We start from the raw sequence: 72089 nt of genomic DNA, 5'->3' as shown, positions 1-72089 counted from the left end.
GTAACAAAGGGAGTACTTACTCTAAGAGCCCTAGAATCCTAACTAACTGATGGTGCCTTACATTTAAAGCAAGACAATGTTGTGTCTCTCCCATAGAGCTGATTTTCATTGACTATTCTAAATAAGCTGATTATATTGTCTGGTCTCCAATCTGCTGCATCTAAATCTTAGATGCTCCCTCCCTCCATTGTAATTTTCTTGTTAGATAGTTACTCTCTTAGTGAGGCTTGGAATTCTGAAGTGGTCCCCCAACACAGTTGCTTTCTAAGGGCTATGAGAGAACAGAATTTAACTGCAGGTTTCTCCAGGGGCCAGGGTATAAAGATGGTTTGAAACCAAAATTGGGGAATCACAAGCATGCGTGGTGGAATGGCATTCCTCTTCTCTCCTTCTAAAAGCAGCCTGGCTTCAGGAGAATGGGCGTTATGTTTCACGCGGTCTTGCAAATGCAGGTCTAACTTTGGCACAGCCTTTCCATCTGCCCACCAGCATCCATGCCCCAGTTGACACAAGGATTGTGGAAAGCAGATGGAGCATTGCAAAGGAGATAATCCTGGAAATTCAAACAGGCAGACAGGGTCAAAGAATGGAAAGCATTCTTGGGAGGCCAGTGTTTCCAGCTCACGGTATCAAGGAATCAATTCAAACCCTTGAAGCCTGACAAACCCTTGAAGCCTGACAAAATGTGCATTTCCTGTAAGTTACTCCTTGGCCCTCCCCAGTTAAGTCACCATTATATGTATATATAGTATCTCAGCCAAATGGATTTGAGTTCCAAATTAGGTTCTTGAAACTCAGATTAGTTCCAAGTTCAGTTCAGTTCAGTTCAGTCGCTCAGTTGTGTCCGACTCTTTGCAACCCCATGAACTGCAGCATGCCAGGCCTCCCTGTCCATCACCAACTCCCGGAGTTTGCCTAAACTCATATCCATTGAGTCGGGGATGCCATCCAACCATCTTATCCTCTGTCATCCCCTTCTCTTTCTACCTTCAATCTTTCCCAGCATCAGGGTCTTTTCCAATGAGTCAGCTCTTCGCATTAGGTGGCCAAAGTATTGGAGTTTCAGCTTCAACATCAGACCTTCCAATGAACACCCAGGACTGATCTCCTTTAGGATGGACTGGTTGGATCTCCTTGTAGTCCAAGGGACTCTCAAGAGTCTTCTCCAACACCACAGTTCAAAAGCATCAATTCTATGGCACTCAGCTTTCTTTATAGTCCAACTCTCACATCCATACATGGCCACTGGAAAAACCATAGCCTTGACTAGACGGACCTTTGTTGGCAAAGTAACATCTCTGCTTTTTAATATGCTGGCTAGGTTGGTCACAACTTTCCTTCCAAGAAGTAAGCGTCTTTTAATTTCATGGCTGCAATCACCATCTGCAGTGATTTTGGAGCCCAAAAACATAAGGTCAGCCACTGTTTCCCCATCTATTTGCCATGAAGTGATGGGACTGGATGCCATGATCTTAGTTTTCTGAATGCGGAGCTTTAAGCCAACCTTTTCACTCTCCTCTTTCACTTTCATCAAGAGGTTCTTTAGTTATTCTTCACTTTCTGCTGTAAGGCATACCTGAGGTTATTGATATTTTTCCTGGCAATCTTGATTCCAGCTTGTGCTTCTTCCAGCCCAGTGTTCCTCATTATGTACTCTGCATATAAGGTAAATAAACAGGGTGACAATATACAGCCTTGATGTACTCCTTTTCCTATTTGGAACCAGTCTGTTGTTCCATTTCCAGTTCTAAATGTTGCTTCTGACCTGCATACAGGTTTCTCAAGAGGCAGGTCAGGTGGTCTGGTATTCCCATCTCTTTCAGAATTTTCCACAGTTCATTGTGGTCCACACAGTCAAAGGATTTGGCATAGTCAATACAGCATAAATAGATGTTTTTCTGGAACTCTCTTGCTTTTTCGATGATCCAGCGGATGTTGGCAATTTCACCTCTGGTTCCTCTGCCTTTTCTAAAACCAGCTTGAACCTCTGGAAGTTTACAGTTCACGTATTGTCGAAGCCTGGCTTAGAGAATTTTGACCATTACTTTACTAGCGTGTGAGATGAGTGCAATTGTGTGGTAGTTTGAGCATTCTTTGGCATTGGTTTTCTTTGGGATTGGGATAGAAACTGATCTTTTCCAGTCCTGTGGCCACTGCTGAGTTTTCCAAATTTGCTGGCATATTGAGTGCAGCACTTTCACAGCATCATCTTTTAGAATTTGAAATAGCTCAACTGGAATTCCATCACCTCCACTAGCTTTGTTCATAGTGATGCTTCCTAAGGCCCACTTGACTTCACATTCCAGGATGTCTGGCTCTAGGTGAGTGATCACACTATCGTGATTATCTGGGTTTTGAAGAGCTTTTTTTGTACAGTTCTTCTGTGTATTCTTGCCACCTCTTCTTAATATCTTCTGCTTCTGTTAGGTCCATACCATTTCTGTCCTTTGTTGAGCCCATCTTTGCATGAAATGTTCCCTTAGTAGCTCTGATTTTCTTGAAGAGATCTCTAGTCTTTCCCATTCTGTCGTTTTCCTCTGTTTCTTTGCACTGATCACTGAGGAGGGCTTTCTTATCTCTCCTTGCTATTCTTTGGAAATTTGCATTCAAATGGGAATATCTTTCCTTTTCTCCTTTGTTTTGCTTCTCTTCTTTTCACAGTTATTGGTAAGGCCTCCTCAGACAGCCATTTTGCTCTTTTGCATTTCTTTTTCTTGGGGTTGGTGTTGATCCCTCTCTTCTGTACAATGTCACGAACCTCCATCCATAGTTCATCAGGCACTCTATCAGATCTAGTCCCTTAAATCTATTTCTCACTTCCACTGTATAGTCATAAGGGATTTGATTTAGGTCATACCTTAATGGTCCAGTGGTTTTCCCTACTTTCTTCAGCTTAAGTCTGAATTTGGCAATAAGGAGTTCATGATCTGAGCCCCAGTCAGCTCCTGGTCTTGTTTTTGCTGACTGTATAGAGCTTCTCCATCTTTGGCTTCAAAGAATATAATCAATCTGATTTCGTTTTTGACCATCTGGTGATGTCCATGTGTAGAGGCTTCTCTTGTGTTGTTGGAAGAGGGTGTTTGCTATGACCAGTGCATTCTCTTGGCAAAACTCTATTAGCCTTTGCCCTGCTTCATTCTGTACTCCAAGGCCAAATTTGCCTGTTACTCCAGGTGTTTCTTGACTTCCTACTTTTGCATTCCAGTCCCCTATAATGAAAAGGACATCTTTTTTGGGTGTTAGTTCTAAAAGGTCGTGTAAGTCTTCACAGAACCGTTCCATTTCAGCTTCTTCAGTATTACTGGTCGGGGCATAGACGTGGATTACTGTGATACTGAATGGTTTGCCTTGGAAATGAACAGAGATCATTCTGTCATTTTTGAGATTGCATCCAAGTACTGCATTTTGGGCTCTTTTGTTGACTATGATGGTTACTCCATTTGTTTTAAGGGATTCTTGCTCACAGTAGTATATATAATTGTCATATGAGTTAAATTCACCCATTCCAGTCCATTTTAGTTCACTGATTACTAAAATGTCGACATTCATTCTTGTCATCTCCTGTTTGACCATTTCCAATTTGCCTTGATTCATGGACCTAACATTCCAGGTTCCTATGCAATATTGCTCTTTATAGCATTGAACCTTGCTTCTACACCAGTCCCATCCACAACTGGGTGTTGTTTTTGCTTTGGCTCCATCTCTTCATTCTTTCTGGAGTTACTTCTCTACCAATCTCCAGTAGCATATTGGGCACCTACCGACCTGGGGAGTTCATCTTTCAGTATCCTTTCTTTTTGCCTTTTCATACTGTTCATGGGGTTCTCAAGGTAAGAATACTGAAGTGGTTTGCCATTTTCTTCTCCAGTGGACCACATTCTGTTAAACCTTTCCACCATGACCCATCCATATTGGGTGGTCCTACACGGTATGGCTTAGTATCATTGAGTTAGACAAGGCTGTGGGCCGTGTGATTAGGTTGTTTAGTTGTCTGTGATTGTGGTTTCAGTCTATCTGCCCTCTGATGCCCTCTCTCAGCGCCTGCCGTCTTGCTGGGCTTTCTCTGACCTTGGACATGGGGTATCTCTTCTTGGCTGCTCGCCATTCCAGTGCCACTCATGTATAGTAGAAACAATGGTCTTAAAATCCAGCACTTTTGCTTTACAGAAGCCAGGATGTTTTTTTTCTTTTTTTTTTTTTAATAGCAAGACAAGAAAAATTTAAACAAAATGTCCTTTGGCTATGTAGGCCTCCTCCCTCCCCCTTTTATTTTTTATTTATTTATTTTTTAATTAATTTATTTATTTATTTTTTCAGTGGGTTTTGTCATCCATTGACATGAATCAGCAATAGATTTACACGCATTCCCCATCCCAATCCCCCCTCCCACCTCCCTCTCCACCCAATTGCTCTGGGTCTTCCCAGTGCACCAGGCCCGAGCACTTGTCTCATGCATCCCACCTGGGCTGGTGACCTGTTTCACCATAGATAATATACATGCTGTTCTTTCACAACATCCCACCCTCACCTTCTCCCACAGAGTTCAAAAGTCTGTTCTGTACTTCTGTGTCTCTTTTTCTGTTTTGCATAAAGGGTTGTCGTTACCATCTTTCTAAATTCCATATATATGTGTTAGTATGCTGTAATGTTCTTTATCTTTCTGGCTTACTTCATTCTGTATAATGGGCTCCAGTTTCATCCATCTCATTAGAACTGGTTCAAATGAATTCTTTTTAACGGCTGAGTAATATTCCATGGTGTATATGTACCACAGCTTCCTTATCCATTCATCTGCTGATGGGCATCTAGGTTGCTTCCATGTCCTGGCTATTATAAACAGTGAGCAGCCAGGATTTTTGAGAGAAAAAGGAATTAGAAGTTTCAAAAGACTCTTCCCCTCCAAAGATCAATGCACAAAGTTTATGTTTTAAACAAGGTAGTAGAAAGAAATGAGAAGAATAAGGCAAAGGTTCTACTTTCCTGCAGATTACAGATTGCTGAGATTTTGTCATATATATCTTTTTTATTTAAAAGTTATAGAAAGATTTAGATACTAAATCTTAAAAGGGGCACAAAAATCTCTGGTAGTGAGCAAAGAGCTGTCAGAGGGCTTTCATGCAAAATCAGGTCATTGGAGAGTGGTTGCAAGGCCACGATGAACCTGGAGCAGATGGAATGCCTCTCTCCAGAGGGGTCAGCATGGGCTAAATGCCTCCTCTGAGGGCAAGAAGGATGCTGAAGACACCTGGAGATGACATGATGGTGAGAGGAACTGACCCCCGCCCCCCAAAAAACACTGAAATGACTGAGTTTACCTGAAGCTGAACTTGATTGCTTTTCTGCCATCAGGTGGAGTTGAGAACTCAAATGTAATTTTATCACAGAAAAATGAAGTTCAGTCACTTACCTGTTAAGAGTTTTGTGGCCTATGAACATCTTGCCCACCAAACTCTGAGAAGCAACATGAGGGAATTTGTTGTGAGTCTATAGGTAAGTGTCTCATGGCATCCAAGAGAAAAACATGTTAGCTAGGTTCATAAAAGACTATAACCAAGCCCTCTTCTCGGCTCTCATGGCTGCTTCTTTATGCACACCCATTTCCCTCTTCTCTCTCTGAGGGTCAGCTGTCTATACTCCCCCGTCCATAGGCCAGAATATAGTGGCATTGAGATCCTAAATTATGTGATACAGATTCTAACTTTCTGTCTCTTAGTCTCAATTCCAAATTCTTACACAAGAATCTGATTGGCCCACTTTAATCCCATGTCTGTCTCCCTCAGTTCAGTTGGCAGTGACCTGAAAAGCCATGGCCTATGGCACAAACATGACTGCTCTGGTCCCTCATCCTGTTCCAGGGCACGGTCCTCAGGGAGTTGGAAATGGCTATGAGCTGGGAAGACAATATGATGACTCATTCACTGTGAGGCTTATGCCTTGCTTCTGCCATTTACAAAGTTAAGAGGAATAATATCTATAAATCCCTACTTCTAAATGAAGACAAAGAGAACTAACTATTAAATTTCTCTTCCAGATACTAGACATTGTAGTAAAGTTAACCAGGTTATCCTAATTCATCCTATAAACAACCTAAGATATGGGCATTTTAATTTCCATCTTTACAAATAAGGAAATTGGTGTTTACAGAGGTTAAATCTCAGCGCTTGTAAGGGGCAGAGCTCAGATCTGAACCCAGACAGAACCAGCGCTGCAGCAGAGGAAAGAGCTATTAAGATTGAGATAATGTCTGAAAGCAGCACATTACATTCTCAGCTATGAATAAATTGCCTGGGACAGGATCTTGCATGGAGCAAATGCTCAGAATTAAAAGTCTCATTAATAAGAGCACCTGATTCTTCAATTACAGTGGCAGTCTTACCATCATGAAGTGTTTGACTCACATTAATCCACCAAACACCCCTACGAAGTGGGCACCCATGTGCTTTAAGGGGATTCTGCCAAGACACGTTGTATTAAAAATGAAAAAGGAGATTAAAACAGCTGCCTATACTGATTTTAACTGTGATTGACCTTCAGCCATCGTTTGGTATCATGGATCAGAGAGCTTTTAAAGCTTCCTGTGCTGCTTCATGTTGAGGTGTGAATTTGCCAGCTTAGGGGCCTGTTGTCATAGAGTCTTTAGAACCTATCCATGTGCTCTGATCTTCTGACCTTCCAAAGCTAAATATAACTCTTTATGATTGGTGCTGAGCTCACACAAAGTCCAGACTGTAAATGTTTGCCAAATGAAATATTTGTCAACAGGTAATGATTAATCACCTACTGTATTCTCAGCCCTGAGACTATTAAATCTCTAAGATACAATCCATGCCTCTGAGAGGCAATCTTTTCTGTGCAATCAAAAACCCAAGATCTTAGTAATTAGGGAAATGCAACTCTAAACCACCTTGAGATCTGTCTTCATACTCACCAGGTTAGCTATAGTCAAAAGACAGAAGGGCAAGATGTGGAGAAATCATAATCCTCGCACATTGCTGGGGAGAACGTGAAATGGTGCAGCCGCTATGGAAACAGCATGGCAGTTTCTTAATAAGTTAAACATAGAATTATCATATGACCCAGCAATTCCATTCCTGGGTGTATACCCAAAAGAATTGAAAACAGGTGTTCAAACAAGAGCTCATACGCAAGTATTCACAGCAGCACTATTCACAATGGCCGAAATGTAGAAACAACCCAAATGTCCATCAGCTGATGAGTGGATGAACAAAATGGGGTATATCTGTGTGTGTGTGTGTGTGTGTGTGTGTGTGTGTGTTCAGTCTTGTCCAACTCTTTGTGACCCCATGGACTGTGGCCCACCAGGCTTCTCTGTCCATGGAATTTTTCAGGCAAGAATACTTGAGTGGGTTGCCATTTCCTCCCCCGGGGAATCTTCCCAAATGAAGGACAGAACCCATGTCTCTTGAGTCTCCTGCACTGGCAGGCAGATTCTTCACCACTGCACCACCTGGGAAGCCTAGCATGTCTGTATAATGGAATACTATTTAGTAATAAAAAGTGAGTAAGTGCTGATGAAACATTGGATCAATACTAAATGGAAGAAGCCAGACCTGAAAGACCACACATATCATATGATTCCATATTTATGAGAAGTCTGGGTTTCTCTACATATGTGATATATGTGTGCATGCTAAGTCACTTCAGTCATGTCCAGCTCTTTGCAATCCTATGGACTGTAGCCCTCCAGGCTTCTCTGTCCATGGGATTTTCCAGGCAAGAATACTGGAGTTGATTGCCATTTCCTTATCTAATATGTAATATATATTTACATATAAATAACTGTAAGAGTTATGACCAGAGATGAACATATCAGTATGAAATGCCTTGTGAGTCCACCTGGGCATTCTGTCAGATGGCCTTTCTTCTAAGAGGTGGTGTGAAAACATACTAGCCTGGGAGCAGCTATTGGAAATTGGCCCATCTGGTTTCCTAATTGAGTTCAGAAAGCAAATACCACTGGATTCATAAACTGATCTATCAGTATCCTCATTGCTGAGCATATATAAATCATACAAGACCCTAAAACTATATGTATTAAACTTTTGGTTACACTTCCCACTGTTTTCCCCCTATTGTGTTTTTAAAATGGTGTTACTGTGACTCATGTTCAGGGTCTTATACTCTGAATCCATCCCCTTCCAAGAAGTTTTGTAAAATCATGTTCATCTATCTAAAAGTCTTATAGTTGTGAAGTTCTTTTTACCCATTTAAAAATTATTGAGATATAGTTGACTTGTAACATTATATTAGTTTTCAGTGTACAACATGATTATTTGGGCTTCCCCAGTGGCTCAGCAGTAAAGAATCCATCTGCAATGCAGGAGACATGGGTTCGATCCCTGGGTCAGAAGATCCCATGGAGGCAAAGATCCCATGGCAACCCTTCTTCAGTATTCTTGCCTGGAGAATCCCATAGACAGAGGAGCCTGGTGGGCTACAGTCCATAGGGTCGCAAAGAGTCAGACATGACTGAAGTGACTGAGCATGATGGCAGAGCACATAATTATTTGATTTCTATATATGTAAGTATTATGAAATGATCACCTCAATAAGTCTAGTTAATATCCTTCACCACACATAGCTACAATTTTTTTGTGTGTAACAAATACTTTTAAGATCTTCTCTCTTGACAACTTCTAAATATACAGTATTGTTAACTGTGGCCCCTGTGCTGTACATCCCCAGGACTTACTTATTATATAACCAGAAGTTTGTACTCTTGACCACACTTTTACCCATCACACTCACTCCCTGCCCCTCACCCACCTCTGGCAACCACCAATCTGCTCTCAGTATCTATGAGTCATTTTATTTATTTATTTATTTTATTCTTCATATTAGTGAAGTTCTTTTTACCCCTTTAAAAATTATTGAAATATAATTGACTTGTAACATTATATTAGTGTTCAGTGTACAATATAATTATTTGGGCATCCCTTATAGCTCAGTTGGTAAAGAATCCGCCTGCAGTGCAGGAGACTTCAGTTCATTTCCTGGGTTGGGAAGATCCCCTGGAGAAGGAAATGGCAACCCACTCCAGTATACTTGCCTGGAGAATCCCATGGATAGCAGAGCATGGCAGGCTACAGTCCGTGAGGTCGCAAGAGTTGGACACGACTTAGCAACCAAACCACCACCACCAGTGGCTCCATAGTGAGATACTATGGAGTTTGCCTTTCTCTGTCTGACTTATTTCACGTAGCATAATGCCCTCGGGGTCTATCCATGTTGTCACAGATGGCAAAGATTCCCTTTTTATGGTTGAATAATATTCCACTGTGTGTATATGTGTATGACATTTTCTTTTCCCATTCATCTATTGGTGAACACCTTGATTGCCTCCATGTCTTATCTACTACAAATAATGTTACAATGAACATGAGGGTTCTTATATCTTTTCAAGTTAGTGTTTTTATTTCCTTCAAATAAATAGCCCCAAATGGAGTTGCAGGATCATATCGATAGTTCTATTTTTAATTTTTTAAGGAACTTGCATGCTGTTTTCCTCAGTGGCTGCACCATGTTACATTTCCACCTACAGGGCACAAAAGTTCCTTTTTCTCCACATCTTCTCCAACATTTGGTTTTTCTTCTTTTTTTAACAATAGTACCTTGCACTGATCTGTATTAAAAAATTACCCTAAATGTTGAAATATGTACATTTTGGGGTATCTTCCCAGTTTACTGGGCTTCTGTGGTAGCTCAGCTGATAAAGAATCCATCTGCAGTGCAGGAGACCCTGGTTCAATTCCTGGGTTGGTAAGATCCCCTGGAGAAGGGATAGGCTACCCACTCCAGTATTCTTGCCTGGAGAATGCCCATGGACAGAGGAGCCTGCAGGCTACAGTCCATGGGGCCCCAAAGAGTCAGACATGACTGAGCGACTCTAAATGTTGAAATAGGTACATTTTGGGGTGTCTTCCCCGTTTAATACTCCCATTTCATTGACAGCATCTCTATGTCCATGAGACAATCATGTTCAGGATTGATGACCCTGCTTTGCTGGTGCCATGAATAGATACCTACCCTGAGGTGAGGCAATTAGAGCAGAGTGGGTTTTGGGGATGACTGACTATGTCTTTTAGCTGGAAAGAGGGTTATGGAAAATGAAGAGCAGAAACTGCCATCACGGAAAACCATTCTCATCCGCATGCCAGGAGAAACAAAGAAAGTAGATATTTATAGAGAAGAACTGATTTTTGAATTGATGTACATAATGAAGGGAAAAGGGGGGAAACAGTCTGGCTAGAGAGAGAGAGAAAGAGGGAGGTAGGCAGGGAGAGAGAAAAAAACAATAGTTCTTGTTAGTTTTCTAATTTCTTGTTCTTGGTTTTCATGATGTCCATTCCTATCCTTGGGTTCTATGAGATACCCTGAATTTTTGGACAAAGTTCTCTTGATTTTTTCTTTTTTTTGCCTAAGATAGCTTGAATGAGTTTCTGTTATTGACTAAGACTACTAGAACCTACTTCTCTATCTTGTTTTGAGCTCCTGAACAAATAAACTTTGACTCTTTCTGAATTAATTAAACACATTTATAGGCATTTATATCTGTAATCATCCAATCCAAACCATTCATTTTATACAACAAAACATTGGTGTCCAAGGAAGTGAAATCCCCTGCTCAAGGTCTCACAGTTAGGAGATGGCAGAGCCAGAAACAAAACCAAGGTCTTTTGAGTATCAGCCTAGTGTTCTTTCTGCTAAACAAGGCTCCCTTTTCATGAAAACAGTTAGCATCATGCTTGGGGCAGAGAACGCCTGCTCCCTATTCTGAATGACCACTGGAGTGGTCAGGTGGTCCAAGCTGAGCATTTGAAGTATCCCAGACCTCTGGAGTCAGCTCTGAGCTCCAGCTATTGGCCCAGAGATGGGCTCCTGCCCCAAGTAGAGATACCTAGGGACTTTTCAGGGAGAATAATCAGATACTTAGAGAAAAAGGGATGATCTGAATCTCCATTTTCTGAGCTCTGATACACTAGGGATCCTGTGAGCTCAGTGCTTTCAGGGATTTTCTTTTTAGCCTGAGAAGACATACAGCTCTGAAGAACAAAGCCAGCTCAGAGGAAAACAGAACCAAGGGATGAAAAGAGACAGATGCCCAGTGACTTTATTTGAGCAGCTAGAGTCAACCATGCCAAAGTTTTCAGCTCCTAAATTCTCAGTTACCTGACCCAGTATGTTTCCTCTTAGCTTAAGCTGGTTTGGCTTTCTGGTGCCTACAGCCAAGTTAGAATACCAAAATGTTGACTACTAACCACAATTTAATTTATGTACTTTTCTTCTTATTCTCATATACTACAGAGAGGATACATCTTTGGGTCATTATAAAGGGAAGTTAATTTTTGTGATTTAAAATTTAATTAATATGAGTTATTGAGACTTCCCTGGTAGTCCACTGCTCCCTAGTCAGGGAACTAAAATCCCTCATGCCACACTGCATGGCCAAAATAAAGAAATGAGTTATTGAGGCTACACTAAGAACAATAGTGACAAATAAATACAACTGTATATGTGCTTTTTAAATATTGAGGTACAGTTGATTTATAACAGTACATGTTACAGATGTATAACATAGTGATTCACAATTTGTAAAGGTTATACTCCATTTAGAGTTATTATAAAATTTTGACTATATTCCCTGTTCTGTACAATACATACTTATAGCTTACTTATTTTATACATGGTAAGTTGTACCTCTTAGCCCCCATCTCTATCTTGCCCCTCCACTCTTTCCTCTCCCCACTGGTGGTAACCACTGGTTTGTCTCTTATCTGTTTCTTTTGTGTTATGTTCACTAGCTTATTTTTTAGCTTCCACATATAAATAATATCATTACAGTATTTGTCTTTGTCTGACTTATCTCACTAAGAATAATACCCACTAGGCCCATCCATGTTGCTGCAAATGAAAAAGTTTCATTCTTTTTTGTGGTTCAGTAGGCTTCCCTAGTGGCTCAGAGGTTAAAGCGTCTGCTTAAAACGTAGGAGACCCGGGTTTGATCCCTGGGTCGGGAAGATCCCCTGGAGAAGGAAATGGCAACCCACTCCAGTATTCTTGCTTGGAGAATCCCATGGACAGAGGAGCCTGGTAGGCTATAGTCCATGGGGTCGCAAAGAGTCGGACACGACTAAGCGACTTCACTCACTCACTCACTCACTCACTCACTCACTCACTCATTCACTCCGTATTCCATCATCTTTATCCGTTCATCTGTTGATGGACACTTAGGTTGCTTCCATATCTTGGCAATTGTAAATAATGCTGCTATGAACATTGGGGTGCTTGTATCTTTTTGAATTAGTGTTTTTGTTCCTTCAGATATATATGCAGGCGTGGAATGCTAGGTCATATGGTAGTTCTGGTTTTAGTTTTTTTGAAGAACTTCCATAATGTCGGTGACTGCACCAATTTACTTTCCTGCCAGCAGTATTCTAGGGTTCCCTTTTCTCCACATCCTCACCAACATTTGTTATTTGTAGACGTTTTAATGGTAACCATTCTGACGGATGTGAGGTGATATCTCATCGTGGTTTTGATTGGCATTCCTCTGATGATATGTGATATTGAGCAGTTTTTCATGTGCCTGTTGGCCATCTGTATGTCTTTCTTAAAATCTTATTTATCCGGCTGTATTGAGTCTTGTGGTACACGGGCTCTTTGTTGGCATGTGGGATCTTAGTTCCCTGCGGGCATGTGCATGCTCAACCATGTCTGACTCTTTGCACTCCAAGGACTGTAGCCCTCCAGGCTCCTCTGTCCATGGGGATTCTCCAGGCAAGAATACTGGAGTGGGTTACCGTTTCCTCCTCCAGGGGATCTTCCTCACCCAGAGATCGAATCTGAACCTCCTGTGTCTCCTGCATTACGGTGGATTCGTCACTGCTGAGCCACCAGGGATGCCCTTATCTCCCTGACCAGAGGTCAGACCCTTCTCCCTGGTCCTATGAGGTGCATTCTTAACCACTGGACCACCGGGAAGTCCCTGTCTGTATGTCATTTGCAAAAATTTCTGTTCAGGTCTTCTGTCCACTTTTAGATCAGGTTGTTTTTCCTTTTTTTTTTAGATCAGGTTGTTTTTCAGTGTTAGTTTGTATGAGTTGTTTATATATTTGGGTTATACGTATTGGTCATATCATTTGCAAATGATATGCAATATCATTTGCAATCTCCTACTCAGTAGATTGTCTTTTAATTTTGTCAGTGGAGTCCTTTGCTGTGCAAATGGTTTTAAGTTTAATTAGGTCCCATTTTTAAAATTTCCTTTGCTTAAAAAAAAAAATTTCCTTTGCTTAACGTGACAAGTTGAAAAACATTGCTATAAATTATGTCAAAGAGTGTTATACCTATGTTTCCTTCTAGGAACTTCATGGTTTCTGGTCTCACATTTAGCTCTGTAACCCATTTTTAGTTTATTTTTGTATATGTTGTTAGAAACTATTCTAATTTTGTTCTTTTATGTGTAGAAGTCCAGTTTTTCCAGCACCACTTATTGAAGAGACTGCTTTTTCTCCACTGTGTGTTCTTGCCTCCTTTCTTATAGCTTAATTGACCAAAAGTATGTGGGTTGAACACAGTATATCTTTCCATCTGCTTGCGTCATCTTCAGTTTCTTTCATTAGTGTCTTACAGTTTTCCAAATACAGATCTTTTACCTCCTTAGGCAGGTTTATTCTTAGATATTTTATTCTTTTTGATGCAGTTGTAAATGAGATTGTTTCCTTAACTTCTCTTTTTGATAATTCTCTGTTAGTGTATAGAAACGCAACAGATTTCTGTATATTGATTTTGTATCCTGAAACTCTATTCAATTCATTGGTGAGCTCTACTAGATTTTTTGGTGGAGTATTTAGGATTTTCCATGTATAGTCTCATGTAATCTGCTTTTTGCAATTTGTATTCCTTTTACTTCTTTCTTATCTCATTGTTGTAACTGGGACTTCTAATACTATGTTGAATAAAAATGGTAGGAGTGGGTATCCTTGTCTTGTTCCTGATCTTAGAAGAAATGCTTTCAGCTTTTCACCATTGAGTATGTATGATGTTAGCTGTGGGCTTGGCATACATGACCTTTATTGTGCTGAGGTATGTTCCCTCTGGGGCTCCCAGGTGGCTCAGTGGTGAAGAACATGCCTGCCAATGCAGGAGACATGGGTTCAGTCACTGGGTCAGGAAGATCCCCTGGAGAAGGAAATGGCAACCTACTCCAGTATTCTTGCCTGGGAAATCCCATGGACAGAGGAGCCTGGAGGACTACAGTCCACGGGGTCACAAAAGAGTCAGACACGACTTAGTGACTAAAACAACAATGATTTTCCCTCTCTGCCCACTTTCTAGAGAGTTTCTATCATAAATAGATGTACAACTATAAGTGTGCTTTTGTTTTCCAAAGAAAATGAATAAATTTAAATTTATCCTAAGGTAATACTTCTTGGAGTTTTTTATTAGGTTCTGGACCCCTTTACACTCACAATTTACTGAAGACTCCAAAGACATTCTGTTTATGTGGGGTATAATTATGAACATTTATTGTATTAAAAGTGGAAGTGAAAATTACTCAGTCATGTCCAACTCTTTGTGATCCCATGGACTGTAGCCCACCAGGCTCCTCTGTCTGTGGTTTTCTTCAGGCAAGAATACTGGAGTGGATTCCCATTTCCTTCTACAGGGGATCTTCCAGACCCAGCGATCAAACCTGGGTCTCCAGCATTGCAGGCAGATTCTTTACTGTCTGAGCTCCCAGGGAAACCCATTAAAAGTGGAAACTAAGAATATTTTTTTTAATTAAAAGTGAAAACTGAGAAATTTCAAAAATATATACGGATTCATTTGCCAATAGCCATGATTAATGCATTGTATGTTAATATAGATAACATCTTAGTGTTATAATAAAAATAGTTTTGACCCTGCAACCCCTGAAGATGTGTTCTAAAGTAAAATGTTAGATTGCTTCAGAATAGGAAAAAGGATAGCCAAGGACAAAACTTGGCAAGTACATTTTATTTGCCTAAGTTTATAATACTTGAGTCTGAAAAGTAGCTCTGAAATGTGTTAAAATCTTAGTAAAGTTTGCCCAATTTTGGTAAGCTTGTTGCCTTGATTTACTGAGTAATGCCTCAGCCTACAGCCTAAAAGGTTATCATTATCTGCTATGTAACCTGCCTGGGTAGCAAAGATTCTGGGTTTTACTAGAATAATTTCCTGTGCTTTATGTTGACTTTTCTATATCCTTGATTATATAAAGAAGAAAAAGAATCAAGGTTCCTCACTTGTGAAAGAGCATAGACTTTTAAAAAAAATCTATGTTTATTTTTCAGCTATGTTTATTTTTCAGTGCTTTATTTTGACTGTAATTAAATAGGTAATCAATTGTTGTTTCTTAGGCATCCATGATCCCATCTTAAGTATTAAAATATCTTCTGACAAGTTTCTTTTATTTTCACTTTCCCCAAAAAAAATTACCTGTAGATGACAGAGACTTAAAATGGCTATGTTTAATAAATAAATAAATAAAATGGCTATGTTTAATTTATAACTAGTAATCTTCAAATGCTAAAGTTCTGATGAGGGGGTGCCTACTACTAATACAACCCACAAGGAAATTTGGTTGTCCATTTACATTGATTATGATTACGCATACTCTGGAATCATTTACTCCATCTTATTTAGTGTATATCATTCTTTAGAATGATTTTTCTTGGCTTCTGTCTTTTCCATTCCTGCTGTCTATTGATTGGTGGGCTTTCTTTGGTCCCCATTTTCCTGTCTACCTGTTTGGAAGTTTCTCCTCCTTTCGCTAGTATTTAGTAGTTACCTTTATGGCAGAACCTGCTAGATGTCTCTGCCATAGCCATTTTCCCTTTTTTCCCTTAGCAATAAAACTGCATTTCTGAGTTTCTTTCATAGACAGAAGGGACACAGTATCTGAGAAGTTGGTTGGTTGGAACATCTGGGAAGGCTCATTGAAAGGGTAATGACAGGGGCTTCCCTGGTGGTCCAGTGGTTGGGAATCTGCCTGCCAATGCAGCAGACATGGGTTTGATCCCTGGTCCGGGAAGATCCCACATGCCACAGGGCAACTGAGTCCATGCACCACAACTACTGAAGTCCCCATGCCCTAGAGCCCATGTTCTGCAACAAGAGAAGTCTCTGCAATGAGAAGCCCACACACCATAACTAGAGAAAGCCAGAACAGCAATGAAGACCCAGCACAGCTGAAAATAAACTAATTAATAAATTTAAAAAGGAAAAGAGTAATGACAGTTGGCCTGTGTTCCTTTATTCTTTCTTCCTTTATCCTGCTTGGAATGTGGGTATGATAATTGGAACTCCAGAAAGCATCATGCACCCTGAGGCAACTTAAAGGATGGAAGCTACACCCTCAGGATAGTAGGGCAGAAAGAACCTGAGCCCCAGTGACCAAGGAGTGGCCAAATCTGCCCTGAACTGCCCACTTCCAGATTTTATTCATATGAAATAAAGACCAATTCTGATCTTGGTCCAGTCACTTTAGTCAAGATTTTTATTATTTAGCTGAATGCAATTTCTAACTGATTCACCTGGAATTTTTAAACATGGATACTTAATGTAACAAGATCTAAGCTTAATCAGGACCTCTACACACATTGTAGACCAAGGACCACTACTATCAGAGCTTTGGATATGTTGTCATTTCTCACTTTGTAAAAAGCTTTCTGCTGATCTTTGCACCATCTTCCCCTACTACACACACACTCACATATTTATTTTCTCAGATTCTTACAAGTTCAACAAGGTATGTACCCTTACCCCATTTTCACAGATGAAGAAATTGTGGTTCGCAGGCATTGGGTAACCTTTCCAAGGTCACACAGTTAATAAGTGGCAAAGTCTTTCCAACACCCAAACTTTTCTATCCTGTCTTAAGTCTTGAAAAGTAAAAGTGTTAGCCGCTCAGTTTTGTCCGACTTCGTGATCCCACACACCCACCAGGCTCCTCTGTCCATGGGATTCTCCAGGCAAGAATACTGGAATGGGTAGCCATTCCCTTCTCCAGGGTATCTTCCCAACCCAGGGATCAAACCTGGGTCTCCTGCATTGCAGGCAGATTATTTGCCATCTGAGCCTCCAGGGAAGTCACAAATCTTAGTTGTACTCTTTCATCAACTACTTTGCTGGCATTGTAGCTGAGGACAAGCACACCCTCAGACTGGGGCAAGGCTGGAGTAAAGCAAGCTATGCTATTACCCAGATCATCATATTTTACTAAATGGACATATATAAGAGATCAGCCTGCTAATTTAAGGACAGCAGCTTCTGGTTTAGCCAATTTCCGGAATACAGGACTTTTCCCAGAGGGAAATCTACATCCTTGTAGGAGTTCTCTAGTAATGCTCTTGGGACACCTTGCTAGAGAATGAGCTAATACAACTAGGTCCTAATAAGCCTCAGCAGACAAACAAAGGCAAAACTATAATCATGATCAGAAAGGGAAAAGAAAATAATATTAAAACAACCATTTTGTCACCATAAAATCTGTATTTCTCTTTCAGAGCCACCAAAGAGATATCACTGAAAAGGACGTTTTGTGTGTTGTAAGGGAAGAAGGCAATGAAAATGTTTAGAAGCAAGGAATTGAGAAACTATTTTAGTTGAGAGTAAGGGCAAGGACGGGGAGTGACAAAACAGAATACTGAGGTGTATTAAATGAATTTTAAAAAATAAAATAGAAATAATTTATTTTCCTTTGACATATGTAAAAGGAAAATGCTTATCTGATGAATCTGATCAGATAGACATGCTTTGAAGACAAATGTAGCCAAATTATGTAACCCAGAGCTTCCTCAAGTTCTAGATGCAAAGCTTTTAGAGGAATAACAAAAAAGAAAAGATTTTGTAGAAATTCAGATCGACAGATTCAGACACACAATTTGGAATGAATTTTTCTGGCCAGAGGGCAAGAATGCAGAAGAAAATCCTTCTCAGGTTTACGGAGTATTTGGGTCACAATGACCCATTTATGTAGATTTTTGATTTTTGCTGATCTTCCAATTTAATTTTTTTCCAAACTCCAGTTACAATGAAACATGAACTTTAGCATGGGCTGAACTCAAGAGACTACCCTCTATTTATCTTCCCCATCCCACTGCCCAGGTGTCACCTCTCTTGACTGTATTGGGAAGGCACACAAATGGCTCTCATCCCTCTTTTATTTTTAATTGGAAGACAATTGCTTTACAATTGTTTTGTTGGTTTCTGCCTCACAACAATGTGAATCAGCCATAAGTATACACATATCCCCTCCCTCCTGAGCCTCCCTCCCTCTCATCCCTCCTATGTTGACGTCTTGGGGGTTTTGTCTCCAGATCCTGGGGTCCTCTCACCTCTCCCATCATTGCTGTGACAAATCACATACCCCTCTACTGACCATCACCTCCTGGAGCTTGACGTCTGCTGTGCCTCTTGATAAAATGCAACTACCTTGAGTTCACAGGGTGAATGCAGAACCAGCCACACTTCCCGTTCTGCCTCATTCCTCATACAGCATAACCAGGAGGCTGTGTGGATGAAGCAGATTTACCAGATGGTAGGGTTAGTTAAATGGACTTACAATGTGGGAGTAAATAAAAGGTACAATTATATATTCAAGTCAGCATTGCTCACACTAGAATAAAAGCCACAGAGGACCTGGGAACAGGGGTGGGTGGAAGAGTTGGCTTGAGTAGGAGAATCTAGGGTGGGTTTTGCAGTTCTGAATTGGGTTCCTGAGAACTCCCAGCCAACGTGGGGTTTGAAGATGCCTTCTCTCCTTAACAACATCTCCAAAAGATGGTGGTTCAACAGGAGAAAAGTCTAGATTCATATACAAGAAGAGAAAGATTTCTCTAAATGCAATGAAGCCTGCACAACTCTCTGCCCACTAATGGAGCTATGTATAATTTTCCTTCTACTTCTGAATAATGGCCAAAGGCAAAACAGGAAAGGGGATTCAGCAGTCCCTGATGTCCCTTCACTTCTGGGCTACACAAAAGACCTGGCTGAAGTTCTGGAATGACCACTGCCCTGTACCTGGAGCCCGTATACATCTCTACATGGGATGCCTCACAGGACTCTCCAAGCAGGAGGGAAGCAGAGTGACTTGTCTTCCTACCTAAGAAACTGACTTAGTTGCCTTAAAGAAATCAAGGTCCAAGCAACTCCTGAAGATTCACATTGTGGGACTAATTTCCACTGCTTTTATGTGATAACCCTTTCCCTTAAAGGTGCAAGACTTCTTTCTCTAAATCTGTGGTTCTCAAGTAGGGGTGATTTTGGCTTCCAGGGAACATTTAACAATGTCTGGAGACGTTTTGGGGGCTTCCCTGATGGCTCAGCGGGTAAAGAATCCTCCTGCAATGCAGGAAAACACAGGTTCAATTCCTGGGTCGGGAGGATTCTCTGGAGGAAGAAATGTCAGCCCATTCCAGTATTCTTGCCTGGAGAATCCCATGGACAGAGGAGCCTGGCGGGCTACGGTCCGAAGTGTCACAAAGAGTCAGACACAACTGAGCAATGAAGACATCTTTGGTTGTCACAACGTCAGAGAGGAGTGGGGGAAATGCTGCTGGGCATCTAGTGGGTAGATGCCAGGGATGCCACTAAACATCCTACGGTGCAAAAGATAACTCCCTACAAGAAAGAAATACCCAGCTCCAAATACCAGTAGTGCTGCTATTGAGAAACTCTGCTCCAAAGGCTTAGAAAAAAAATGAGATTTCACATCATCTGTGACCAGTACCCATCATGCTACCATTCTCACATCACTCCTGAATTTTACTTTTAAAATTCACCAGCTGATCTTCCTACAAATCGCTCCCAAGAAGTAGATTAACAATAATCATGGCATTTACTGAGTTCATACTATGTGCCAGGTTCTGGGAAAAGGACTTTATATACTTTATCTCATTTTTTGTCACCATTTTTCAGAAGAGAAAACTGAGGTTCAGGGCAATTACAGTTGGAGATTGGAGTACAGTTGGAGATGTACACGAAGCTTAAATTCACTGAGGTGGGAATCAGTGCAGAGCTCAAGTTTCTGATCTTTAACTCAATGCCTTTCTATGAAAAACAACAGTGTACATTCAATTTATTGAACAATTCCTTTATACTCAGAATTCTATTTTTCATCTTAAGAATTTTTCATCTTCTGACAAAAAGTGTTTGTTAAATACCTAAAACTCTGTACTTATGGCCATCCATCACTTGGAGCAAACTTGATAGATGGATTTTGAAACACATGTATTTGTAAAACTCCCTCCTTTCCCCAAAGAAGAAAAGCTATGTCTTTTATATATTTTAGTCTCAAATTTAAAGACTCTATCTTGGGGTGTCTGTATTTAAAAGAAAGAAAGAAAAAAGCAACATTTTGTAACATTCACAACAGCAGATTGAATTTTCTTATTCATGTGCCAGTTTCCTTCTCTGTTCTCTGTATTCCTTTTCTACTGCTGCAGAACAAATTAAAGCAAACTTAGCAACTTAAGACAATACCTATTAATTATCTCACAGTTCTGTAAGTCAGAAGTTCTGTAAGTCCAAAATCAGTTATGCATAGCCGAGGCATAACTGACTTCTCTGCTCAGGCTCTCCCAAGGCTGAAATCATGGAATCAAGTCAGGCTAAATTCTCTGCAGAAAATTTACTTTCAAGCTCATTGAGGTTGCTGCAGTTGTAAGACTAAAGTCTCACTTGCTGGCTGATGGTCAGGGATTGACCATCTACACTCCTCTCCAATGAAGCAGCTCCCTCCATCATCAAAGCTGTTAGGAACAAATCTCACTTGATGATGACTCTGCTTCATGGTTTGAATCTCCAAGAAAAGCCCAGTCCCCTGTAAGGGCCCGTGTGATTACATGAGGCCCACTAAGGACAAGCTCCCCATCTTGAGGTCTATTGATTTGACTCCTTAGTTACATGAGCAGAATACCTCACAGCAGTACCTAGATTCATGTTTGTTTGAATAACTGGGAGAACGTCTATGTATAGCAAGACTCTTGGTTTACAAGGAATCTTGAAGGTCATCTTAGAACCCTTCCTAGTTCTGTCTGTAAACTCGTTGATGGCAAAATCTGGGTCTTGTGCATCTTTGTCTGGTACTCAAGAGATGCTCCATGAATGTTCACTGAACTGAATTGTTTTAAAGGGATTGAGAAATTACTGAAGTCATGAAATTGTTACATATAAGGGTTAATTTCCAGGTAAGGACAACTCCCATCAGGAAAAAGATCAAATAAGATGCAATGCCCCGGTAGCCTTTAGGGTGATCTCTATCATGACCTCTTCCTCTATCAAAAGATTAAGTGGACTTTCCACTTTCACTATGGGAATGCAGCTTTGATTTCATTAAGGGAAGTCAGGGGGAAAAGAATTCCTATCCCAGAAATGGGCAAGAGAAACAGCTTTCCAGAACTGAATCAATTCTGTTGAGTAAAAGGTGTTTTCAGTGAGTTCAAGGTGTCATGAGCGTCCCTTGCCTAGTCTGCTAGCTCTTTGAGAGTGGAATTACATAATATTTATATTAAAAAAACTAAGATCGTGGCATCTGGTCCCGTGACTTCAGAGCAGATAGATAGGGAAACAATGGAAACAGTGGCAGATTTTATTTTCTTGGGTTCCAAAATCACTGCAGATGGTGACTGCAGCCATGAAATTCAAAGATGCTTGTTCCTTGAAAAATAAGCTATGACAAACCTAGACAGCATATTAAAAAGCAGAGACATCACTTTCCCAACAAAGGTCTGTATAAGTTAAAGCTATGGTTTTTCCGGTAGTCATGTATGGATGTGAGAGTTGGACCAAAAAGAAAGCTGAGTGCCAAAGAATTGATGCTTTCAAACTGTGGTGCTGAGGAAGACTCTTGAGAGTCCCTTGGACAGCAAGGAGATCAAACCAGTCCATCCTAAAGAAACTCAACCCTGAATATTCATTGGAAGGACTGATGCTAAAGCTGAAACTCCAATACTTTGGCCACCTGATGTGAAGAGCTGACTCATTAGAAAAGACCCTGCTGCTGGGAAAGATTGAGGGCAGGAGGAGAAGAGGGCGATAGAGGATGAGATGGTTGGATAGCATCACAGAATCAATGGACCTGAGTTTGAGCAAACTCCCAGAGATAGTGCAGGCCAGGGAAGCCTGACATGCTGCAGTCCATGGGGTTACAAAGAGTCAGATACTAGCGACTAAACAACAATACATTTATAGCCCTAGAACTAGCATGAGGCTTGCTTCAGAAGACCAACTTTAAAGATAAAAGCTGACTGAATGTTTGTATTATGGAATGAATGCTATTTGCCCTGTCTCTGCTAGTACTTAGTCACTTCCTGTGGGTCAGGGCTCTGTCCAATGCATTTTCTGCAATCCAGCAATGCCTGTCTGGTCCCGGCAGCCATCGAACATTCAACAGGTGCAATGGTTGGACCTTGTACTCTTGTTTTAAAATGTAATTTCTCCTCTCCTAAATTAGCAGTTGGTCATTTTCGGTTTTACAGTATGAATTTAAGGTGATTACTATTCAATCTATATTTGTGGTTGTTCAGTCGCTCAGTCGTGTCCGACTCATTGCGACCGGATTGCAGCACACCAGGCTTCCCTGTCTTTTACCACCTCCCGGAGCTTGCTCAAACTCATGTCCATTGAATCGGGGATCCCATCCAACCATCTCGTCCTCTGTTGTCCCCTTCTCCTCATGCCTTCAGTCTAGACTTATGAGGCTTATTTTTAGAAATACTCAGCTTTATGTTAATGCCAAACCCCCCCCCCCCTCTCAAATCCATAAACTTTCATCTTCCTTTTCAAACGGACATTCATTTCAGTGCCTAGTAAATGTATTTATGGAAAACATTTCTTTACATCATTCAGATGACAGAGCTGTGATTTCTGAAAAAGATAAGCTCTGTTTCCCTTTGGTTTTCTCAGCTCCTCCATTCCTAGCCTCAGACAAGGTACACGGTATCTGCAGTTCTGTGAATTTCTCTACACTTCAGTCTCATTGGGAAAAATGCTTTCCCGGCCTTCAAACTCCAGATAAACGCGATCCAGATAACTCCGCTTCACTTAACCTGCAAGCTGCCTTTTTCGGGCCCGCGCTGTGACGTCACCAGGCTCACAGGTCTCGGCGTTGGCCTCAGACTCCGGTGATTGGCTGGATCCCATGACGTCACGGGCCGGGGCGGCCCTAGGTTCCTGAGGGCCCCGGGATGCTCCGGGTTCGTTTTTTAAAAAGGGGGCAGGTGGAGACAGGAGAGTCCGCGGAGCACCCGGTGCCTTCAGCCGTGCTCCGTCCCGCCCCGCCACGCCCACTGTCAACCTCGCCCGGCCGGGCCGCGCCAGCCTCCCGGGCTGCCCGAAAAGGGGCGGGCGGAGAGGCGGAGCTGGGAGGAGCCGGGCGCGGCGCCGCGCAGTCCCTGGCCACCGCCCACCCGGTTACACACAGCATGTAAACAGTCCCCGCCGGGAGGAGCCCCGGGACCGGAGGGAGCCCGAGCCGCCCGGCCCCGCCGCCTGCCCGAGAGCCACAGAGCCGCGCGCTGCCCGTCCCGGAGGAGGGCGCCGGAGGAGAGGAGGGCGGGCGGCGGAGGGAGCGGGAGGCGGGCGGCGCGTGAGGAGGCTGAGGGAGCGGCGGGCGCGGCGGGCCAGGATGGATTTCCAGCAGCTGGCTGACGTTGCGGAGAAATGGTGCTCCAACACGCCCTTCGAGCTCATCGCCACGGAGGAGACCGAGCGCAGGATGGATTTCTACGCCGATCCCGGCGTCTCCTTCTACGTGTTGTGTCCGGACAACGGCTGCGGGGACAATTTTGTGAGTGCTCGGGGGAGGGACCGCCGCAGCGCGCGGGAGTGTGGACGCGCGGCCGCTACCCCGCGCCCCGGCTCACGCTCGCCGGGGAGGCGGTGGGGCGTGAGGTGGGGGGGCGTAACCGCTCGCAGGCACCCCCAAGGCTCCGCGCTCCGCCAAGCGAGCCCCTGAGCTTGGCGCCTTGGGGTCAGCACTCCGGGTGAGGCCAGTAGGAGGCAGGCAGGGGCATCCTTAGAATCCGGGAAGCTCGGCTAGGGAGGGCAGTTTCCGGGACGCGACCCCGCGGCTCGAGCGCAGTTCTCGGCTAGAGCATCTCCGAGGATGTCTCCGCCTAGCGCCAGTCCGGGCCGGGGCGCACGGACCCTTCACTCCCGCAGGATCCGGAGTCCGGAGCTTCCTCCACCCAGGCGTCCCGTCCGGGTGAGGAATCCCGTTACCCTCTCAATGCGCAGACACAACTCCTCGAGTTTCCCCGCCCGAGAGAACCCTCATCCCGACCCCTCTCCCCATGTTATTCTCAGTGGTATTAAGACACAAAGCCTCTGTCCACACTAGCGATGCCCCATCTCCTGGACCAGCTTTGCGGAATTACACCCCGGATCTTAAAAAGGCACACGCGCGTGCGCACGCACACACACTCACACACAGAGGCACGCCTAGCCCCCTTTCCTCTCGTGCTTCCATTGCTCCTCTCTGAGCTTCCAACGAGATGTGTGGAGCCCGAAAGGTTCTGTCCAGCTGAGGCAGCGGCTTGGGCCCTGCCAGAGCCTTTTGATTTTTCCAGATGGGGGTGAAATTCCACCTCCCTATCCCACCTCCCCGCCCCGCCCCGCCCCGGGCTCGGAGGGACTTGGACCTGAAACTGCGGTGTCCAAATTCTCGACTTCGTATCCTGCCCTCACTTGGGATCTTGGCGCTGGCAGTTGAGGAAGGGGAGGTAGAGGGCCGGGGAATTGGGGTGGGAGGTGTGGAGACTGGGCGAGGATGGCGTTCCATGAAGTATTTGTAAGGACGGGGGAAAAAATAATGGTCCCTACTTGTAAGATGGAGGCGGCTATGGGCTCAGGTTACCGGCCTGAGTTGCAGGCCTGAGCCTGGAGCTGGCGCTGCTGCCGCCCCTGGGGACGGAGGTGGGGCAGTGCAGAGGCGCGGCCTGGCGCTGGCTCTTCAGGTGGGGTAAGACGAAGCTGGTTCAAAGTCCAGGCTGTCGTGCACCCCAACTGCCACAGAAAGTTCGACAAGGAGTTAGTGTGATTGTCTTTCTTGGCCCCAGAGAGATGAAGTCCTCTATGTGACTTAACATGAAGCATGCCCCTCCCACCACTCCACTCCACTCCACAAAGGTGAGAGACTCACCAGGCCCCAGCCTCCTGACCCTCTAGAAGAGGGATAGCCTTGAGTGACGGTCAAATTTGACTTGTGACAGCAGTGACTCTGGTCAAACGCATTTTAATGTTTTAAAATGCTCAGTGTACACATCTGAAAAATGGGTATAACACCAAGCCCCAGGTGATCAGATAGATAATGCGCCTGACAGTCTCACCTGCACAGCAAGGGCCCCAGAAATTTGGGTCAGAGATCTGGGGTTCCCCAGAGTTTAGAACGTGTCTCTTTAAGAGCCTCAACTTCTTACCTGTAAAATGAGGTTAATCAGAATGCCTCCATCGGAGGTATTTGTAAACTGCAAGAAAGGTATAAATGTATGTAAGAACACTGTTAACTGTAGTTAAAATAAGTAAGTGTTGTTTGTCAATGTGGAAGATCATTAAAAAAGGGGATTTACTCCATAGTAAAAGCATGAATAAGTGCCAGGGATGTAGTGGAAAGGGCACCAGGATCCAAATAATTGCAGTGTTAGGGTTTGACTAGGAGTCCCTTCCACCCCTGGGCTTCCTTGGTCTGCCAGTGACCTTTCACCCTCCTTAATGTGTGAGATGGGGCAGGAATCACTCACGGCTCCAGAACTCACGGTTCCACACAGCCATCCTGCTGTCACTGCAGGAGACATTTCAAAGACAATAAATGGGTGAAGAAAAGCAAGGCTATTCTCTTGATTTGAATATGTTTAGCAAACCATCATTCAGAAACACGAAGTCTATCTGGCCTTTTTCAAGGCCACTCATATTACATTTTAAATCTCCATCTGTATGCGTGAAATACTTAGAATTATTTCTTTTGAAAGTATTGATTCACTGACAATTAAATGAAATAAATAGGAAAGAAAGAAAGTGGTGGTGGGGGGGAGGGTGCGGGGAGTAACTCATTGGGCAGACTGGACCTTTTCAGTTTCTAGAGGCCATAATAAACAAGATGCCAAACACTGGAGTTTTCTTAGCCCAAAACCTTGCCTCAGATTTGCAGACCAGGTTTGTCAAGATGCTGTTTGCCTCTAGTTAAAGAAACTCAGACATGAAGAAAATGTCCTACCTCTGTTCATTTCTTTTTCCCAGGAAAATCTGCTAAGTATTAGAAAAAATTTGAGATGAATGGAATCCTTGTAATCTGAAGGATTTGTTAACAATAGGAATATTTACATAGCATTTCTCAGTTTACAAAGTGTTTTTATATCATTCATTCATTTAACAAACATTTATTAAGTGCTCACTCTGTACCTGGCCAGGGCTACTTAGAATGGGGCCATTCTCTTCATCTAAGAAACTGTGGTAAAATGCCTAGGGGCACAGGCTCTAGGGCAGGCTACTCGAGCTTTCATCCCAGCTCCCCACATCTAACTTTGTGCCTTGGAGGAAGTTGTTTAACCCCTCTCTGTCATGACTTCCACATCTGTAAAATAGAGATGATATTAGTACCTCCCTAGCGGACTTGTTTGAGAACAGTACCTAAAGTGGGGATGATGTTAACAACTCTCAGGCAGAGTTTCCACATAGCAGTCCCTCTGGGTCTATTTAAAATGTTGATAAAACGGCAGGTTGTGTTCTTACCACTCCCTCCCTCTCCTAAACTGACTTCCCATCACTTTTGCAATAAAACCTAAGCTTTCCCGGCTTCAAGCCCCCACATGATCTGTCTCCCGCCGCCTCTCTGACCTCATCCTGGCCCATTCTTCCCCCTTGCTGAGTGTGTTCCTGCCACACTGGCCTTTCTGGTCCTTAGAGAAACCAAGCTCATTCTTGCCTTAGGGCCTTTACGTCTGCTGTTCCCTCTGCCTAAAGCACTCTTCCCCCACATCCTTACATAGCTCCTTTCTTTATACCATTGCAGCCTGGGAGAAACCTTTATACTCCCTTACTTCACCCTCTTTTATTCTTACCATAGCACTCACTAATACTTGATAGTCCATTGCTTATTTTCTGCCTGGCCCACTAGCCTGTAATCTTCATGAGCGCTTGTCTTACTCATCCCTGTATGGCAGCACTCGGAACATGCCAGACATGTGATAGATATTCAATCCATGTTGGTAAGAATGAATGAATGAATAATAGCCTAGTATAGAAGACATGTTAAATTTCAAGAGTGACAGCTTCAAAGACAGCTACCACTTTAGTGTGAATTACCATGTATCAGATTTTGTATGTATGAACCCATTTAATTTTAGTAATCTCAGAAGCCACTCTCTATAATTATCTCCACTTTACAGATGAGAAAACTGAAGCCAAGCGAGGTTTACTAACTTCCCTACATCTAATAGATGGTAGCCCTGTACTGAATACCTGGCACCACAAGGATGACAACAGGGGACCCGATTCAGACTTGGGTTCAAGGGCTACTTCTTATTGAGCCTCACAAAAATTCTGTAAGGTGGGTATTAATATACCCCTATTTTATAGGCGAGGAAACCGAGGCTAGTAACTGTAAGGACTCAGCCAGGACTATGCCAGTAAGAAGTGACAGAGTCAGGACTTGAGCCAAAGCCCAGAGGGCTGTCCCTTCCACCATGCAGAAGGTCTCCTGGACAGGATCAGGCTGGGGCCTAGGAACAAGGACTTCTTTTTGTCTGTCCTCTCTTTGGCAGCTCCTGGGCCCCTTGTGAACTCCTTCCCCTGCTTGCTTTACAGGCCATGTGGTCCCTTTGCAAACTGCTGCTCATTCAAGTCTGTCTCTACGGATGGCTGAGGAGTTCAGGTCCTGGGATAAAATGCTGCCAGTGCTCTGTGTGCTGGGGGTTCAGGGACACGGCTACCCTGCCTGGCTCTTCGGGTGTCACAGGGAGGGTGCCGAGAGCTTAGACAGGCGGCACGCCCCATCCTCTGCCCGCTCAAAAGGTCCCCAGGGCTCGGTCAGGCTTGAGGAATGGGGCGTTGGCAGCCACTAACATGCCAGACGGACAGAGGGGCACGTGCTCTTGGGCATGGCAGCACCAGCTGCTTTCCCTCCTCGCCTCGTCCTGGAGAAAAGAGCTCTCTGGAAACAAAGCCCACTGCCCAGCCTCTCCCTGCTGCTGACGGTGGGGGTGGGGGTGGGGGCTCTCCCTTATTGTCCTGCCAACCATTCACAACATGTTTGGTTCTACATGTATAGTTTAATCCCTCCTCAATACAAAACAAAGATAGCCGTTGTCATAATATTAAAGAAAAATGTTTTATTTATAGAAGAACTATGTGATTTAATTTTGTGTGTGTCCCTGTAACTGTGACTTTATATGTATATATATAGATATAATCCCCATTTTCATTCTAGGCCTGTCTCTATTATTAACTGTGTGACTAAATAACAACCTTTTTATTTTGGAGACAGAGGATACAACTTGTTTGAATGAGGTCGCATCATCATGTTTCCATGGTGGTATAGTGGAGAGAAGGCCCTGTCTTGTTCAATTTAAACCCTATTCTCAGTTTCCTCTTCTGTCTAATGGGTATAATCATACCTATATCACTTTATTTGCAGGTTAAATGAGCAGTAGTGGTAGACTGTAAAGCTTCCTATGGTGGCCATGTATTATTCATCTAGAGAGATTACATCAGGGAAAAAGATATGTCCTTTATCATTCATGGAGTGGTAGTCCCAAGGAGAGTAAATTTCTGCTCATATAAACTCAAGTAAGGGGGAGAAGACTTAAGCACTCATCCGCCTCTGCTAAATGAGAGGCAGTTTATCTCTGGAACCTTTTTTTTTTAAGATTTTTTTTTTTACGTAGACCATTTTTAAAGTCTTTATTGACTTTGTTACAATATTGCTTCTGTTTTATGTTTTGGTGTTTTGGCCAGTGTGGCATGTGGAATCTTAGGATCTTAGTTCCCCTACAGGGGATCAGACCCACACCTCCTCCCTGCATTGGAAGGCAAAGTCTTAACCACAGGACTGCTAGAGAAGTCCCTCTCTTGAAATCTGAAATCTTTATATCCACCCTGCTGTGCTTAGTAGCTCAGTCATGTCTGACTCTTTGCAACCCTGTGGACTGTAGCCCACCAGGCCCCTCTATCCATGGAATTCTCCAGGCAAGAATACTGGAGTGGGTTCCCATGCCCTCTGCCAGGGGATCTTCCCAACCCAGGGATGGAACCTGCGTCTCCTGCAGCTCCTGTTTTAGCAGGTGTATTCTTTCCCACTGCGCCACCTGGGAAACCCATGTCCACCCTGGGGCTATTATTATTTTCTTTGACTTACAGAGGAAGGAGCTAAGGCTCAGGTTGAAAGCGTGGCATCTCTCTTGATATCCTGGCTTTGCCCATTACTTCCTGTGTGACCACAGACAAGTTGCTTAAACTCTCTGAGTCTCAGATTCCTCCTTGATAAATCAGATCAGTGTTTGACACCAAGAGCAGATTGGAGGTTTGGTCAGACATGTTCGGAAATAATGCTGGCTGTCATGAGATGGCTTGTCACTCTTACCCCACCTCTTATGTGGGTAGCAGTCAGTTTGGGGCTAAGCCATACCAACTTAAAACGGACTCCCCAGTACTGCTGGCAGCAGAAAACCCACGTGGTGAGACTGAGACGCTTCACAATGGCCCTTTGACGTAGATAACTGAGTCCTGGGAGGACAGCGCGTGTGTTCTTAGCTCCCTGCCATCCCCAACTCTGCCTAAACACCAGGAAGTCAAGCGCCATCCCCACAAGTGTTAGAACAGTAGGGGCATACAGACTGTGATCAAAAAGGTGTTTGTCATTTGAATTACTTTAATAATCTAATTCCATTCTTGGTTAAGCTAGATATTCTTATCTCTACTACAGAAAACAGAAAGGTGCTCATTTTCCTATTTGCAGTTGACATTGTTTTATTGTCTTAAACCAGACGAGCTTTGATAATAAACTCTGACCCAGCTTACTGACAGAAAGAAGGGCCACAGATGACATGTGCTGAAATCAGAGTTCTCACTGGGGATCTTCAGCTCCAAATGGGCAGGAATCTATAAAGAGTAGGCTGCTCAGGGCAGGCACAAGTTGGGGCTGCTTCACTGCAACCCATGCTGTCCTGAGAATCGGAAGTGGTTTTAGTCAATAATGACATTTAGTTTTTTGTGTGTTTTTTTTAATGTAATGAGTGCATGCTATGTTGCTTCAGTTGTATCCAACTCTTTGTGATCCCATGGACTGTAACCCTCCAGGTTTCTCTGTCCATGAGATTTTGCAGACAAGAATACTGGGGTGGCTTGCCATGCCTTCCTCCAGAGGATCTTCCTGACCCAGGGGTTGAACCTGTATCTCTTGTGTCTCCTCCATTGCAGGTAGATTCTTTACTGCTGCGCCACCCGGGAAGCCCTTTTAATGTAATGTTGTTCAGTTGCTCAGTCGTGTTTGACTCTTCGCGACCCATGGACTGCAGCACGCTAGGCTTCCCTGTCCTTCACCATCTCCCAGAGTTTGCTCAGACTCATGTCTATCGAGTCAGTGATGCCAGGCAACCATCTCAGCCTCTGTTGTCCCATTCTCCTCCTGCCTTTCCCAGCATCAGGGTCTTTTTTAATGAGTCAGCTCTTTGCATCAGGTGGCCAAAGTATTGGAGCTTCAGTTTCAGCATCAGTCCTTCTAATGAATATTTAGGATTGATTTCCTTTAGGATTGACCAGTTTGATCTCCTTACAGTCCAAGGCACTCTCAGTCGTCTTTTCCAACACCACAGTTCGAAAGCATCAGTTCTTCAGTGTTCGGCCCTCTTTATGGTCCAACTCTCACATCCATTCATGACTACTGGAAAAACCATAGCTTTGACTAGACGGACCTTTGTCAGCAAAGTAATGTAATGCCCATCCTTAAATATGTGGTTAGTCACAGTTCTGCTCTGTCCTCAAATGGTGGTCCCAGAACCAGCAACATAAGCATCACCTGGAACTTGTTGGAAATGCAGTGTCAGAAACTCCCATGTGGAACCCAGTTATGGTGTTTTGATAAGCCTCCAGGTGACTGAGAGGGCTTCCCTGGTGGCTCAGATGGTAAATAATCTGCCTGCAAAGCGGGAGACCTGGGTTAGATCCCTGGGTCGGTAAGATCCCCTAGAGGAGGGCATGACAACCCACTCCTGTATTCTTACCTGAAGAATCCTATGGATAGAGGAACCTGGTGGGCTACAGTCCATGGGGCCGTAAAGAGTCAGAAGTGACTAAGTACAGCACAGCACAGGTGACTGAGATGGACTCTAATGCTTAAGAATCACCCTTTCCCCTCCTTTGTGAAGCCTTTTCTTGGCATTTCTAATATTGTAACAGTCCATGTCTGTGATCTGCCTTGGCTCTAACTACCAGATTGGAAGTTCAGTACATTCTGTTCCCAGATGTGTGTTTGCCAAGGAGTTAACATTGTTCAGAGCCACAGGTTCTCTAACCCCTTGCTATAGTTTTTCTATGGCCAGAGCGGGTGTTTGGTTTCTCATGCTTAAGATATTTTCCAAGTGGAAGGCCTGTGGCCATGCCCCGCGGTGCTGGACTCTGGGTCAAGTTCCCGTTTGTCTTTGTACAAGGCTAGACCCCAGATATTGCTTTCAGGTGCTTTAGCCCAGCCACCACATAGTCTCTCTGCCCTCCCCTGGTTTTGGAATAGGCCTCTCTAAGTTTCTAAGAGTAACCCTCCTGCCCCTGGAGAAGGAAATGGCAACCCACTCAGGTGTTCTAGCCTAGGGAATCCCAGGGACGGAGGAGCCTGACAGAGGAGTCCATGAGGTCGCAGAGTCGGACACGACTTAGCAACTGAACAACTACAGTGCTCCTGCCCCTAGTCCCCTTCCTGTTAGTTCTGAAGAGTTGGTCTGTTTTGTATGTGGGCACTGCCTCGGGTCACTGGTTGCTTGTCTTTCTTTGCATAGGCCTCTGCAAAGCAGTGGCAGCCAATCTGTGTTCCATCCGTGGCATGTGCCAGGCTTGTTTACCTTGCACTGTTGTCCTGATCTCACTGGTTTTTATATGATTCTCCTGTTGTTTTCCCTTTGTCTGTTTTTTCCCAACTACAGACTTATTTTTTGGTTCATCTTACCTTGTATTCTGTAGATTTTCACTGACTGCCATGATTAGTCTTAGAAGGGGGCAGTTTCAGTAAGTAAAACTGAATAGCTTTTGTTATGAGATACAATGGATATGAAATAATTAGCATTTAGTAAGTGATGTCTTGTAAGCGGCTGTGTACACCTGGTTTTGTCTCATTCCAAACCCCCTGCTCCGTCAGGTTATCATATGGGCCGGGATTCATTTAAAACTTTTCTAAAACAAGAAAACCAACACCGCTGGAAATTTGTGATAAGTTAGAAAGCCACGGCAAGGAAATTTAGGGAGAATGGACAGAAAGCCCTTTTGTGGGTGTTAAGTCTTTCTTCTCTAGGGCTTCCCTGGTTGCTCAGCGGTGAAGAATCTGCCTGCAGTGCAGGAGCTGCAGGAGACGCAGGTTCCATCCCCAGGTCAGAAAGATCCCCTGGAGGAGGGCATGGCAACCCACTCCAGTATTCTTGCCTAAAGAATCCCACGGACAGAGGAGCCTAGAGGGTTACAGTCCATGGTGTCACATAAGAGTCAGACATGACTGAAGTGAGTTAGGAGACATGCTTGTAAGTCTTTCTTCTCCAATGTATTCATAGATCAACAACTCCAAAAGTGGAGTAATGAAAATGGTGGCATGAATAACCTCCCCTGCATGAGGCTGTAGATGCCCTAGAAACACTTAAACTGAAGAAACTGATTGTCAGGCAGTGGTGGATACACTGTGATTTCTGTTACAGTTTGAGTGATACTGGAGAAGGAAATGGCAACCCACTCCACTATTCTTGGCTGGAGAATCCCATGGACAGAGGTGCCTGATGGGCTACAATTGATGGGATTGCAAAGAGTTGGATACGACTGAGCGACTAACACTTAGAGTGATATACTTTTATTAATTTATTTCCTTAATTTATAACTTAAAATATTTTTTGTAAAAAAAGGATAGTTAAAAAATAAGCTATATTTGTAAAAAAATACAAGGTTTTCATAGATACACCTGCTTCTGAATTAATTCTAACCTGAGTTGCCTTGGATAGTGGTCTCAGTGAAGTCACATAGGCTGTTTGATTTCGAGTCACTGCAGGTGGAAATCCCCCACACCATGCTCCTGCAAATGCAAAAGGGTAAATAGGGGACTTAGAGTCACCATTTATTGACTATCTATTGTACTATCTGCAAGCCAGGCACTGTACTAGGTACTTAATCGACTTTTTACTTTCTCTGTAATCTTCATAACAAGTCTAGGGAAGAAGGCAGGCTTAAGATTTTCCATTGTGTGGTGCTAGGTGTTAATCCCATCTCTGACTTGGATAAGAACTTGAAATATGCCAGAACTTTTTAAAATTTGAGTTTGAAAATAGGTGTTGAGCCAAACTTGTATTAAAGTGGACTTTATTGTTCTTGCTGAATCCCTACTAAGAATCAAGTGCAATAATGGATTTAAAGGCACTTCCTACTATTATGCTTTTTGTACAATGCAAGAGACTGTTACATGACTGTCATTTCAGTGACTCGACAACTTTAAGGGCCTCCACTTAATAGGGAATCATATTTGAGCTGTTCTCTAAAGTTAGAGACTCTAGAATGTATCTTTATTAGGTCAAGGAGGAAGCTACTCTAGAAGTCTGTTGGAAGTAGAGCAGCTTGTATCAGAATTGGACTTTCACATCTGTGAAACACAGATAATTGGGCTGTAAAGATGGCATATTAGCACCATGTTATTCTCTCTTGAGTCTGAGCAGCGTTTTTAGTTCTTTCCAGTTCCTGAAGATCCTGCAGTAAAAAGGAAGACGGGGAAATTTGTTTATTGCATGTTGGGCATGTGACTTTCTGGGGTGATGCTCTAATCATTTGTATTAATAGCAGGGGTAAGTATGTGCGTGACATCGACCATTTCTCCCAATTGATCTTGTCCCTTGCTCTCATCTGCCAGACATCTTCCTCTCCTCTCCACTTTTTTCACCAGTGTTGAGCTGTCATTGATCCGGCCCCTGTAAACAGTGATGCCCGGTACCTGACTGACACCCTGATGTTATCCTGGTCTTCAGTAACCCCTACCCCCATCCTGCTGCTCAGATATGCAGAGCAGGGGGCTTCTGCATCTTCATCTCTCAAACCAGTTTCTTGGGCTTATTCCAGATCCTTGAACATTTATGGGAGAAACTAGCCAAGTCTTAAAGATGTGCTAAAATGGATATCCTCATGTGGGAAAGAAAAAAAAAAAAAAATAACTTGTCTAGCCTAAGAAAAAATAAAGCCTAAATCAGTTTCCCCCTGGTGCATGTTAACATCGCAAAGTGTTGCTTGGGTACATTGCCCTCTTTTATATATATATATGTATATATATATAATTTTTACTTTATTTTATTTTATTTTTTTTGGCTTTGCTGGGTCTTTATTGCTACATGGGCTTTTCTCTAGTTGAGGCAAGTGGGGCTGCTCTCTAGTTGCACAGGCTTCCCTTATTGCAGAGCACAGACTCTAGGTGCAGGGGCTTTGATAGTTGCTGCACATGGGCTCTAGAGTTGCAGCTCCTGGGCTCTGGAAGATAGGTTTATTAGTTGTGGCACTGCTCCACAGCATGTGGGATCTTCCTGACCCAGGAATTGAACCCACATCTCCTGCATTGGCAGGTGGATTCTTTACCATTGCGCCTCCAGGGAAGCCCTGCAATGTCCTCTTAAAGCATTTTAAAGGAAGGTGAGATTTCAGAGAGCCTTTGTTTCCTGGTGACTAGGGATGACTTTTCCATATGTCCTCCTAAATTTTCATTTTGGAGTAAATTGACCATTGCCCCCACTCTCAGGCTAATCTGGGTAAAGAATGTTTCCGAGTAAGCAGTTACAAACTCTGCCTACTTAATCCTTCAGCCATTGCTGAAGGCAGTGGTAAGGATTATGCAAGCTCTTGGTTTCTCCTCCCTCCCACTTTAAAGCCACCCTTTGCCAGCATCAGGAGAGGGACATTGGAAATCACGGGTGGGGAAATATTGATCCCCCTGCCCCTTTACTATGTATGGGCAGATCTGATGGAAAATTGAGCAGGTGAGATATGGACCAGGAGCATGGGGGGTTTCTGCAGGGTATTCATCTTCTGCCTTTGATACAAACAAATCAAGAATAATTGTATGGATTTTTACTCTGGAATGGAGGCCTTCTTCAAATTCACATAATTGAAAAAAAAAAAATCTTCTTGGTTTTGTGTATTTCAGACTGAGTATAATAACTGTGTGTCTTTGTTTTCTCCTTTCCCTTACCGGTGGGCACGCAGCACGTGTGGAGTGAGAGTGAAGACTGCCTGCCTTTCTTGCAGCTAGCACAGGATTACATCTCCTCCTGCGGCAAGAAGACGCTCCATGAAGTCTTGGAAAAAGTCTTCAAGTCTTTCAGACCTGTAGGTGCCTGCTTGGCTTCCAAAGCCGTCTTATTGTCTCCAGTGACTGTGCTCTGAATAACACGGATTGTGGGGAAAGTGGGCAAAACCTGGAGTGACTAATTGTTTTTCTCTTGTCTGCCCTGTGGCTTAAAGATAGCAGTTCGTGGAGGGAGGCTGAAGGCGGAGAGGGAGGGGGAACGGGATGTGACACAGCTGTTTGTTGCAAGGATGATGGTTATTTCTAGCATCCCTTGAGTTAAGAGTCTCTGATTGGGTGGGAAGCACACAGTCTTTTATGAGACAACCGAGTATTCCGGTTCTCATCCAGTAGACTTAAAACCAAAATGCTTGCAAGTACTATGGAGGTTCTCTTGTAATAGGAAATTGCCGGAAGGCTGTATAAAGGAGGTACCCTCATGTGGATGGATATGGAGACGAAGAGACTAGATAGTTGTTCTTTTCTCTTTTGATAAAGTCTCTTGTAGAGAGCTTGCTTCCCCACCCCCCACCCCCGCCCCCCCAGCCTCCTTAGGATTTAGGAATCTGGATGTCTGTGGTTAGCTGACGGCTTGTTTCATTCTAGCTGAAAAACATGTGAAATGAATACTCACCCCTAGTTTATAAACTACTTCTCTCTCTTTATTGGAAGGCAAAGTCAGATTATGTGACATTTCCCCCAAGTTCAGTTCCCTGCCCACTGTAAGCACTCTACACATTCAAGGTTATTTGCTCTAGAATTTCCATTTTTTTCCCAAATCTTTTAATATAGTCTCTACTTCTTTTTTTTTTAATTTTATTTTTGGCTGTGCTGGGTCTTTGTTGCTGCTCTGGCTTTTCTCTAGTTGCAGTAAGCAGGGGCTATTCCTCTAGTTGTGGGAGGAACTAGTCTAGCTCGGGCTTCCCATTGTGGCGGTCTCTCTTGTTGCGGAGCACAGGCTCTAGCGTGTGCGGGCTTTGGTACTTGCAGCACATGGGTTCAGTAGTTGTGGTTCCCAAGCTCTAGAGCACAGGCTCAATCCCACACGGACTTAGTTGCTCTGAGGCCTGTGATTAGGCCTGAGGATCTTCCCTGATCAGGCATTGAACCCGTGTCTCCTACATTGGCAGGGGGATTCTTTACCACTGACCCATGACCCACCAGGGAAACCCCTAGTATCCATTCCTTTCTTGGAATCTTCAAACTTGTTTTTTGTTTCTCTGAACATGGTAGGCTTAGCTGCATAAGAGACTTTGGGATATTCCAGTGTTTCAAAATTTTGAAGTCTGTTTTGTCATCTTTTGTTTTCACTGGGTCCCCCTCCTGGTATGTTATTTCTTTGTGTGTTGGATTATCTCTGTGTGCTTGAAAATTTGAATATTTGTATTTGAAAATTTATATATCAGGATAAATTGAGGCCTAAGATAATGGTACTTTCCTCCAAAGAGGATTCAGTTGGAGACCACCTTCAAACAATTTAAGACTTGTAGTTCTTAGAACTCTCCAGGTGATGCAAAGCCAGGTTGCAGGCCTGGTTTCTTCTTGTTCTGAGAGCAGACTCAGTCTGTTCAAGCTGTTACAACAAAACACTAGGTGGCTTATAAACAAGAATTTATTTTTCATTGTTCTAGAGGTTAGAAATCCAAGACCAGCATGCCAGTAGACTTGGTATCTTGTGAGGGCTCACTTCCTAGACAGGTGGCCATCTTTTCATTGAACCTCATATGGTGGAAGGAGAGAGAGAGAGAACCCAAGAGCCTCTTTTATAAGGGCACTCAGTCATTTATGAGGTCTCTACCTTCATGATCTAATCACCTCCCTAAGGGCCCACCTTCTAATATCATCACCTGGAGGGTTAGGATTTCAGCATTTGACTTTGGAGGGGAGAACATAAATATTCGGACCATAGTATAGACTTTTGGGATCCTAGCCTAAAGCAAGGATGGTTCGTCACAGAAGCTCCTTTGTTGACTTTGGTCTCCCTAGCTCTTAGAGTAGGCTAAGCAGGCAGTAGTTTCTTTGAGAACAGCAGATGTCCTCAGGACAAAAGCAACTTTTTATGATAGGCTACGTCTGTGGGTACTAATTCTCAATATAATTAAGAAGGCATCTTTCATATTGAATCCAGCTTTTTTAGTTCTCTATGGAAGAGTTGGTCCTGACCAGAATCACTTAATCCACCACTATAAGAAGAGGAATTTTAAATGGGCTTTGTCACTCTGTCTGATTAGGATCATTTGTTCAACTAATTCTTTTTGTTGTTGTTTGTTCATTTTCTAAGCCTGACTCATCCAAAATAGATTTTTGACTTACAGATACTGGTCTATCCCACTTTCATCCATTCAATTTGTATTTACTGAACACCCAGTAAGCACTTGATGCTCTTGACTGCTCTGTCCCTAGCACTTGAACCAGACAGATGAAAATCTTAGATCTCATGGGGCTTGTATTCTAGTGTCAGGGAGACAAGATAAATGAGGACAACACATAACATGTTAGTGACAAGTGCCAAGGAGAAAACAACATGAGTCAGGGAAAGGGGGTGAGAAGTGTCTGAGGCACTGACAGTTTTGATTAGGGGAGCAGGCAATGCTTCACTGAGAAGGTTACTTGAGTGAAACTGAAGTGAGATGTGGGCCATGAGGCGATCTGCAGGAAGAGCTTTCCAGGTAGAGAGAACAGCAGATACAACCACAGGGGGAGAGAAAGCCAGGGTCAGGGAACAAGGGGAGGCTGGTGTGGCCTGAGTGAAGGGGGAAGGCAGGAGAGGTGAGAGATGAATCTGAGGAATTTCCGGGGCTTGCAGGTTACAGAAGGACTTGACCTGGGGAGCCTCTGAAGAGCTTGAGCACCAGAGAGATCCACCTAGTAGAGAGCAGGCTGTGAGGGGGAGAGGGGGTGCAGGGAGCCCCGTGAGGAGGCTGTGGTTGTCATCCAAAAAGAAGATGAGGATGACTCCAGAGTTCCTCATCTACTCACTGAAGGGAATGGCATTCATTTACTGAAATGGGGAAAGCTGCAGGAAGAAACTTGGGGAGTGAGACCACCAAGACTTCAGTTGTAGACTTGTCAGTGTTTGAAATGCCTGTTAGACATCCAAGTAGAGACATCAAAGAAGGCAAAAGTTAAAGAAAAAAAAAGTGGATTCCCTTAAATCTTACCTTCCCCTGCCCCAACCATCCCCCCCCCCCCGCCCCCCGAAATATTTGATTAGCAGATGGTACTCACTTTGCAGCTGGTTTCCACAGAGCGTCCACTCATGAGCTGGCCACCTGGTTCTCTCACCTGAGGTGGCCAGCAACAGGTTACCTGCAGAATGTGCTTCACTGGGGAAGGTGAGCTCCCACCAGAGCCCCTTCTGCCATCTTGTTTTACTAAGCCTGTGTCTGTGCTTAAGCAACCAGGCAGCTGTATAGAAGGGGGAAAAAATGCAGTCCAAAAAATCCAGATATTTAGCTAAAAGTGATTGACTTGATTGAATACTTTCTTTCAGATCAAGCTGCTTTGTGTAACAGAGGCACACAGATTTTATTAAGGCTGTTGGGCTTCCTGAGTTCATTTCTCAAGTGGAGACTTCTGCCAAAGTGGGCAGGATGGTGCTCCCAAGGTGGGGCCTTTGCCTGGTGCGAGGCCCCCTTTGCTAGGAAAGCTTTTGTGTGCTGGGCGCTGTAGCCGAGTTTTTTGTCTTCAGGGAAGTGCCTTCTCAGGGCTGGTGAGGGTGAAGTACACACAGGCTTGGGTTTCTCTCAGTTAGGATGTGCCCTAGATCGGATGAGAAGGGAGTGTTACAGACCTGAGTGAAGGACTCCTGGAGATCAGGAGGGAAGCTTTTACCCTCTCCCTCTCCACAGAAGAGTGCCTTTCTCCCCACTGCTATTTATCTACTTTATATAAAGGACATTTTATATAAAGGAGGCTTAGGTTATGACTCAGGAAAGGGTCTTGTTGCTGTCATAGCTCATAGTGTTTGTTGAAGTAACACATACCCAAATGCTGCAAGGTTATCAAGCAGGTGAACTTGAGTCTGTCATTTCCCTGAAAATTTTTGATAATCTGATCCAATTGTGCAGCTGCTTTTTTTTTTTTTTTAAATAGTTGGGGAAACCACAGGAGGAATATTTTCACCTTCCTCTTAGCACAGCCTCATTCATGGCTTTGAATCCTTGTTTTCCCTTGGCAGGCCCATTGCCAGCCCCTATCTTGTGCAGTGTGTTTCCAGAAAGATAAGGACCTTTCTATTGATAGCTTTCTGCTGCCTTTGGGGGCAGCAGTCAAGCAGAGTCAGTTCACTTTGCTGAAGCCCACACATGCCTGCCTGCCTGGACCGAAAGCATGGCGTCATCTCCTGGCCCTCCCCAGCATCCTGCCCAAGAGACTCAGCATGCTACAGTAGCACAGTTTACCTTTAGACCTTCCCATTTTGTAGACTTCTCCCCGCTTTCTGTTTGCCTCCCCGCCCCTCCCTTGCCAAAACAACCAATCTCACAAAGTCTGTGCCCTACCAGAGAAATCTGTTGTTGGATTTGACAAGGAAAAGTAATTATTCTTTTTCTTATTCACCATCTTACCTTCCTCTTTTTCCTCTCTCTTCATAACATAATTAACAAAAATGCAGGATCATCTGCTATTTGCCAAAGCAACGCTCTGGCGAGTAAGAGACAGGTGTGCGTGCTCAGTCATGTCTGACTCTTTTCGACTCCATGGACTGTAGCCTACCAGGCTCCTCTGTCCATGGGATTTTCAAGGCAAGAATCCTGGAGTGGATTGCCATTTCCTTCTCCTTCCCTTGGGCCAGGGGATCTTCCTGGCCCAAGAATCGAACTCACATCTCTTTGTCTCTTGTGTCTCCTGCATTGGCAGGTGGTTTCTTTACCACTGCGCCACCTGGGAAGCTCCTGTAGGAGACAGGAGTGGTGCCTAGTCCTGGTGCTCTAGGAGCTGACTTTCTGGGAGGAGAGACAACCACAGAAAAGTGCAAAGAAAGCTCAGGTTACCTGACTAAGCACTGATTTTGGTCCAGACACTCTGCCTGACGCTGTGCAGATGGAGGGAGGGAGTTCCATTCCCTGTCTCCTTGCTCCACTCTGCTGGTTCTTTGGGGAAGTGTTTTCTGAGAGGATGTCAATGAACAGGCACTGACCGCAGCATGATGGTTGTGGTCCCTTGACCTAGTTATGCAGAATCAGGTTACTACAGTGATGAAGAACCCGTGCTCTGGGGGGCAGGCTGCCTGGATTCAAATCCCAGGTCTGCCACTTGCTGGCTGTGTGACCTCCGCTAAATTACTTGACGCTGTTTCTCAGTTTCCTCGTCTGTTAAAACTAGGAAACAGATGACGATAGTTACCTTAGGGTTGCTGTGAAGACTGAATGACACAATTTTTGTTGGGGACCTAGTGCAGCACAGCACACATGAGAAGATTGATTAAAGGCTGGTATTGACATGGATGGGATGGGGACACTTGGCAAAATCCTGATGAGAGGTGAGCTTTCGTAGGACTTTTAGGTTTTTGGTGGAGAGAGAAAACCATTTGCTAAGTCATTTCAGCACATACTTACCAGAATCATCTGGCTAAGGCAAAGGATTTTCAAGGAGTAGTGTTGAGGTATTATAGCCAAAAGTTTATCAACAGTGATTTTGGCAAAATGATAATCATCCATTCGGTACTTCATCCATGCAGCTCACTGGGGTGGAGTGCTAGTGCTACAAGAGGGATGACCAGATGCTCCTCTCCCCCAGAGGGACACAGGACCAAGGAGCCTCTGGTGACAAGGCTATGAATGATACTTATTTTCTTTTCTGGATTTTCTAAATTTTCCATGATGTTACAGAAACCATATATGATCAGGAACTATGTTGTGATTTTTTTTTTTAATGTTTTCTTGTCCATGATGTGTCCAGAGGACTGGGAATCTCAGAAGTGAGTGGGCTCATCGAGGAATGAAGTATGGGCAGGGGCTTCCCGGGGAGGTGAGACTTGAAGAAAGGGCAAGATCTGGATCAGGTCAGCAGGGGAGGAGGGCTGGCCAAGAATAAAGACCAGGAAGGCCTGCCTTGGCTCCTTTACTGAGAGAACCTTAGAGATGTCTGTACGTGGGGCATGGTGGCTCAGCCCCGGCCTGGCCAGCTCCTATCCTGTGTGGCCTCTAGCAGGTTGTTCAGCCTTAGTGTTCCCATCTTTAAAAAGGGGGTCATACATATTTCACTGTCTTATGGATGCATGGAGAGCTTCAGAATCAGAAGACACACAGGACTGTCAAAGCCCAGCCACCCTAGCAAGGTTAGTGTTCATTTCCAGGGGCTTCCCTGGTGGCTCAGCAGTAAAGAATCCGCCTGCCAGTGCAAGAGACTCCGGTTCAGTCTCTGGGTCAGGAAGGTCCCCTGAAGAAGGATATGGCAACCCACTCCAGTATTCTTGCCTGGGAAATCACATGGACAGAGGAGCCTGGTGGGCTACAGTCTATGGGGTTGCAAAGAATAGGACATGAGTTAGTGACTAAACAATAACTACAGCTCCGTTTCCAGCTCATAACTGCTGTTAGGAAATGCTTATTAGGTGGATATGTGACTCCATGGATGGAGCAGGGCAACCTCCCTCCTGGACTTACCCATACTCTGCTGCACTCCAGGGGCCTCCTAGCTTCTACCTAGTTTTTCTCTTTGCTGCCAGATTGTCGTATTCAAATGGTACATGTGTTCAGTGACAACACCAAGTAGGCTGTCACTGCAGTTTGTGAGCAGATGGGTTTCTCTGTGTCCTGAGACCAGTAATGGCTTCAGAGACTCCTGTCAGTAGCTTCGATAAATGTGAGTTGGAGAATTGTTGGAGTCCTGCATTTTTCTTGTTTAAGTGGCCCTGAATTGATGGTCGCTGGTTATCACATGAGTGAGCTAGTCAATGAAAGAGTGGTTATAGGTCTAAGTAATATTGACCATACCGTTCCTTTTTATCCCCTCCATGTTTTTGTATCTTATACTTAGTAGTGATTGACAGTCTCCCCCCTGGTTAGAGAACAGTTCACAAGAGAAGAGAGAGCTTACCATTTCCAAGTTAGCTGTAAAACCAAACCTCATCTTTGCCTTTCAGCTCTCTCAAAGCTTTACTCTATTCTCCTGGAGTGTTATTCTTGCTTCTCTTACCAGCACTGTGGACGTTAGGGTCACGAGGCACCTGTTGCTATGACAATTCTCTGTGCTGTTTTGGTTGATGTTGCTTTCATGGCCCTTCACTGAGTGAGGGCCCACGCTTTTTCCAGGTTTTCTCGCTCAGATTGACCTTCATCCTCTCCCTGGGGTTGCTATGTGACTCCACGTTTTTTTTCTCTTTTGAGAAGCAGAGACATTTCCACAAGAAAAGTTTCCTTAATTCTGTCTTGCTGACATGAGCAAGACTGGTAATTTTTTTGCCACTAATGGCTGGGGAGCTAGGGATTAAACCCCACAGGAAAACCCTTTGTGACCCAGAAAAAGTTCATTTCTTGCTTCTACTCCTCTAGTCTGCTCAAGAGTCTGGAAGAAGAGAAAGAATCCACCTGTGGGAAGCTACCCCAGTGGGTCATAAAGTCTGATAGGAAAGCTTATGCACAAATGTGGGTTTTAATAAAGACACATTGAATTAACAATGTTATAAATTAACTATACTTCAAAAAATATGATAAGAAAAACAAACACAAAACAGCCAACCACATCGAGAAGAAAACCACATCGAACACTGACAATTTAAGTTTATCATGGCATTTGTTGTTTGCTCATGTTTTGAACATTCAAACCCTTGTCATTTAGGGTATGATAGCCCCTAAAGTAAGGGAGTACCTATTGCTCTTGCCCATTTGGGTCTTACATCACTCTTGCCGCTTAACTATTTACTTTTCCTATTATGGAGAAGACAGATTGACCAGGATCCCATCAGAGGTTTATTGGTAGCACCAGCATCATGGCTTAAGATCGTTGTTTTTGTTCAGTGGCTAAGTAGTGTCTTTTTGACCCCATGGACTGTAGCACGCCCGGCCTCCCTGTCCTTCACTTCACTACCTCCTGGAGTTTGCCCAAGTTCATGTCCACTGAATCAGTGATGCCATCCAACCATCTCATGCTCTGCCGTTCTCTTCTCCTGGCTTAAGATAAACAGTGACAAATTTCCCAAACGCTTTAGAGTCTCAGTTCTCAGACTGTGGTTTCTGGATCAGCAGTATCCCCATCACCTGGGAGCTTGTTAGCAAAGCAGAATCTTGGGTCCCACCTGAGACCCACTGAATCATAGTCTCCCTTTCAGAGATCCCTAGGTGAGTCATATACACAGCAAGCTATGAGAAATGCTGCTTCAAAAAGTCCTCTGGAAGGAGCTTACAGGGACCTCAGAAGCCACAGGGCCCTTCCTGGAAGCCCCAGATGCTAGCTGGTTGACCATGCACTCCAAGGCCTAGATACTGTCTCCTTTTATAAAGACACTATAATCTGAGAGTTTGAGTGCCACCTTTAGAGATAGCAGATGCTAAATGCCAACTGATTTCAGCCTCAGCTAGTTTATACTACCTTTAAAAAGACCTGGAGTTAGTTTTGCAGATAACCGATCCTCTCATGGGTCCAAAGAGCTTTAGTCTCAAGGATTGGCGCCTCTGCCCATTAGGTACAACTCTGTTAGGATGGGCGGACTCCAGTAGTTCTTACGTGCTCAGAGACACTTCGGAAGGAGCAAGACCCTGGGAATGCTGTCATTCTTGTCCAGAGCAATCATAAAGGTTTTTCCAGGCAAGCGGAAAAATTTTACTAAAAGTGAATGATTCTATCAGGAGTAATTCAATATACTTGACAGGGTTTCTTGGCCTGTCTTTTTCCTTATAAGAATGTGTGGGTACAGTTAAAGCAAGGACTCAGGATTCTTCCCAATCTGTTTATACTCCTGTTTCTGATATGTCTTCTTGACTGTTAAAATTTTGGACCCAGTAATTAAATTTATTTTTTTTTCCAGTCTGGCTCTTCAATCTATTCTTTTTCCTCCCCAGTTTTATTGGAATGTAATTGACATAAAGCATTGTATAAGTTTATAGTGTACAGCATAGTGATTTGACTTATATACATCATGAAAAATAATTATCACAGTAAGTTTCGTGAATATCCATCATCTTATACAGATACAAAATGAAATAGAAAATAAAACCTTTCTCTCTTGTAATGAGAACTCTTAGGATTTACGGTTTTAACAACTTTCTTATATAGCATGCAGCAATGTTTAATTATATTTACCATGATGTACATTACATCCCTAGTATTTATTTATTAATAACTTATAACTGAAAGTTTGTACTTTTTGACTGTCTTCATCCAATTCTCCCTCCCCACCCCACCCCCACCTCTGGTAACCCAGAAGTTAGACTTATCTTCCATAGATGACAGTGGAGGCAGCGGTGGGAATGCTAGATGATTACATTTCTGTATGGTGTCCTTTCTTGCTCTTTTGCTTTTTTTCATTCTCCTCTGCATGCTTCCAAATTGTACATACTCGTAAATGTTGATGCTAACACTGCATATTGAATTTTTTAATGTTTATTACCTAGTTGAAAACACTGAAGCCTCCAGCTATAGAAATAGCATGGACAGCTGGAAGGAAGTCTCCCGGGTAGCCTGGTGGTTAGCTATGTAAAGTCTACAACCCGGTGGCCTGGTTTTGAATCCTCCTATAATGCTTCCTGGGTAACACTGGGCAAATTTACTCAACATCTCTTTGTAAAGGAGAGATATTAATAATACCTACCACATAGGATTATTATGAAGACCAAAGGAATTCATGTACAGAAAGCTGCTTATACCGTACCTAGCACAGTAGCCTAACCAATATTAACTCTTATGATTGAATCCAAAGTATGACAGAATTGGTTGGTTCATTGGAATGGAACCCTGGGAATCAAATAAAGAGGCTGATAGAACTAAGTTTCTTAGTTCTCGTCCTACTTCCCAGGACTGATTAGCCATGAGGGGTTCTAGAAGCAAGCCCAGCAGAAGAGAGAAGTAGGAGCCGGGGGTGGAGACAGGCTACTCATGCACCATTAGTCCCCTTGAATCACTGAACTGGCTGTGCTTTAAAATGAGAAACAGACAGTCTTTGTGACTAGATGATTCATACAAGGCTGTATGGTTTACAGACCATGGCCATGTTCACTTTCTCATTTAATCTCCGTAGTTTCTCTGGAGTCGAGCGGCTGTCCTTCGCAGAGAAGGACGCTGAGGCTCAGCAAAGGTGGGGGTCCCCCAACCAGAACCCTGGCTTCCAGCTGCCAGGTCCAGAGCCTTTTCCACAGAACCTCTCAATGAGTCTGCAGACCCTTTACTAAGGTACCTGAAATGTCCTGACAGCCATTGAGGGCTACTTCTTTTCTCTCTCTCTCTCTCTAACGATGGGGGTACATGCATGCGTGCTAAGTTGGTTCAGGTGTGTCTGACACTTTGCAACCCTATGGACTGTAGCCCACCAGGCTCCTCTGTCTATGGGATTCTCCAGGCAAGAATACTGGAATGGGTTGCCAAACCTTCCTCCATGGGATCTTCCCTACCCAGGGATCAAACCCATGTCTCTCATGTCTCCTGCATTGGCAGTTGGGTTCTTTACCACTAGCACTCCTTGGAAGCCCAAGGATAGGGATGTTGAGCTCTCAAATTAGCATCTGAATATTTCCTGCCAAAGAGAAGGGCCTCCCAGTGTGGCTGATGCTCTGGACCTAGACCTATGTGCTTTGGATTCACACAGAAGATAAGGTGGGAAGCTGGGCAGAGGAGAGGGGAAGGGTTTCACGCTTGACTTGCTGGAACCCCTTCTACAAGCAAAACCTAAGCTGAGAAGAGGGTGGGTAAGGGGTACCTACAGTTTGGGTCCATGTGAATTATGTAAAAGTATAATGACAAAGGATAATCAATGACATGTCACTTTAGGACAAGATGGCCAATATATAGATGCATGCCTCAGCTGCACTTTCTGTACCTGTGACAGCCATTGCTAACTGAACAGGATCTTCCCCACTGAGCCTCAGAATCGTCCTGAACCCAAGGCTCCAGGCAGCCAGTCGGATTTGTTAACTGAAAGGAATCCAGTGACCATTCCTCTTTTAAGGGGCATCCCTTCAGTACAATGAGAAGTTACATTTCTTACTGAATTCATGAGTCTTCTTTTAGCATTTCAGTGACTCTGAGGTTCTTGGTCAGAGCAGCAATGTTTATGTTTTATCAGCTACTTCAGTGGTACCGTTCATGGGATATTTTCACCTTGCTGTGTCATCCAGCAGCTGTTAAAACTGAACACCAAAATATTAGTCAACTATGTTCGTTGTAACCAACCATCTTTTTTCCCTGCTTGGAGTCCAACTTTACCTTTTTTTCCATCCACTAAGATACAGAAGGGAGGCAGTGGTATGAGAAAGGGGCTTCTCCCTTCTCCCCAGCACACACTGTGGAGGCAAGATGTACCCTCCCTGCCCTTCTCCACAGCCAGCAGTGTCTCTGAGACAGCTGCAGCCTTTTGAGCTCATGTCTGCAGTTGGCCGTGGTGCCTTGGCAGACCCCATGCATCATATGATCCATGATGCCCGGCAGATGATTTTTGTCCCAAGTGTGTTCAGAGAGCTCTCTGAGACCTGTAAAGAGTTGTGGTCTGAGAACTTCAGGGTAAAGGTGTTATTTTGGTCAGGACTCTGCTTACCCTTTCCTCCTGGAAGTCTTTGAGAGGGAATGGCAAGGGGGAGGATGGCAGGGTGCTGGGAGGCAGTGCAGAGTCAATGGAACAGTCCATCTTGCTTTGTCCTAATGCATTTAGTCTTTGGATCATACGGCCATTCAGTGAAGCGGCCTGAAAATGGTTGATCCTTGCCTAAAAATGATTAACCAAGGGGCCACATGTGAGAAAGTTTCATCAAGGAGCTGAGCGTTGGCAGCCCTGGATCACAGACAAGGCCAAGATGCCCACAGCCGTGGCCTCCTGCCGGCACCAGAGCATTCATCCATATTGAACTGACCCAGCAAGGGGCACTCACAGTTTCTAACCCAGGACCAGCCAGTGCATTAAGAAAATGTTTACTGTGTATTTATTGTGAATTTCCTTGATGATAATTATAGAGCATTTGGAAAATACAGAAAGATCAAAAAGAAAAAAATTATCCATAATCACATTGCCTAAAAAACTACTCTTAAAATTTGGGCTTATTTCATTGAAGTCTTTTTTTCTTTGCATTTGTGTATAGTTAAAAAAAAATTGTATCATAATGAAAATGTAATTTTCATCATCTTTTTATACATGAGAACATTTTTTTAAAATTATTTTTATTTATTTTTGGCTGGGCTGGGTCTTCATTGCAGTGCATGGGCTTTCTCTAGTTTCGGTGTGTGGGCTTCTTATTGTGGCGGCTTCTTTTGTGGGACCTGGGCTCTAGAGCACAGGCACAGTAGGTGTGACCTGTGGACTTATTTGCCCTGAGGCATGTGGGATCTTCCCAGACAAGGGACTGAACCAGTGTCCCCTGCATTGGCAGGTGGATTCTTAATCACTGGACCACCAGGGAAGTCCAGTACATTTTCTTATATCATTAGATTATTCAAAATATTACTTTAAGTGAATATATAAGATTCCATTTTATGGATGCACCATAGTTTATTTTAACCATTTTGTTGAATGTTTTAGTAGTTTCTGTGTTTTTACATATGAATAATAGCAGCATGCATTTTTATAGGAGAAAATATAGAGGGGAATAGATATTAACATCTTGATGGGATAGTCAGCACTGTTCATTGTACTGCTGCTGACAGCCCAGATATCTGTGTGTGCATAAATATTATATGTGGGTGATACTTAAAAGTAGAGACTCTCTAGACTCTGATAAAACCTACTGGCTGTGTGAGCACCAATCCATTGAGCAATTGACATTTCCATCAAATAAGTTTATGAAAATAATTATAAAGGTAGTTGACGTCCATGAGATATCCATAGCTGCTGTACTGAGTCCTGTTAAGTGCTGTTGAATTTTTTTTATTGAAGTATAGTTTATTTACAACATTTTGTTAGTTTCAGGTATGCAACATAGTGTAATGAGTCAATATTTTTATAGTTATATTCCATTTAAGTTATTACATAACAATAGCTATAATCCCCCATGCTATATAATATATTCTTGTTGCTTATTTACTTTTTTTCTCCTAATTAACTTTTTTTTTCATTTATTTTTATTAGTTGGAGGCTAATTACTTTACATTATTGTAGTGGTTTTTGTCATACATTGACATGCTTATTTACTTTATACATAGCTGTTTGTATCTCTGAATCCCCTACTCCTGTTTTGCCCCTTTCTCCTTTCCTCTCCCCACTGGTCACCACAAGTTTGTTCTCTCTCTATGAGTCTTTTTCTGTTTTGTTATATGCATTCTTATGATTTTTTAGATTCCACATATAAGTGATAACAGAGTATTTGTCTTTCTCTATCTGACTTATTGCACTAAGCATAATACTCTCTAGGTTTATCCATGTTGTTGCAAGTGGCAGAATTTCATTCTTTTTCATGGCTGAGTAATAACTCCAGTGTATGTGTGTGTTTGTGTGTGTGTATGTGTGCCTTGCATCTTCTTTATCCAGTCATCTGTTGGTGGACATTTAGGTTACTTCCACATCTTGGCTATTGTGAATAATGCTGCTGTGTACATTGGGGTACATGTGTCTTTTTGAGTTAGTATTTTTGTTTTCCTCAGATACATACCCAGGAGTGGAATTGCTGGGTCGTATAGTAGTTCTGTTTTTAGCTTTTTGAGGAACCTCCATCCTGTTTTCCATAGTGGCTGCACCAATTTACATTCCCATCAACAGTGTAGTTCATTTCAGTTCAGTTCAGTCACTCAGTCGTGTCTGACTCTGCGACCCCATGAATTGCAGCACACGAGGCCTTCCTGTCCATCACCAACTCCCAGAGTTTACTCAAACTCATGTCCATCAAGTCGGTGATGCCATCCAGCCATCTCATCCTCTGTCATCCCCTTCTCCTCCTGCCCCCAATCCCTCCCAGCATCAGGGTCTCTTCCAGTGAGTCAGTTCTTCGCATGAGGTGGCCAAAGTATTGGAGTTTCAGCTTCAGCATCAGTCCTTCCAATGAAAACCCAGGACTGATCTCCTTTAGGATGGACTGGTTGGATCTCCTTGCAGTCCAAGGGACTCTCAAGAGTCTTCTCCAACACCACAGTTCAAAAGCATCAATTCTTCAGCACTCAGCTTTCTTCACAGTCCAACTCTCACATCCATACATGACCACTGGAAAAACCATAGCCTTGACTAGACAGACCTTTGTTGGCAAAGTAATGTCTCTGCTTTTTAATAGTCATATCATTTGCAAATATTTCTCCTATTCAGTAGGTTGTCTTTTTTGTATTGTCAGTGGTTTCCTTTGCTGTGCAAAAGCTTTTAAGTTCCATTAGGTCCCATTTGTTTATTTTTCCTTTTATTTATTTTACCTTAGGAGATAGATCCAAAAAAAAAAATTGCTACAATTTATGTTAAAGAGTGTTATGCTTATGTTTCCTTGTAGGAGTTTTATGGTTTCTGGTCTTACATTTAGATCCTTACTTCATTTTGAGTTTATTTTTGTATATGACGTGAGAGAATGTTCTAATTTCATTCTTCTACATGGAGCCGTCCAGTTTTCTCAGCACGACTTATTGAAGAGAGTGTCTTTTCTCCATTGTGCCTCCTTGCCTCCCTTGTCATCAGTGCTGCTGAATCTGTATTAGCCGCCTCTGGTTGTCTTCCTGCCTTTTGGCCATGTGGCACTCACAGCTGCTTCTCTTCTCTCCCCTGTAGTTACTGGGGCTTCCGGATGCAGATGATGACGCTTTTGAAGAGTACAGTGCAGACGTGGAAGAGGAGGAGCCAGAAGCGGACCACCCCCAGATGGGGGTCAGCCAGCAGTAGACTTCCAGGGGCTCCCTCCTGAGAAGGAGCGTGAGCCCCATGTACCTGGGGTGGGGTCGTGAGCTCCTGGGTTAGCATTTTGCATTAGCACTTCGAAACAGGACGTCTGACTCCCAGCATCCAAATTAATATGAAATACCTTTTTAATGACCACACAATATCTGGGATGAGCTTTGCTCAGAAGTGACCTGAATTTTACTCCCGTTTCAGTGGGTCTCTATGGAGTTGTCTCGGTAGCCTTTGCCAGTTTGAATTTAGAGTCCATTCTGTGGCTGACTGTTCTATCTTGAGTTTATGTTGGAGAACTAACATTTGCTGACTCGAATGTCGGGAACTCTGAATGTATTAAGGATATGCATTGAGTCATCACAGGTGACGTTATTGAGGGAAAGCATGGCAGAGAAGAAATGCGGTCTGCACTTTTAATGTACCTTTTAAGTGTGTGTAAGTGGAAGGTTTTGCTTATAAAGCATGAGTTTTAATATCTAGTCATTAAAACTGCCCAAGTGCAAATACACGGGCAGAAAAGGAGAATTACTTAATTTTGGATTAAGAGGGTAAGAGAGGCAAAGAAGCCTTTGTTTAAGTGTTCTGCCAGTACTGAGTTACCTGGATATAGAGCAACTGGTTCATGGTTAGGTAGAAACATTACTTGCATGTTCAATTATTTTAAAACATGCTGATTCCAAAGCCACATTTAAAGTGGAGAATATAAATGGGGTGACATAAATTATTGATTTCTTGAAAATGTTTATAAGCCACCCCCATATGAAATGAAACATTTACCTTCTCTCCTTATAACAAGATGGCAACTTATTAAATTATGAAAACATCCCGAATCCAAGTGCCACTTAAACTTTGAAGCCATAGATAAATTTAAAAGGAAAATAAAGCAGGATAAAAAAATTTTTTTAAATATGATGGAATCCTTTACTTCCTTAATTCATCTCTTATTCTTTCAAAAAAAGTCAAGAAAAGGATCCCACTCTATAATTTATTTAAAAATTGTAATCAAGTGCTTTGAAGAACTCAACTGCAATGAAGTCATAAAGTGATATGAAGGTGGGACTTTCTAAATCATGGGTTAGCTTGGTTCAGTGGGGAAGTTTTAATGATCAAAATAGTCAGACAACTCACAGAAACAACTGTGATAATAACTGGAAACACTGCTGTCACCTTTTGGCCACAAACACTGAGTGCGGAAATTCTTTGCAATGCTAACATGGAATTATTTAAAACATTCATTTTTCTTAGACCCTTCTGCATCTCTGGTTTTAATAAAAGATGCGGACTGCCTCTTTTACAACACTTGACAAATCGTAACATCTGGGGTGGAACTGTTGTTAACATGCACACATGTGCCTGTTGGGTTGTCAAAGTTTTAGATTAAGAAAGCAGCAGTAGAGGCCACAGAGCTTATGGGAGTCTTGTATATCTTCCAGGCATGTCGGTGTAAACTTGATTATCTCAACATTTTCTGTTTAATTGATTGGTGCTGTGAGGAGCGCAGCTGCTCGTGGTTAAAATGGTGTCCTGCAGTTTTAAGTCATCGGGTAAAATAATTTCGTGGTTTCCATCCGTGCTTCAGTGCCCACGTTTTGTCTTGATTTTTTTTTTTTTTTTCTTGGAAAGACATATTAAAGGTTAACTTGAAGTGAAATGAATTTCCTTCAGAGTAGCCTGTTAACAAACCTTGAGGTTTCATCCAGTGGGGTAAGCAGACTCCATGCCTTGCTCTCATGCCCATGTTCTGATTGGCTGTGTACCTGAGCACAGGTGATTGGAATTGCACCTCCCAGATCCATAAGCTCCCAGGTCCGTAAGCTCCCAGATCCATAAGCTCCATTTTCACACAGTAGGCCAAAAGGATGACTTCTGCCACCAAAATGAAGACGCTTGACTAGCTTGCTCCATTCAGAGGTAAATTGGAAATTTTGTAGTTCGAGGCTTAAAAATCTAAATTTACATATGTTTGAAAATGGAATGGACATTAATATAAAATGTATTTTATGAAAAAAGTGTTTAGGCTTTGACCAGATGCATTTTGGTATTATTATGCGAATGTTCTCTGTTTATAAAAATTGAGCTGAGATTTAAACTCAGCCATTCCATGCCGGGGAGAAATCTGGTCTTTGTTCTGCCCCCAGGGGTTGGGGGGAACATCGCTGTGTGTTTCTTATTTTTGTGGCAAAACCCCAAAGAACTTTGCGAATCGGATTGTTTCCTCTAAAGCTTCGTTTTCTCTGATTGTGCATATCCGCTCCAGTGCACGCTGACACACGTGCACACATATACACACCCACCAGCGCTGTGGATTCTCTGTTTGGCACTAGAGCTTGCTCACTGTGGAGCCTCACCTGGCTGGTCAGGGACGCGGGCAGCCTGTGGTTCTCATTATGAAAGTGGTTCCCTGGCTAGACTCTCACAAACACACAATCACACTGACTGGAGAGGCACTGTGGCTCCACGGGAGGAGCGGAGACCCAGTAGTCAGGAGAGAGGCCTGGCTTTAGTCCTGACTCTGCCAGTGACCTTGGGCCAGTCACTTCACTCACCTAAAGCAGACGGTGTTTGCCTTCCTGCTTGAACCACTGCCCTTCCTTCACTGTCTTATTGTGTGTGTGTATAAAGAGCTACAGTCAAGGAAACTCTTCAAGAAATGCAAAGGAAATACCTTATGAATCTTGTTTGTGTTGGTCTGTGAGTGTTCACAGCCCCTTAGCCCCGATGCTAAGGGGCTGATGAGATTCTTTTCCTTGGGTGAGAAGGTGAAGGAGGGCCCCCAGGAATGTGGAAAACACACTTATTCCAGTTGGCGTGCTTTGCTGTGGAAGGCAAGGGTTTTCCTGGTGCCCTGACAGACTGAGGCTTTGGCAGTAGAATAAGTTTAACTTAACTGAGAAGGGGAATTCACATGAGGAATAGCTGGGAGAGAGTGAAAGATGAGTACTTTGTTGCCATGTCATCCAGGGAGAGAGAAAGAAGTAATAGGAAGTGACTGAGTGTGTATGCACAGTCATGTGTGTGAGTGTGGGTGGGTGTGTGAATAGGGGGATGGTTGATTGCTTATTGATCACTGTGGCCTAACTGTGAAGTCATGCCTGTGATAACATTACAAAACCTGGATCCCAGGTTTGAGTGAATCACAGAAACATTTTTCTGATGGTGAGACCGTTACTTTCCCTGCCTGATAATCATACTGAAGAGACTTTGGGGAGTTGAAGAACAGATTCTGGAGGGAGGTGAGACCCCATAGTATGCCTGTCATCACCCTGGAGACCCCAGTGTCCACCCAAGTCTTCCAGGCTCCCAGCAGCACATAGTGCTTTTTCCCCCATGCCTAGAACATGAAAAGTCTCTCATTTAGGAGTTCTTCTTGTGTCCTGGTGCCAGAATCAAGGTTTCCAGTGTCTGCAGGTGAAACCTCTCTCCTGTCACAGTCAGCGTCCACATAGGAGCAGAAACCTTTCCCCAGCACAAGTACATCTCTAAATACCGTTTCTGGTTCATGAGAGCACAAAGTGTTTGTACCCAGGGGAGCTGTGATACTAGAGCATTGTCAGAATTTATATTTTAGAAATCTTGCATATTAAAATGTATAGGTGGGGAAGCTGTGGTATGAACAGACCTGATTTCCCATGGTTTGAGTGAAGACACCTAAGAATAGGCAGGACTTAACCTGTGGTAGGAGGAGATGAGTGAGGTGTTCAATAGAATGACAGAGTTAGGGTCTGACTCTTTAAATAAATAAAGCCAGGAGGCAGTTATTCTATGAAGTACAAGAGAACTATTTTCCTGGCTATCTCACCAGGGTCCTGCTTCCCTGAAAAGGGACTGCTTGCCTGTTGAGAGGCAAGGCCTGAGTGGGGGGGGGTGGCTTTGTGGCTTTAAAAATCCACCCCCACCCCAGCCAAGGAGACAGTGGATATCCTGCAAATTGGTGGAGTTCTGTTCCTCATTAAACCACCAGCCTGAGATGCCTGTATTTCCAAAGTGCTGTCAGATCTGAGAGGGGCCTCTGATCACCTGGCAGGCAGGAGAACCAAAATTGACCTCGCGGTCAGCTGCAGAGAAGGGTCGGTATCAGAAATGTCCCTGCTGGCCAGAGGGCAGAGCCCACCTCCTCCACCATGCTTCCGGATTGTAGAAAGAGCACAACTGAAACTCAAGTGGATCCCAGATCCAGCTTCCTTCTAGTGAGTGTTAACTCCAAAGAGATGCCATTGCCTGATGGTTTAGTCTTCAGAGTACCAGAGAAGCCTCAAATGTTTTGCATTAAAAATGAATCCTCTTCCATAAAGACACAATCAGTTATCTTGGTGATACTAGGTATGAGGTGAAAGGTGAAGTCTTCTGGATTTTATGCAGACTAATTCTCAGACTTGCCAAAATGCCAGTAGCCACTGGTATCCGTGGCAACGTGGTGTCTGTGGTAAAATATATTGCTAAAGCTCATGTTCATTGGGCAGGTTGTTAATAAGGTGTTGTCTTTGATATCTGTACTCACATTTGGATTACAAAAACAGAGGACCCGTGAGCATTTCATGTTGTAGAAAGTCCATTTAAAGCACGGTATGGTTGAATAGGCACAAGTAGTTAAAAGCCCGCGCCAGGCCACACACAAATGAACATTTAATTTGCTGAGAACTGTGCGTTCAAGTTGTTCGGTACCACGGAGAAAGCTGACGGTCTGGTCTTTGTAAAAACTGCCTTTACCTGTTTTTTCCTTTTGTTTTTGTTTCTTCAGATTCATTTTTTACTTTAAATACCTTCTGATAAGTAGGCAGATAAGATACAGAGCAGTGCTTTGTATCTCCTCAGCTTTTTAGAGGAGAGAGGAAACCGTCAGTGCTAGGGAAAACCTGAAACCATCTGTGAGCAGTCTTCATTTGTGTAGGAGAGCAACGTTGAGCTAGCCGCATCAGAAGCAAAGGCAAGGAATGGTTTGGGGCTTTTGTTTTTTAGGTGAGAAATGTTTCATGCCGGGTGTGTATGCTTTCTTTGCCTTTATATTTCTTTTCGAAGAAATCTCTTGTAAATTACAAAACTGTGAAATGGGTTGCCAAAATCTGTTGCCCTTCATTAGATGCTTCAGCAGTGTAAACCCCAAATTGAACCCTGTCTACACCTGCTCCTTCCTCACTCCCCTGTGGGTGAGGATCTCATCCAACGATGTAATTACCATACGCTTGCTATTAAAGAGCCTTCCGATCTCTGGTGACATGTGCCTCTTGTTTACCGTCTCCACCACGTTTGGTCCTATAGGGCACCTTACTTGATCTGAAGGGGGACGGGAACTGGGGATCATCAGCCAGCTCTGTGGTTGCTGCTGTTGGGTCCTGGCTGGGGTGGGAGTGGGCAAGTGAGGACGTGATTGCAACAACCACTGATACGATTCAGATGTTAATAATTGATGTATTTGGAAACATTAGTCTATTCTGATGCTGCAGCTGGTGTTTAGTAGTTTTCCACTCTTCCTTCGAACCTTAGATTTTTTTTTTTTTTTTTTGGGGTCCTAATCAGGAATCCATTATGGCCCCAATTAGAAACCTGTGGTCATTCTGTGATGACAGGACACTATTTCCCACTACTTTCCTCCCATGTGTTATTCAGAAACAGTGGCATTTAAAGAATAAATCTGGAAGTTGGTAATAAGTCCCATTATTTAAGAGCAAGTTTCTTTCCCCAAATGAATAGGTCTCCATAGATTGTTAAATTAGATTTGCGATTGCCTGAAATAGACACAGCCTAGAAGCTCATGTGTGTGTTTCAGGTAACTTAACTTGTGCTGCTTCGTTTTAACATGGCTGTTGTCAGAGACTGTACTGAATGGTGGGCAGTGTGCAAGCTTGCAGACCTCACTTAGTGGCCGTGATGTGGTCTTCAAAGCCTTTCTTATAAGAGAATTCCCTTGTTACTGTTAGTCGAGCACTCTCACAGATAGACCTTTTGGTTTTTAATATTTATTTGGCTGCATCGGATCTTAGTTGATACACGTGGGATCTAGTTCCCTGACCAGAGATAGAACGTGGACTCTCTGCATTGGGAGCATGGAGTTTTAGCCACTGGACCACAAGGGAAGTCCCTCACAGATAAGACTTTTAAAAATGCAAGCCTGCCACTCTATCCAAGTGCAGGGCCTAGTGTTCCCTTAGCAGAGACTTTTTCTCTACTTGGTTGTCCTAGGACAAGGCTCTAACCCGGTCTCCTCCCCGACTGGCTGTGTGATCACAGGCTTGTCACCTCCCCACCCCCATCTCTCTTTCCTCATCTGTAAAGATAAGAGTATGGACTCATTTCCAAGTTCCCTTCGGGCACTAGTGTTGTGGGGACATGTCTTGGCTAGTGAGATCAGGGCAGGAGGGAAGCAAAGTTTATAAGGAAAGTGCTTTCTCAGGAAACGCCTGGGCTGGACGACCAACACTGGCAAAACCATTTCTCCATTTTGAACCTGTGTTCTCTAAGATCCCTTTTAGAAATAAAGAGTCCAAAAGAGAGGGATTAATAGTTGGAGCAGAGGGGATTTTTAGGACTTTTAGTAGGGAAACTACTCTGTGATACTGTAATGGTGAATCCATATCATTATAAATCTGGCCAAACCCATAGAATATACACCACCAAGTGAACTCTGATGTAAATGATGGACTCTGGGTGATAAGGTATGTCAGTGTAGGCTTCAAATGCATCACTATGTGGGGGATATTGAAATGGGGGAACTGATGCATGTGTGTGGACTGGGGATCAATGGGAAATCTGTCTTCTCATATTTGCTGTGATTCTAAAGCTACTATAAAAAGTAAGCACTAATAAAACGACAAAAAAAGAAAGAGCCCAGCCAAAATAGTAGACGTGTATTAGCTCCAGTGCTGACATCCCTAGATACTTTCTCCTGCCTTCCTACATGTCCCTTCTTTTTGTGATCAAGAATACAGGATAGGGGACTTCCCTGGTAGTCCAGTGAGTGACTCAGGCTCCATGCTCCCAATGCAGGGGTCCTGGGTTCAATACCTGGTCAAGGAACTAGATCCCACATACTACAACAAAGAATTCGCTTGCCACAACTAAAAAAAAAAAAATCCCACATGCCACAAGTAAGGAACCAGTATGCAGCAACGGGGATCGAAGATGCTGTGTGCCACAACTAAAAACCTATAACAAGATGGGGAAATTTGGGGTGATTTGCTTAGGGATGTAAAGAATAGTCTTCTTTCCTTTAGAAATGGATCTCGTGTTCATAATAAAGTCAGGCCAAGTGGGACCTCCCAATGTCCCTAGTTTTCATTGTGGATGTAAATGTGTTGAAATAAACAAAACCCAGTGTTTGTACGCTGCGCCAGAACTGGGGCCAGTGGGCTGGCACGTGTTAGTGCCCCCCCCACCACCGCGCCCTCCTGCTGACCTGGGGTGAGGGGCGGTGGGTGAGGAGCAAACACTCCCGCTCCCTTAGTGGGTTTGGCCACCTGATACTTTAGAAACTCCAGAAATGCGTCCCAAAAGAGCTGGCCCTCTGCTTTTCCTTTTAGTTTCGTAGTAGGCAAACACTAACTTTGAAATACTTTCCCGATTTCTAACCTACCTTTTTCCCTTTTCTGCAGCAAAAAGCAATGATGTTCCTAAAAATCTGAGCAGACTATAATTAGGCAGCCAAAGAATAAAGTTGGCATTTCCCATTAGGCAGCATTTAAAGGAGCAGAGAAATTTTCTCCTTGTTTTCCAGGAAAATATGGTAACCACGCGGGATGTAAAAAACAGGCCGTATAAGGAAGTTGGTCCCTTGGGATGCTTTTTAATTGGAAGCCTCTAGAGGTCAGCACCACATAAAGAAAGGGTTTCCTAGTGCTGGTGAGGCTCTCACTCATTTCCTTGTGGAGCCTTTGGGAAAGAGGAGAAAGCAGGCCCCCAGCGTGGCACGAGAGGAGCGAGTAGCCCAGCCATGCATAGGAGGGAAAGGTGTAGAGTCCCTTCTTTATACATGAGTCCTAGCATCTGACCCCAGTTGGTTTTCTTCCTTTCTCATCCATCTTTCTCTGCAGCTCCCCCACCCCCATACACACACACTGTCAGCTCAATAAACACGACTTATTGACTGATCAATGGAGCGTGGCATTTAGCTCCCTCTGAGAAGGGCTGGGGAAGTGCCAGAGAGGAGATGGATGGCATATTTCATTTTGTTCTGAGCAAGGTGAAAGACCGCTCCATGTTCCGAGGTAGCCCAGGCCTTTCTGGTGATCAGCCGGCAGGCTTTGTGAAGACCTGTTGCTTCCAACCTGACTTCAGGGTGCTGAGGATGGTGCTGGGACCACAGATCCCAGCAGGTCTCAAGTCAGGCTCCCTGAGGCCTGCACAGAACAGGGGTGGGTGGGGAAGGATTTGCCTGTCTGTAGGACATCTGGCCAGAAGGTACTTGGGAGCCCCTAAAAACTGGTTGAGGCTCCTGGGAGCCCCAGGACACAAGATGCAGTAGCAGCATGGAATGTTACAGACCACCAGAGGACAAAGCCAAAACCAGGGCAGCCTTGGGTGTTCCCAGTGGCTCCCAGAGTTGCCCAAGAAGGAGCAGGAAGTCCTTTCCTTCCCTCCCTCCCCATTTCCCCCTCTGTTCAGGTTTTTTATTGTTTCTACTGCATTAGGTCTAACTCACATCACGGTAGTGGGATTGACAGCTATCCTTTGCTGGGTGACTTGGCTGAGCTGGGACCCCCTCCCTGAGGAGGGAGATTGATGGAAAGGGCAAAAAACATGTCATAAGCATAATGGAAGTCCCTACTGCCCTGAGAAATATTTTAACAGTGGCTTAACAGCAGCCTCGCTACTTCCACTAGATCTCAGAATGATGTTCTTTGATTCTGGTGAGTGTGGCCAAGGTTTGGGGTTACCTGGCTCACCAGTGTTGCTGCATCCTTTGTGAGTATGGAATAGCCCGAGGAGGTTTCAATCATTCTCCCATCAAACAAACAGTTCTAAATGAATATACCCCAGCTGTGTGCACTGTTATGTGTGATAGTTTATTTTAACAAACTTTTATAAAGCCCTTTCTAAGTATTGGGCACTGTACTAAGCTCCTTTAGACTCCTACAATCCTTCCAACAAAAGGTAGATGTTATGATTGATATCCCTCCTTTTTTTAATCTTTCTGTATCTCAAGGTTTGCTTTTTTAAAAATTTTATTGAAGTATAGTTGATTTACAATATCGTGTTTAATTTCTGCTTACAGCAAAATGAGTCAGTTATATACACACACATGTATATGACTCAGTGGACAGGAGTTCGAGTAAACTCTGGGAGACAGTGAAGGACAGGGAAGCCTGGTGTGCTGCAGTCCTTGGGGTCAAAGAGTCAGACCCGACTTAGCAACTAAATAACAACAACAACAATACACATATAAATCCTTTTTCATACTCTTCTCCATTATGGTTTATCCCAGGATAATAAATATATTTCCCTGTGCTGTACCGTAGGGCCTTGTTTATCCATTCTATATGTACTAGTTTGCATCTGCTAATGCCAAACTCCCAATACTTCCCTTTCCCATACGCCCTCAGTAACCCCAGCACCACTGCGTACTTCTCAGGTGTGTGGATTGGAAAACACTTCAAAGGCAAATTCTATCGACTCTTGAGTCTCACTTGCTGGTTTGGATGATCTCTGCCATTGTTTCCTGCACTAATGTGGGAAAAGAAAAGCTGGCCACATCACATCCCCTAGAAATGTTGGTGCCCCAAACCTGCTTTCCCTGCTTCTGAGGTCCCCAGTATCCTACATAATCCCTCATGGTTGGGATCCTTTGGGACCCAGCGAGCATGGGCTCACTGATGAGGGGCTCCAGAGAAATGGTGCTGAATCCCGGGAACCGTGCTTTTCTATTTTCCGAATGATGCTGGGATCAGACGAAGGAGAGCAGAAAAGCTGAGTCAAAACCAAACTTTTGAGCGTAGGAATTCTCCAGGGAGCATGAAACTGCATTGGTTCAGAAAGACGAGGGGACAGACCGTGTCACATGGCGATGAAGATAAGAGGCGATTTGGATGTGAGTCTTGATTCCTATGTAACCTTGGTCTTTGCAATCTTGAGTTTCTTCTGCTGAGAAGTGGTACAGGCCACTTGGCCTGCAAGGGGCTATAAAAAGACAAACTCTTGAGAATCAACTTTAAAACGGGTCTGGAAAATGTCCAGTTTAACTGTTTCTGATTCCACTAGGCCCTGTTATCAGAAATAGAAATCTAACGACTGAAGGGACACAAACTACACAGCCTCCCCCGATGTTGCTCTGCAATGGGATTTCAGGTTGGACTCGCACTTGACCAGGGGCCCGCTACTGAGGACTTCCCCCCACCCCCACCGCACCCAACAGCCCTCCACTCCTCACCGGCCGTTGGGACCTGTATCATTCAAGTGAAAGTGCTAGTCACTCAGTTGCATCCAATTCTTGGCCACCCCGTAGACTATAGCCCACCAGGCTCCTCTGTCCATGGAAATTCCCAGGCAAGAATACATGCCCCAATCTGCCACGGCACAGCTTAATTACCTAGCTCCATCCCACCCTGCCACACACCACTTGTCTCACATAATCCCACCCTGCAACATGCCTAGCCACCTCAGCTTGTACCTGTGCACCCACACACCTCCACAGCTCCCATCAACCCACACGACCTATGCCTATAGCCATTACAGTGTCCCTTTCCTGATAACTGCCACCTCATCCCAGTCCATCCAGTGACATATCCGCCTAGCCACAACATGCCTGACCAAGCATCCGCACATCTCACTCAAAGATGCACTGGAATGGGTAGCCATTCCCTTCTCCAGAGGATCTTCCTGACCCAGGGATTGAACCCAGGTATCCCTCAATGCAAGGCAGATTCTTTACCATCGGAGCCACCAGGGAAACCCTTTATCATTCAAACTTCATCTAAATTTAACATGGGGCTATAATGCAGTCCTTCAGTAGACAACATTACTACTTCAGAAATATGTCCTTCATCTTTGCAAGTGGTCTTAACTCACAGGAAAATTCGTGCAGGAAAGTGTTATTTATATTGAACCTATGCCATTTCATAGCTTTCTTTACAGTATGGTTAAAACTGGTGATTTGGGGGACTTCTGGTGTTACAGGGCCTAAGACTATGCTTCCACTGAAGGGGGCGTAGGTTCCATCCCTGGTCAGGGAACCAAGATCCAACATGCCATGCAGCCAAAAAAAAAAAAAAAAACAAACCAAGCAGCCAAAAGAAATTTGGTGATGTGGCAATACTTGGTGATAGAGCTAAACTCTCCAGTTCTCTTGATTTCCTCCTTCCTTCAGAGACTATTTCTGACTCTGGCCAGCTCCCAAATTACTCCTGTGACTGGCTACAAGAAGTGCTTAGTGAGGGAATATGAGTGGCGTGGTGTAAAGCTCTTGTCGTGAAGGAAACACAAAGCAGTGCCCTTCTTGTGGTGAGTGAGAAGCATCTTCACTACCTCCACCTCCCAAGATTTTGAAAAAAGGTCTCTTATCCATCAGCGAGCCAGAGCCATCATCCAGCTCAGTGCTAATGAACTCATCCAGCCCAGCCACACAGCCCAGTCCCTTCAGAACTCTGGCCAAACCTTTACTTAACGCACAAAAGCTGACTCCCTGGGGTACATTTCAAACCTTGCTCTGACTCCACACACATAACATAAAGCATAAACAAAGTTGGCCACTTGCTCTTGAATATCCCATTTGAAAGCTAGTGTTGGCAATTCCAGACAGAGTTTTGACACAGGACAACAAACACTGAGTTAGGAATGCTGTTTGCTGCTTGGACCTCCTCTCCCGGGGATGGTCCTGCCTGCTGCCCAGGGAGAGCGTTACAGATGTGGAGCTGGGCAGAGCAGCTGCTGGGAGATACAATGACCTTGGTGTGTTAGTTCATCATCAAGACAATGGCACTTTTGTGGATTTTCTAGAAATAGAACTCTTCATCTGGTGCCAGAGTGTGCTATGCTTTGGAGCAGTGATGTCACAAGGAGGCAGAAACTAGGGAATTGATCCTCTTTGGCAGGGTGACTAATTGTTTCCCAACCTCTGGACGTTTACTGATGTCATCCATCTTCCCCAAATCTGCCAGCCTGTGGGTGAGGAGAGACCCACGCCTACAGATACAAGTTCTTATTTCTCTGGCTCTGATGCTCACTTTAGCAGTTCTCAGCCCTCCTCAGATTCCCCCCAAATATTCTGAGGTTGGCCCCTGGGGTGTCTCATATGTGTTTGACAAGCTCATCTTTGGTGACACCTGATGTTCTCCTTTCTGGGTGAACTCGCAGCCATCCCCGCTAATGCTGCAAGACGCCCAAGGGGGAGCTGGCGGGCCAGTGTCCACAGACAGGCCCAGTTTTCCACCAAAGGTGTCCACTTTGCTGCCACCATCTGCCAGTGTTAGCCTGAGGCTGCCAGCGCGAGGTAGTGAGACCCTGGGTGTGTGGTCCAGGGTGCTGACCCCAGGGAGGGTGCCACCCGGGTGACAGCCCTGTTTTTATTTATTTTTTGTTCCAGCCATTTGCCGAAGGGGTGAGCATGAGTCCAAAGAGCTGGACATTGCTTTGAATGACAGATTAGGAATCACCTTTTCATCCAGCCTTTCCTACTGTCACCCTGGAACCCAGTTTGTGAGCTTGACACACTTCCCAGGAGTGGGCCCATGGTACGGGTCTCTTTGCTTCTACCCCATGATCCCTGAATGATCCTCCAGGAAGTGTCATCAGTAGATAAGACAGTCATGAAGCAGCCCTGGCCCCAGATACATCCTGGTGGGAAGACAAGGATATATGCTGTGGCCCCTTCTACTTTCTGTAAAATTTCCAAGTCAGGAGAGAAGCTACCTGCCAACACAAAACACTCACTTTCTGGTGGCTGGTGCTGTTCTCCAAGGCTGCCTGGCTACACACCATCTCTGGGAAGGCTCAGAAATGGCCCCATTTGAGCAGGAAGGCTGGAGAGTAGGAAAATGGCTCATGTGCCTCCAAGCCAGTGGTGAAAGATTGATGTGACATTGTTCTACTCAAGTTTCTTAATCAGTGCAACCTGCTATAATAGGATGCTATAGACTGAGTAGGTTATAAACAACAGACATTTGTTTTTTATAGTTCTGGAGACTGGAAGTCCAAGATCAAGCAGATTCATTGTCTGAGGATAATCTGCTTGGTTCATATGTCCTCACGTGGTGAAAGGGGTGAGGAAGCTCTCGGGTCTCCTTTTAATGACACTAATCCCACACATGAGGGCTTCACCCTCACAACCTAATCACCTTCCAGAAGCCACACCTCCAAATACCATCACACTGGGATTAGGTATCCACATATGAATTTGAGAAAACACAAACATTCAATCTATAGCATAAAGTCACCCAGGTTTCAGCATCTAGAACTATATATATTCAGCCCCCATCACCTGATTTCAGAGTCATAAGAACCCTGGAACTCTTAAGTCCTCTTTTTCCAACACTCTCTCTTTAAAAGAATCTTCCATGAATCCACACCATTCCCCACCCCCAGCCCCACAACTTAGCCGTCACCAAGGGAGTGGGGCACATTCCTGAAGTCCTCATATGGCCAGTCCACCAATGCTGGGTGACTGAATCTATGAAAGCTCTTAGCATAACTGGCCTTTGGGATTCAGTGTTCTCAGAACCCTGTTTGTTCCTTGTCCCATTTTCCTTTCCAATTGGTTCTCAATTCCTGCTCCTAGGATTGCACCCCCTTCTCAGTGCTGCATGGATGTGCTCTCCCGCTGCAGGCCTGCCCTTCTGCCTATGGCTATTGGATCAGGCTTTGGTTCCCAGGAATGGTCACTCCAGTCATAGACTTGACCCTTCTGCTTTAGACCCTGAAGAAAATTGAGTGGCATTTCCCTGCTATGTTCAAAGATGCGGAACAGGGATTTTGGTTTGAGAGAGCTGTATTAGAGCTCTGACATCTCAAAGCCGGGCCACTGGGTGGCAGAACTGGGTTCTGATTGGGACCAGGTCCACAGATAGCATCTTCTTCCAACTGGGTCTGTGTTGACCTCAGGTAGCCCCCAAGTCATGGTAACTTGTTTACAAAGACCCAACTGGAATCTCTGTCCAAGGAGATAAGTGAGTCTGAAATGATAAAAGAATCAGATTCATTACTCACCAGTCAAATCCAACTTCTGTGCTGCCTGGCCTCGCTGTGAAACAGCACAGCTGCCTGCAGCAAGGGTCTGCTCCCCGGGCTAGTCTGTGATGGCCCCAGGCTAGGGAGTTTGAACAGCTGCCCGCTGACTGCACAGGCTCCTCTCCCAAGATTATCTTTCCCTCCAGGCCCGCAGCTGGTTCTATGCAGAATGTATAACATGGTACAGATGCTGTTCAGGCTGCCAAGCGGTGGAAACCCTGCAAAGGACTTCTATTTATAGACAAGGCATTCCTGGGGCACTCAGAGGCTCTCGGGCCTGCTGAGAAGTAGCCAGATTCCCAGCAGGCGTTGATGGGCGGGGCTGCAGACCTCTGCCAAAGAAAGGCCTTGTTCTGCCACAGACAATGGTAGGGTGGCCCTGGCGTGATGTCAGACGAGTTGGCGGCAGCCGCTTGTGTGTCCCCGCTCCGACTTTACAGCTGAGCTCTGGCAGATTCAGGGTACTATCTTGGGTTTGGATTTAGGAGAATGAATTGCACCGAAAACCAAGGATTGTCTAGCTCCAGCTGACTTAAGTAAGGAAATGGCCATAAATCATAGGTGGCTACTGAGTTCTGGCTTTGCCTGATTCTTAAGGGGCAATGTAATTGCCCTCCAGCTAAATGCTGTAGCATGGTGGCCAGGGACAGTGCAGGACAAAAACTGTGGTGGTTTATCAGGTAGCCTGATGGCTTTCCCCAAGACCTTCCTGAAGGCCCAGCTCCTAGAGGAAGCTGCAGCATGCAGCTGGGATGTTTCTGGTGGAAGCAGCAAGGCTTCCTTAGGCAACATTCAGGATTTCATTCATTAGCTGTTGTTTTTTAGTTGCTAAGTCATGTCAGACTCTTCTGTGACTCCATGGACTATAGCCCACCAGGCTCCTCTGTCTGTGAGATGTCCCAGGCAAGAATACTGGAGTGGGTTGCCATTTCCTTCACCAAGGGATCTTCCTGACCTAGGGATGGAAACATCCTAACTATTTCTTCCCCCTGCTTCACCAGCAACTATCAATTCATTCTCTAAGTCTGAATAGAGTTTGGGTAAACTCCGGGGGAGTTGGTGATGGACAGGGAGGCCTGGCGTACTGCGATTCATGGGGTCACAAAGAGTTGGACAGACTGAGCAACTGAACTGAACTGAAGTCTGAATAAGTTAGTTTGTATCATTTCTTTTTAGATTTCACATATAAGGGGCATCCTGTCTTTACACCCCTGTGCTCCAAGAGCCTCAGGGCTGAGGGTTACTCCCACTCCTGAGTAACTCCAACCACTCCACTCACCCCTTTCCTCAAACGCCAGCCCAGGCAGAGCCCAGATCCCTTACTCATTCAGGAGATTTCAATATGTGCACACTTTGGGGGCACAGTTTCTCATTTACTTCCCCAAAGGCAGACATATTATCATTTTTATTATTGTCTGTGCCTTTTTGACAGATGAGAAAACTGAGGTTTATGAAGGGGAATTAACCTGTCCAGATTCCCCCAGGAGGGAAGTGTCTTAGTGTCCTGTTGCGGTATGGCAGATTGCTGCAAACGTAGACGCTTACAACAACTCACCTCTGTTATCTGACAGTTCCTGTGCTTCAGGACCCTGGGCACACCTTAGCTGGTATCAGAGTGTCAGGCAGGGCTGGGGTTTCATCTGAAAGCTCAGGTGGTGAGGATCCACTTCCAAGGTACTCACTTGTGGACAGAATTCTGTTCTTTTGAGCTGTCGAACCTCAATTCCTTACTGGTTTCTGGCTGGAGGCCACTGTTAGTTCCTTGCCGTGGGGGCCAATGTGATGTGGCTCCTCATGTCATCAATGTGTGTGGGCTGAAAAGGCCACAGAGAGTCTGCAAATGAGACAGAGCCTACAATCTCTTAGCCCTTAATCTCAGAAGTGATATCCCATTACCTTTGCTATACTTTATTGGTCAGAAGGAAGTTGCTAGGCCAGCCCACACTCAAGGCGAGACTACACAAGTGCGTCAATACTAGGAGCGGGAATGAGGGGGTACATCTGAGTCAGTCTGCCACAGGAAGTAACGTCTGGGGGTTTAACTCAGGTCTGTCAGCCTCCAATGTCTGGGTTTTTCTTTCTCTGCACGCCTGGATCCTCAGTGCTTGTTCCTTGCTATTGTCTGAACAAAAACATAATGGTGATATCACCTTTATCATGTGACTACCTCAACTAAAAACTCTTTTAGCCACGGATCTTGAGTAACCTGATTTTAACAAGCAAGAAATAGGAATTTTAAATGAAAAACTTTTCTAAAACAGTGTTATTTAAAGTCGAGCAGCTAAAGTGATGAAGCACAGAAGTGATGAAGGGAGGAGCAAACATGATGCCTTGTGATAAAGGCAGCTGACAACTGTCATCATCTTTTAACCCCGACCTGCACTCAGAGACCATTGGTAAATAATCTCTGTATGCCTGGCCCAGCAAACTGGCTGCCTCTCTGGAGAAACAAGTGTGGTAGAGGAGCAGGAGAAAAGCAGCTAGCATGCTGTCACAGCAGCCTTCTCAGGGAGCCACCTTCTTCCACACCACTGGGGTGGACAGAGCTTCCAGTCTGTGTGATGGAGCAGGGATGGACTGATGGAATGTCCTTCTGTGATGACAGCTGGGACAGATGGTTAGTGTCTATCATTCCTATCTCCCCCCAGTCACCACTATCACACCCTGAAAACTTCCGACATCAACAATTTCAGTTGGACCGTAAAGAAGGCTGAGCACTGAAGAATTGATGGTTTCAAACTATGGTGCTGGAGAAGACTCTTGGGAGTCCCTTAGACAGCAAGGAAATCAACCCTGAATGTTCATTGGAAGGACTGATGCTGAAGCTGAAGCTCCAATACTTTGGCTACCTGATATGAAGAGCTGACTCATTGGAAAAGACCCTGAAGCTGGGAAAGATTGAGGGTGGCAGGAGAAGCCAGCAACAGAGGATGAGATGGTTGGATGGCATCATCAACTCAATGGACGTGAGTCTGAGCAAAGTCCGGGAGATCATGAAGGACAGGGAAGCCTGGCGTGCTGCAATCCATGGGGTCGCAAAGAGTCAGACACGACTTAGCAACTGAACAACCACCACCTCAGTTTCCAGTGCTGTGGCTTCTCAGCAGCTCAGACAGCGGTCTGGGGCATTCCTGTTTACACCTGTATCTCAGGCCGCAGTTGGGTGGCGCCCTCTCCTCACCGCCCACACCTCCTCAGAATGCTCACTCAGTTTTCACCACCCTCATTCATCTCAGCATTTGGGACCTCTCTCTCTAGCTTGATCCACATGGGCATATTTATTTAATGACTTTTTATTAAGAACTCATTGTAGGCCGGATAGCCTTGCAGGCACTGTAACAGAGAAATTCCTTGTATGTGGATATATATGTATGTAGACACCTATGTGATAGAAGCTAAGAGCCTTGAAGTCAGATAGTTCCTGCCATTTAGTAACAGGAGACTCTACTTTGGCAAGTTACTTAAACTTTCCGAAACTTAGTTTCCTCTTCTGTAAATTGAAGATCATTATTCCTACCTTGTAGGACTATACAGTGTGAATTAAGTGGAATAATTTGTGTGCAGCACTTAGTATTGTGCCGAGCACTAATAAATATTTAACAGTACTTCTGTATGATCAACACAGGACAGACCGTTAGCGGAGGTTCCCCAACCCCGCCAAACTGTAGGCTCCCTGAAGGCTGGGACCACATCAAGTCTTGCTCACAGTTGTGTTACTAGTACCTCGTACAATCTGATACAACTACAGGCAAAAATGAGTCTTCAAAAACATTTGTGGCATGGTTTAGTCAATGAATAAATAATGCTGCAATTAATGGCAAAATATTTATGGAGTGCATCTTTCTAAGATGCTCAAAGATTTTTCAATATCATCTAATGCAGTTTCCAAGTCCAACTTGGATGCTAAGTAGTGAGTCTGGCCATTTGTTTAGGCATTTGACAAAGACCGGAAGGGGCAGACTTGCCTAAGACCTTACCGTTGAGCTTGCATGGTTATAGGGTTGGGATTCAGTTACTTGTACTCTCAGCTCACAATTTCTACATACCAGTGTGATGATATCATCTTCCCAGCTTGACTGATTTAGCAAATAGGGAAAAGCCCCTCTGAATTAGAACTTTCTAATTCCTGTGACTATGACTCACTTTGGAAGAAACAAATCAGTTGCCCCAGGCCTTGGTGTGAGCAAATGGTGGCACTTAAGCCAGCTGCCTTCTATGTGTGAGTCCAAAAGTACCATCTGAACATCCCTGCAGTGCCCCCATAGGTGATTCTCCTGCAGGGCGAGATTGTCTGCTCAGGTGTGACCAGCAGTCACGCTTGGAGAATGAGAACCAATCTCAGTATCCAGTGATCTGGCCTTGAGTCCAAGCTGCGCTTGCTGCGTGACCTTGGTTGTGCTTCCTTAACTTCTTTGTGTTTTTGTTTTCTCCCTTGGAAATGAGGGAAAAGAATACCTTGTAAGGATTTAGTGATACGATGTATGACAAAAGATACCTAGCAGGCTTCCCAAAGAATGCTGGTTGCAGCCTGCACTGGAAAGCAGGGCGGGACTGGGGAACACCTTCCTATCGCCTATCTCTCCCTTACAGTCTGGCAAAATTCCTATGGGCATTTTGGATGAGGAAGTGATTTTTAAGATTTATCTCAGAGCAGAACTCTTGTGTCCAGTAAACAGCACAGAATAGAGCAGAAAAGTATGAAGCTGACAAAGTGGAGCTCATTCATCAGAGTGGAGCTGGGGGGACAACCTAGATCCTTGTCTGGGATCTGCTCCTCAATGGTTTCAGAGGTCACCATGAACCCCAAAGCTTCTTAGAACTTGGTTGGAAAAGAGTTGAACTAATGTATTCTGCATAGTCTTTGACAGAGCAATAATAGTATCAATGCAATACTATGATATAAGTACTAGCATATTGCGCTTCCTAGGTGGCGCTAGTGGTAAAGAATCCGCTTGCCATTGCAGGAGACATAAGAGATGCAGGTTCAGTCCCTGGGTTGGGAAGATCCCCTGGAGGAGGGCATGGCAACCTAATCCAGTATTCTTGCCTGGAGAATCCCATGGACAGAGGAGCCAGGAGGGCTACAGCCCATGGGGTCGCAAAGAGTTGGACCACGACTGAAGCTACTGAGCGCACACACACACACAAGAATATTATTATTATTCATGTAACGACTGGCCTGTGGGCTTTCCTGGCGGCTCAGATGGTAAAGAATCTGCCTGCAATGCAGGAGACCCAGGTTTGATCCCTGGGTTGGGAAGATCGCCTGGAGAAGGGAACGGCTACCCACTCCTGTACTCTTGCCTGGAGAATCCCATGGACAGTGGCATCTGGTGGCTTCTGTCCATGGGGTCGAAGACGGAGTGACTAACACACACTAACTACTGGCACTGCACTGATTCTCAGACTTAGCTTGCGTCAAAATCACCTACAAATCTTATTAAACCAAAGATTGTTGGACCCCACACCCAGAGTTTCTGAGTCAGTACGTTGGGCTGGGACCAGGAAGGTGCAGTTGTAACAGATTCCTCGTGGTGCTGATGCTGGCGTCTGGGAACGCACTTTGAGAACGACCGGTTAACCGTGGGCGTTCTGTATGACAGGTGCCAGGCCAGGCACATAATTTACCAAGACAGTTTTATGTAGTGCTCACAACGATGCTTGGAGGTTGGTGTGGTACTATTTATATCTCTTATTTATAGATGAGGAAACTAAGCCTGAAAGCATCTAAGTGACTTGCCCGAGGTCTTACAGGTATTAAGTGGCTGATTCCAATCCATGTCTGACCCCAAAGCCCTCACTCTTAACCATGGCATTAAAATGTTAACATATTGTAAGGGATGAATACTTTTATTCTCATACATTTATCTGCATTCATTGACCCATAACAAGTTAATGGAATGAAATGGCTCTGAGGGAAAGAATTCAGCATAGGTTAAGGTTTGATGGAGAGCAGAAAGACAAGCTCTAACAGGAATTCCTGACGAACAGAGCACTGCTCACCATAGTCTGCCCATCTAGGGCATCTGGGCAGCCACGTGACTTTTCATATTTGACCAAGGGAGGTAGACTTGCGACAAAGGGTAGGGAACAAATTTCACTTTCGTCATTTGTTAATTAATTTCCAAATACTTACTGAATGCCTATTCTATGCTGAGTGCTTTTTGGTGCCAGAGATATAATGGTAAGAACAAACAGACATGGTCCATGACCTTTGGAGCCTACAGACTACTTAACATTATTAAGTCTATAACAATTTTGCTAAGTCTTGAAATCTAGAAATTTAGCTTTGACCACATGATTATTTAATGTCTGAGTCCATTGGTTCTGACTCTTCCATGTCTTATTATCTTATACTTTCATTCGGTCTGTTGACCCAGTGAATTTCCATTCTGACTCATGCAGTTCATTCCGGTCCTGACATCATGATCTCAAAGGTCTTCTCAATAGATGTTTTTATTATTTTTGATTATGGACAGGATTTGGCTGGTGTTTGATAATTGGTAACTTGCAAATGTGATTAATAGGTAGAGATTTTATTTAATTGGTCTGCTCTTGGGTTCTTACTCATTATTGCTAATTACCCTTTGTGTCTGATATGCCAGATGGATGCTTAATGAATGGTCTAATGACGAAACCTGACACACCATATTCAAGTTCAAGAGAACCACCGTCCTGGGAAGGAGGTTCGTGCAGTTCTCCATTCTGCCATCCAACACCTTTCCTTTTAGAGCAGGTTTGAGGAAGGCAGGTTAGATCCTGAAGATCATATAAGATTGCTTGATTCCAAGGAAATTTCCTCTCCATCCTGGGCTTAGCATACTTTCTGTGCAAACTCATTTTGAGGAAAACTCTGTCTTACTTGTCTCAACTTGGATTTTCTCAGTTTGGCAGTGATATGACCTATAAAAAAGTGATAATAGATACAATAAGTACTGACAACTGAAAAGCCAAATTTCAAGGAATCATGAGAAAGAAAGAAGAGAAGCAAAGAAAGGAATGCCCGGAAAGAAGGACTAGTAAGAAATCCATGACTGATGTGAAACGTGGGGTTTTCATAACAAGCTAAAGGAACCTCTAGTCTGCCTCCTAGAGATGCAATTTCCTGCTATCTAATCTATAGATTTTTTTGCATTAAAAGCAAAACTAAATTTAAGCTTCAAAGCAAACACTCGACATTCAGGGCAGACAGATGGACTGTTGGCTTTGAAGGAGTGGCAGGAGGCAGTCTGCTAGAGTTGGCCCAGAGAAAAAAATCTGAAACACAGACTGTAATGCTAGCTGGTGCATAGGACCTGTGGAATGAAATAATTTTTTTTGAAAAATGAAAAAAGAAGAAGGGGTTGGAGAAGAAGAATAAAAAGAGGAGGGAGGAGGAAGGGAAGAAGGGGAGGGGGAGGAGGAGCTACTGCCCACACATTCAATTCTTTTGGTTAATGTCACATTTTACTCCTCAAT

The 72089-nt window shown here is 44.1% G+C and overlaps 1 protein-coding gene across 1 annotated transcript; it reads left to right on the top strand.

The window, feature by feature from the left end:
* Positions 1–23498: 23498 nt before the first annotated feature.
* On the top strand, positions 23499–55695 carry MTURN (maturin, neural progenitor differentiation regulator homolog). The gene is made up of 3 exons (XM_061165439.1): positions 23499–23836; positions 35464–35586; positions 50364–55695. Exons 1-3 carry the CDS (start codon positions 23675–23677, stop codon positions 50472–50474), a joined length of 396 nt encoding a protein of 131 aa, XP_061021422.1. The 5' UTR covers positions 23499–23674; the 3' UTR covers positions 50475–55695.
* The last annotated feature ends 16394 nt before the right edge of the window (positions 55696–72089 follow it).

This window comes from Dama dama, chromosome 18 (assembly GCF_033118175.1).
Source record: "Dama dama isolate Ldn47 chromosome 18, ASM3311817v1, whole genome shotgun sequence".
Lineage (NCBI taxonomy): Eukaryota > Metazoa > Chordata > Mammalia > Artiodactyla > Cervidae > Dama > Dama dama.
Note: the sequence above shows the minus strand (reverse complement) of the source record. Positions and strands in the feature narration are given on the sequence as shown.

Bases quoted from the DNA above. Each gene is read 5' to 3' on its own strand.
- MTURN (XM_061165439.1), top strand. From the start codon at position 23,675: ATGGATTTCCAGCAGCTGGCTGACGTTGCGGAGAAATGGTGCTCCAAC. The intron at 23,837-35,463 runs GTGAGTGCTCGG...GTGGGCACGCAG, and splicing joins ACGGCTGCGGGGACAATTTT to CACGTGTGGAGTGAGAGTGA. The intron at 35,587-50,363 runs GTAGGTGCCTGC...TCTCCCCTGTAG, and splicing joins TCTTCAAGTCTTTCAGACCT to TTACTGGGGCTTCCGGATGC.